This window comes from Phyllostomus discolor, chromosome 7 (assembly GCF_004126475.2).
Source record: "Phyllostomus discolor isolate MPI-MPIP mPhyDis1 chromosome 7, mPhyDis1.pri.v3, whole genome shotgun sequence".
In the NCBI taxonomy this organism is placed as follows: domain Eukaryota; kingdom Metazoa; phylum Chordata; class Mammalia; order Chiroptera; family Phyllostomidae; genus Phyllostomus; species Phyllostomus discolor.
In genome coordinates, this window is record NC_040909.2 from 113,886,274 (window position 1) to 113,957,198 (window position 70,925).

The window sequence follows — 70,925 nt, forward strand, 5'->3', positions numbered from 1 at the left end:
AGCCATGGGAAAGCTCTTTACGTTCTACATGTAAAGAGACTCGGAGCCAGAAGGAACCCCAGTGTGAGGGCCAAGGCTAAGCACCAAGGCTGGAGCAGCTGGAAGAGCCCAGAGAAAGGAGCCAGGCAGCTCCTCCTGTCACCCGCACCGAGGCCTCCACAGCCTTGGCTAGTCCTCAGGGCACACACCCCGAAGTCGAGGGCATTAAAGGTCAGCCCACGAACCCTGAAGAGCTAGGAGTGTTTGGGGGACCCATCCAACCTCAAGGTGAATGAAATCTCAACATGGACACAGTTCTGAGAGCAGCTTTATAGCTCGGAGGAGGGTCTCTGAAGACCATGACTATGAACAGTTCACATGGCAACCAAGAGACTATGACATACTCAGAGGGGGCTGAGGTCATAAAACAGAAGCTTTAAAGTAAGTGCAACATGTGCGCCTCATTTATTTTTAAAAGGAACTTCTGAGAAGAGCTTAGAACAATTTTTTCCCCCGAGTGCCATTTCCCAAAGGTACTCACAAAACAATAAGGTGTGACTGTAATGGCTGCACTGAGTTGTCTTTTGGACAGTGTCAGACGGGACATAAAGAAGGTGGACAGAGAACTGAGGCAACTGCGATGCATCGACGAGCTCAGCACGCGGTGCCTGTGCGACCTGTACATGCACCCCTACTGCTGCTGCGACCTGCACCCCTACCCGTACTGCCTGTGCTACTCCAAGCGCTCCCGCTCCTGCGGCCTCTGCGACCTCTACCCCTGCTGCCTGTGTGATGTCAAGCTCTACTGCCTTCGCCCATCGCTCAGAAGTTTGGAGAGGAAAGCCATCAGGGCCATAGAAGATGAGAAGAGAGAGCTCGCCAAGTAAGCGAACTTGTGCCGATTACTGTGGTTGGTGTGTGAGCCTCACGCGGCGGAATGAGGGGAGGGAGGTGACAATCTATACTTGAACGGAGATGAAGAAGGTTCGAGATAATGACTCGGGCAGCTTAGCAGAGATTTCGGAAGAGCGAACGGGTCTTTGAGGGGAATTATAGGATTCTCAAAAGGCAGTGTAATGATGTCAATTGGCAGGGCGGTTGTTGGTTTATAGCGGGAGTGCCAACATGATAAATACTATGGCTTTAATGAGGGAAAGAAACGGGGGGTGTCATTAAAAAGCTATTGGAAGCGGCGAACTACACATCTTTTCTGGTTATGAATAAAGTGATTTGAGTGTGTTTGGACTTACAGAAATGACTCCAGGAGAAGTAATAGTAATTGATCAAATCCTTAATGTTTGCCAGAGGCTTTCAGAGCAGGAGAGCCGATTGAACAATAGAAGCATTTTCTGGGTTCTGTAGCAAAACCTTTCTCCCATTTCCCCACTCCAGGCAAAGACTTAAAATTGGTCTGGAGTCGGGTCCGTTACGTCGGCCTCTCCCTCCGACTCTGGTAAAAGTTGCGCAAATGAACTGCAGAACTGAGAGTCTCAGCTTTCAGGACAGAGTTGAACAGGTTTTAATTGAATTGGGTCATTTTAAGTCATCAAAAATCTCTTGTTTGATTATATTTTCTTTTTTGGCTTAAAGGAAGCTTTTTTTTTTTTTTTTTTACTTTCTACATATGCCGTTTAGTCTGTTACTATTGTTGAGAGAAAATAGTTGAGAGCCCAGTTCCCTAGTGAAATGAGTTCTGGTCCATGCATATGTTGGAACGATAATGTAGATGCGAAAATGATTGATGAGGCATTTTGTGTATTGGTGTATTAAGTAAAAAAAACCAGCAAGATGCCAAAAAACTATTTAATATACTGCTATTTTTAAAGATGTGCACAAATGGATGACAGATATTTTTGGTGAACTATATTTGACTTGTGTAATATTGTATAATTTAAGGTAGACAACATGTTAATTTGATACTTTTGTGTACTGTAATATGATTGCCATTGTGGTGATAATTAGCTCCTCTGTCACATCACATAATTATCATTTCTTTTTAGTGGTTTGAATAACTACACTCTAGTCCCTTAGCAAGTTTGATGATTATAATACAATATTATTGTCTATATTAGCACTTTACAGTGCTAATATTAGATCTCTGAAAACTATTTACTATTTGTTACAAGTTGATATCTTTAAACAATATTGTCCTATCCTGATGACAAATGAATAGATTAGACAGACAGACAGACAGGGAGATAAAGAGAGACGGAGCAAGATCCTTGACAACAAGGACGGTGATATGGCCCTTTCACTGGAAAGGGCAATAAGGCAATTATTGTCCAGGTCATAGGTTACCAAAGGTCAGGAACAAACGTCCCTTAATAGTCTGGGGCGGGGCTCTTGCTGATAAACTCATCTACACGCAACTTGAACTAATTGTTATTTTTACTCCTTGGAGCAGCAAGATTGAGCCAAAAGGATCCTTTTGTAACATTTGATCTAAATGAAGGGGGAGCAGCTGTGTGTCCACTGTCCCTTTCCCCTTGATCCTTGATTACTTCCCACCCAAGTCCTTTCAGCCTTTGTCTCCTGGCTGCCCCCGCTCCCCAGACTCTCTAGGGTTATCATCCGGGCACCCCCCACCCCCGGCAGAGGACCCGATTCCTTGGTGTGCAGTGGGCCCAACTTCAAGCTTAACTCTCAGCAGTGTGGTTTGTATATAAGGGGATGCCTTCCCTGACGATATCTGGATTTTTGCAGATATTTTCTGCCCTGCGGCAGTACATGATGCTGGTGATGTCTTTACACTAATTCCCAGCGCTCTAAACGGAAAGGCCCATTTTAGAAGTGACCTCAGACTGGCCCTCCTTGTACCACCTCTCAGCCACCTTTCCTCCAGAACGTTCACACTGCCTGACGGAGGTCTCCTGTGCTCGGTTTCTGACAGCTTGACATTTCACTCCCCGGAAGGGCTTGGTGTCGCCTGCGAACCTACGTATTCAGTTTTCCTGAATATGGATGAAAATGGCAGACCCCTATCTAGCCCTGATCCCAGAGGACTCTCACTGTTCATATTTTTTTCTTCCAGGGAAATGCCTCCTTTTTTTTTCTTATCTCTCGGCTAACTCCCAATCCATGGCTAAATAGATCCAGAAATATCACATGAATTCAATTTTTTAAAACAATTTTTGGTGTGAAACATTGCCCGAGGCGTTTTGAGTTTAGAAATCACATTCACAAGACCTTTCTGCTCCTTTAAAGAATGCTGGCAGCTCAGCTCGGCTGACATGTCCTTTTGGATGTCAGGCTATGTTGTCCAGAAGGTTCTTTGCCAAACCAGAAAGATTCCCTGGTCTGGGCCGCCATGGCCCCGGTGGAATTATTGTCTGTGGGAATCCGTCTGCTCTGTCTCTGGGTGCTCCTTTGATAGCTGATATGAAGGCTTGGCCGGAAATTTAATTCCCAAGAATGTCTCGAGTGTATGTTATTTGATCGATGCATGTGCCTGCATGTGTGTGCATATCTGCGTGCACATGGGGGAGGTATTCTTTTAAACTGGGTATGGAAGGTCCAATCCATTTCCATTGTTTGCTGAGCAGCTGCTTTGAGAGACATGTTGGCAGCATCTTCCTTGATAGACACCCAAGTGAGTACTTTCATTTCTTTAGCTTCTTTGATGTTCTCTTTTCCCCACCAAATGAGCTACTGCACAGTGAGCACCCAGTAGCTGTTTCCCCCGACTCTTCCTTCTCCTTCTGGACTTAGAGAGGCCAAGGTCACTGATTTGGTCTCCTGTGCAAGGAGCTGTGTCAGCAACCCACCCCCATGTGCACCTCATCCCCACCACGTGTCCTGGGCTCCCGCCCTCTGCACGAAAGTGGGACAGACCGGCAATCGCAGCACCCACTCAGTCCTGCCGTTGGGAGATTATTGCCTAGTCAGCGGTGCCCCATTGCCGCTCCAACTCCTGGCGGCAGCCTTTGTGGGTACATGAACCTCACTTTGCAGCCACCCCACAGGTGTGTGGTGGCCCCGACCCCGCACCCCTTACTGACACCTGGAAACTGGCCCCGAGCCTGCACTCGCCTCCACCCCGCCCCTGCGGCCCGCCTGAGTCTCAACCAGAAATTCCCTTGAACGTCCCCGCACGAGGGGCACTCCGTCTTCTGAAAACCTCAAAAATCTGCCCTCTCATTTCTTTCCTGCTTTACCCCTTCGCAGTTGGGGAATGTGGTTTTCACTGAATCACTCTGGCCCTGGAGGATGATGACACTCATCCTTCGTGGTTGACCTCTTTGCCTGTTCAGCAGCACCTGGCCCAGTTCTAAGCTCTCAGGGAAATCTTTTCATTCCCCCTCCCCCGCCCCACCATTCCCTGCCTCAGAAGCCATGGCCTCCAAGAGGGGAAGCCTGGCTGGTGAAAGGCTGGCTTTCCCACCCCCAGGAGAGCTCTTCTGCCCCCCGCCCCCAGGAAGCCAGCTGGGTCCCCTCTCATCAACATCTCTCCACACACACAGGTCTTGGAGCCCGGTCACCCAGGATGACAAGGGCAGGAGCTGCTGCCCCTCTAGGCCTCGTGCATGTCTACTGCTTGGTCTGACCTCGCTCCACGGTGCAGGGCTTGGGCTTAGTCACTTGAAGACTCAGGTTTCAGGAAGTCTGTGTAGGGCAGAGCCCGGTACGGACTGAATGACTTATCCTTTATTGGGTAAAACTATGTCCCTTGAACTTCCACTCCACTTAACCTTGTGCCGTCTTGGCCATCTTAGAGGGGATGAAACAGCCTCAGCAGCCATGTCCTTTGATCACCAGGAGTGGGAGATGCGGGACCTGAAGCCAGGCTCCCCTCATGCGGCCAGTGCTTCCTGGAGTGGTGCCTGGGCCGGCCGTGGGGGCACCGCCCGGAACTCCTCAGAAACGCAAATCCTCGGCTCCTCTGGCCGACCTGCTGAGCCAGAAGCCCCGGAGGTGGCACCCAGCGGCCTCTCTTAACAAGCTCTGTTGGGGACTTAGATGCACCTGCATTGTCCCACTCCGCTCCTGCAGGGTGACATTGTGCTTCAGCACCAACCAAAAGTCTGGCGAGGAGAACCAAGACAGGGAAAGCAGGGAAGAGGGTGAAGAAAGAACAGGAAGAGGAAGACATGCTGGAAAGGAGGAATCCAGTGTAACAGGTCCTCGGAAGGGGTTCAAATTAGGAGAAAAGGCTTCACGGACGACTAGAGAAAGGCCTGCTGCCTTTTGCTCCTGAGAGAAGAGGGGCCTGTTTGACATCTTCATTACCTTACGCATCAGCAGGCTGAACACGACTTACACCATCGTGAAGACAGCTGGTGATGTCATCCCCCACTGCCGTAGGCAGCCTGTGTCACACTCAGGAGCTTGGTCGCACATGCCTGTGAAACTCAGTTTCAGTGGGGAGAAGCGGTGGCAGACACAGACACGGCTGCCCACGCATGTTCTCCAGCTCTCCCCAGGGGCTGCTGCAACAAACTGAAGGGGCCGGTTTCCCCATGTTTACTGTGGTTAAGCTCCACCCTCACGATAAGAACGGGAGGCAATCCCCACAGAGCCTAGGAAAATCCCACGTGGGATGGTGGGCACCTTGCTAGGCGAGAGTCGAGTTGCGAGTTCAGAGTCGAGACCGATGAGTAAAATGTGGCTCTGGCAATTTCTCCTAAACCCACACGCCCCTACTGATAACCTCTGACCTTGAAGCAAAAGGAAGGGGAAATGTGACCTTTTCAAACTTCTTAGGCGACTTCCTGAAGATCCACATTGGAGAAGGGAGGACGTGTGCAGGGGCTACGGGGGCAAAGGGACAGAGTGATGGGAACGGAGGAGAGGGGAAGTAATAAAAGACATGAAATTGTGCCCCAAGACTCAGGCTGCTGTGAGGAGGAGGTGGATTTTGGCGTCGGCTGTGGCTCGTAGGCCTGGACCCCAGACCCACCCCCTGCAGAGGGCCCGTGTTTTACACACGGGATCAGACACGGCAGTAGTCAGGTCTGGTGATCCTGCTTGGGGTCCGTGGTCCCTCTTTGTGCTACCCAGCCCTGCCTTCCCAGCAGGACTTGATGTTTCTCATCTCCGACTGAAAGGTCTGAGCTGAACAGAGGAGCGTGACTCAGCCCATGCGCACACCTAGGGAGGTTCTTCAGCGCTCGGGGGGCACACGTTCTGCTCTGTGCTTCACGCTTGGCGTTGGCCGTTGGGGCTTCCAGCCTGCGGCCCATCCACAGAGGGCATGGCGCATCTTCACGTGCTATTCTCTGCCCGTCCAGGGAGATGAGAGTGCTTTTGCTCCTGTTGTTCTCACAGAGATGCAGACAGATTTTAAAGAAGGTCCCATTCCCTTCCTTCCTTCTTAGTACGGCCTGTGGGTACCCAGCATGAAAGACGACTGAGGCCAGGGGTGGGAACGAAGCCAAGCAACTGTCGCAGTCCTCTGGGTGCCTTGCGGAAATTTCCTGTTGGTCTCAGTGTCTTATAGGACAGCATTCTGTGTGATCATTCTGGAATTAGCCACTGAGGACCTTTGTTTATACCCTTCGGTATAAGGGCTCACATTGTCGTTAAAGCAATCACGCTAGGGCTTATCAAGTCAAAAATAAGTAAAATAGACACACATACACACAAAAGGACAGAAGTCTAGCCCCCAAATGTTCAATGCTATATAGAATTAGGGGTATTTTTTAAAATATACCTTTTTGTTTTGCTAATCTGTATTATCTGTGTGTTCTACAATGAACTTAAGTGACAAAAAAAGAAGTATATGAACAAAATTCGGTATAAAAAGTAAGAATTAAAAATGTATCTCGACTTCCGGCAAGATGGAGGCATAGGTGGATGCACCGTATCTCCACGCACAACCAAGATTGGAACAACAACAATTTAGAGGCAGAATAACACCCAGAACTGACAGAAAATTTATCTGAATGGAAGTCGGACAGCCAAGAAGTTGAAGTAGACCCATTCGTCCAGACCAGTAGGAAAAGCGGAGACGAACAGCCGGGCTCGGGTTTCAGTGCGCGGAGAACAGGGAGGACTGGGCATATAAGGCAACCGGGAGCGCGTAAGGCATCTGGGGCGCACAAGATCTCAGCGGGTGGGCCCTGAGTACGCAAGTGGCAGCTGGCGGACCCAGTGAGGCGGCGATTGTGGACCAGGGCAGAGCATGCAACCCAGGATCCCAGAGAAGGGACTGAGGTCTCAGGAGAACGGACCTACTGCCATTGTTCCCTCCTGCCCCCGCCCCCACATACAACGTCACAATCTAGTGACTGGGATGCCCAGCCCAGGTGAACACCTAAGGCTCTGCCCCTCACTGTAACAGGAGCGACCAGACCATAAAAAAAAAAAAACAAAAGAGAGAGAGAGAGATGTCTCAAACAGAACAGATCAGTCCCCCAGTACTCATCCGTTTGAGCGACCAAGAAATAGCCAATCTATCAGATGCACAGTTCAAAACACTGGTGATCAGGAAGCTCACAGAATTGGTTGATTTGGGGCACAAATTAGATGAAAAAATGCAGGTTACCATAAAAGAGATGAAGGAAAATGCACAGAGAACCAATAGTGATGGGAAGGAAACTGGGACTCAAAACAATAGAGTGGACCAGAAGGAAGACAAAAAACAACCAAACAGGAAAGAATGGAGAAATAAGAATTCAAAAAAATGAGAAGAAGCTTAGGAACCTCCAGAACATCTTTAAACGTTCCAACATCCGAATTATAGGGGTACCAGAAGAGGAAGAGGAAAAGCAACAGACTGAACACATATTTGAACAAATAATAAAGGAGAACTTCCCCATTGTGGCAAAGGAAATAGACTTCCAGGAAGTCCAGGAAGCTCAGAGACTCCCAAAGAAGTGGGACCCAAGAAGAAACACACCAAGGCACATCATAATTACATTAGCCAAGGTGAAAATGAAGGAGAGAATCCTAGGAGCAGCAAGAGATAAGGGGGCAGTCACCTACAAAGGAGTTCCCATCAGACTGTCAGCTGATTTCTCCAAAGAGACCTTACAGGCAAGAAGGAGCTGGAAAGAAGTATTCCCAGTCATGAAAGACAAGGACCTATATCCCAGATTGCTCTATCCAGCAAAGCTTTCATTTAGAATGGAAGGGCAGATAAAGTGCTTCTCAGATAAGGTCAAGTTAAAGGAGTTCATCATCACCAAGCCCTTATTTTATGAAATGTTAAAGGGACTTATCTAAGAAAAGAAGGTTAAAAAAAACATGTATAGTAAAAGGACAGCAAACTCACAATTATTAACAACCACACCTAAAGCAAAACCAAAAGAAACTAAGCAAACAACTAGAACAGGAACAGAACTACAGAAATGGAGGGCACATGGAGGGTTAACAACAAGGGAGTGAGAGGAGGAGAGAGGGGGAAAAGGTAGAGAGAATAAGTAGCATAAATTGTAGGTTGAAAATAGATAGGGGGAGGGTAAGAATAGTGTGGGAAATGTAGAAACTGAAAAACTTATAAGTACAACACATGGACATGACTAAAGGGGGGATGTGGGTAGGAGAGGGTGTACAGGGTAAAGGGGAGTGAAGGGGGAAATGGGACAACTGTAATAGCATAATCAATAAAATATATTTTTAAAAATGTATCTCAAACCAATAATCCAATCATTGGGTCCGACTCCTCAAACTGGAAAATGTTCCAGAAATCACACACTCCAAGGCCTTCCTTTGGAGACTGACTGACACAAGGTTTGCTAGGAGTATCTCTTAGAACACAGATTTTTTTAAATGTTAAGGTCTAAAAAGAAGACCATTTCAGAGCATTAGGTTTTCTTTGGAGGGATCAGGCAATTAGATAATGGACCCGCGCCAGGCTGCAGAGACCATGAGAGCTCAGGCTAACCGACCGTCAAAATCCTCGCCTGGGCATCAACAGGCCTGAGTTTGAATCCAGACTCTTCCATTCAGCACCTTTTCCTTCCCTCATCTGTGAAACAGTGATCATCACACCCACATTAAAGGTTATTGTGGAGAGTAAACAAAACGATGCCTTTACCAATTTAGCGCTTTCCACAAAACCCAGCATCTTAATCATGTGTCAAGTACTAATACGCTCTTCATTCATCAACTGATCTTTTCCTCACAACAAACCCAGAAGGAGGTCCCAAATGCATAGATGAGGAAACTGGGGCACAGAGACCCAGTAACTTGTCCACATGGCGGAGCCAAGATTTGGACTTAAAGAGCTGTGCTCTTAAGCACTTCACTTTAGCACTTCTCGATGTGTCAGAAGTGATCAGTTCTTGTGAGCGGTGCTTATTGTTCTTCTTTTATTATAAAGGATTCGTACACAGGATTGCTGAGCAGCAACAAGCCAGCTCTATAGGGACCACAGAGATCTGTGTCTGCTGCTCCAGGGGCCACAAGGTGTGGTATGTAGCCATCAGCTCAGTGCGGGGAAGAGAGAAGCCTTGATGTGCTGGGCTTACCAGTTCCCATGGTGTAAATATCCTCACCATGATCCATTGCAAGCCATCAACATGAAGTCACTGGATGAGGAGGTGGGGAGGGAGATGCATAATTAACCCTCGCAAGCCAGTAGGATCCAGGGCACAGCACCTCCAAGCTGACTTCCCTGCTGGGGCCTGTGGTCCGGTCCGGAGTCTGGAGCAGCCTGAGACAGGAGCAGAGGAGCCAGGCCCGACGAGCATCCTGCCTGGTCAGTGTGTTGACGGGGTGTTCCAGCTGAGCCTGTGTGTGGCCCAGGGGTGGCACCGGGCCTGTGAATCTGCAGGGCTGGGTCCTGAGGCTGATAGCCATCGTTAAAATGCAAGTTTTAAATGGTATCCCCTTAAAAAACAGACTCTAAGGGCCTACATACAATAGTAATAATAAGAATGATCATGGTAATAATTAAGCAGAGTTTATAATGTGCCAAGCACAATATTAAGCAAAATACATAACTTCATCGAAACCTCCAATACTGTGATGTAGGTACTATTATTATTTTCATTTTACAGATGAGGAAACTGGTGCGCAGAGAAGTTAAGGAACCTGCCCAAGTTTCCTTAACTACGAAGAGTAGGTGCTGGGATTTAAATACAAGAGAGAGATCTGAAGGGCCAAGCATCTGTCCGTTCTTAACAGAGTTTCACCTGTGGGGAGTGTGATTTACACGAGAAGTCTTTCATTTCTTACTTTGTACGCTTCTGTAAAGTTTGATCTTTCACAATGACTAGTGTTTACTTTTGCTATGAAAAGAAGAACTAGAGATCAAAATATTGCTCCTCGAGCCAGGTCTGAACTTCTCCCTCCTACCCTCCCCGTTTTCTGAATTTCAGGCTGAGAAGAACAACAAACAGAATTCTGGCCTCCTCTTGCTGTAGCAGTAATGTTTTAGGATCGGTGAACGTGTGCGGCTTTGAACCCGACCAAGTAAAAGTTCGCGTGAAGGATGGAAAGGTGTGTGTGTCGGCCGAGCGGGAGAATAGGTACGACTGCCTGGGGTCGAAAAAGTACAGCTACATGAACATCTGCAAAGAGTTCAGCTTGCCCCCGTGCGTGGACGAGAAGGACGTGACCTACTCCTACGGGCTCGGCAGCTGCGTCAAGATCGAGTCTCCGTGCTACCCCTGCACTTCCCCCTGCAACCCCTGCAGCCCCTGCAGCCCCTGTAGCCCCTGCAGCCCCTGCAACCCGTGTGACCCTTGCAACCCGTGCTACCCGTGCGGGAGCCGATTCTCCTGTAGGAAGATGATCCTGTAAGGTGTAGGAAGCCATCACTTACTTAGTAGACGTAGTTACTCCAGGCAGGTAGCTCTTCCAGTGTTTCTCTTCCCCCTCCAGGCCCCCGTTACTCCAGGACATAGGAAGCTGAATACATAAGTGCAACCATGGGTGTTGTGTGCATGTCTTTTGATTTGGCCCACTACGGGAGCCCTGCCTGGGGACAGAGTCTCAGAGGAGTTAATGGCTGGGACTGGAAGATAGCAAGGTCTGCCCCCCATCCCCCGTGTCCAACTTTACACCCAACTGCTGCCAAATGCCAGGGCAAGATACACGCTGGGTGAGCACCTCCAGACACTGTTTTTCCTAATGGTTCCCTGAAATGACCCGGCCCAGAAAACCAACTGTCAAAGCAGAAACAGACCAGGGCTCAAGGCAAGTGCTTTTTCAAAGCTGCTGCAGTAGGAAGAGAAAGTGACCTCCCCGCGCAAACTGTGGTCAGCGTTTTTACTGGCAACAGTCAGTACAAAAGTGTGGGGGGGCATGTTCTTTGACGAGCTGGCCCTACAGGGGGTCGTTTCCCAGCTTCCCTAGGATTTGGGGGAGTGGCCGACTGGGGGTCAGAGTGGTGTGCAACCTCCTCAGGCTTTATTTCAACTCCTGAAACTCCTTTGAAAGCACAGTTCAGTTCAGGAAGTTCAGGCATGCAAAGCACACCTTTCACAAAACGATAGTGTCACTCACCTGAAGTCGGATGCGCGTGGCCGTGGCCTTGAGCCCTTCCTGACTGCCAACACAGATTTTAGCACAGAGGAAGAGGAGATGAGAGCAGGCATCAGAGTAAGGACACAGGCGGATTTCAGCCCCAACTCTTACTGGGAACGTGACACACCCTCACGCTTGCGCAGTGTGAACCTTTTCACCAGTCTCAGCTGCCTGCGGGTTAGAGCTTCGGCTCTGCCCTGGCTGCACGTGAGAATCACTTGGGGAGTTTTAAAAGTATGGATACCAAACCATAGAAGAAAAAAGAAAACACTTAGAAAGAAAAAAAAGTGTTTAAAAAAAAAGGAAAAAAAATCCCAATGCCTGGGTCCTATCTCCAGAGATGCTAATGTCATAAATGCGAAGTGTGCCCTGGGCATCAAGACTTTTACAAGCCTCCCCGGGCAACCCAAACATGTGGCAGAAGTTGAGAAACTCTGCATGGGATCTTAAAGCTCTCCCAGCCTTTTTTCTTTAAAAGCTTCCTTCAAGTTCAAGGTTAAAGAATATTGATGGTGATTGCAGAAATATTTTGCTTTCATTCAAGGGAAGTAATGGACCCCTAATACAGGTGATAAAAATATTGAGCATTGCAAAAAATGTATTACCTAGCAACTAGGTGTAAATGAGTATGTTCGTATGTACCACAGTCTAGAGGTACCCTAATAAATGTCTTGCCACATTTTGATTACATATTCATAAATATTCTAGCTCCTAAGTTACAGAGTTTTAAAAATATTTCACCCTCTGGAGGCAATGGAATCCCACTGGGGTCTCGAACAAGTAATCTCTGGGGGGTGCCGTGTGCCATTCCAGGGCATACCTGGTTCATTCTTTTTAAATTTTTTTTTTATCATTGATTGATTTTAGAGAGAGAGAGAGAGCAAGGGAAAGAGGGACAGACAGAAACATCGATCTGTTGTTCCACTTACTTATGCACTCATCGGTTGATTCTTTATGTGCCCTGATGGGAGACCGAACCCACAACCCTGGCGTATCAGGCTGATGCTCAAACCAACTGAGCTCTCTGGCCAGGGCCCCTGCTTCCTTCCTTTCATCTTTAACCACCCACTGACCTACTCACCCTCCTATCTTTAGTCCACCAATTCATTCATCCAACCTGCCATTTTAAATGCCAGACAGTGGTGGAAAGAAAAGATACCCTTTTCAAAAATGCCTCAAATGAAATTCAAGGAGAGGCACTGTGGAGGGACTGGAGGAGAAGGGAGTCCCACGGAAACTGAGCGTACAAGGGCTAGGCGAGGCCAGAGGGGCCTTCCCCAGGGGCCTTGGGCCTTTCTATGGAATGCAACCTTTCCATCACTGCCTTGCTGGGCACCTCTGGGAAGCCAGGGGCTCAGCCTCAGCTCAGAGCCCGGCCCACCTGGGGCTGGCTGTCTGAGTCTGCTCACCACCGTCACAGGGAAAGACTTGAGGTAAAGGCAGGTGTTTATCTACCGAGCGCCTACGGTGGGCGAAGCACGGTGCGGGGAGTTGTCAAAGAGAAGGACCTTTTCGGGAGCTTCTCAAAGTGAAGGCAAGGCTAACCCCTGTGACAGAATGAATGGTCAGGGCACTCGACACTCTGTTGTCAAGAACTAAATTCTGTGGTGTGATGTTCCCTGCCCCTGCCCCCCAACCTCAGAGACCACCTGTGGGAGGTGAAGCGAGCCAGAGGAGGCAGAGCCTGGGTGTGGGCCTTCCTGAGCCCTCGAGGAAAGGCACAAAGCAGGGCTTATGCCATGAGCTGACTGGGTTCCTGCAAAGGAGGAGGGTGTGGGTACAAGGAGGAGAAAGAAGAAACATGTGTTGTCTCCAAAACTGTCCTCCACTGGTTGGATGGAGCCCTGGGCTTGGACAGCTCTGCTGTGGCCTTTAATGCACTTGTAGAGCTGAGTTCCGCTGAGTCCCAAATGCCCTCCTCCATCTCCCAGGGTGGGAGAAGGAGTGGGGAAACTGAGGCAGGATGACTCTGGCGTCGGCAGAGGCAAGAAATTGGAGTACGGGGAACTGAGGGGTGAGGCAGGCTCCAAGTGGCTTTACTGTCCAGCATGTTGTAAAGCCTGGACATTGAAATGAAGTAAATACACCACCTTCTAATAAACACGCTTAGTCAATGCTGTAGAATTAAGGTTGGAGAAGCCGGTAATTATACTTCCTAGTGAACACGGAGTACACTCCGGAGCCGAAGAGCTGTTTAATATCTTAAATAAAATGTTTCCCAGGTGCAGGGTTGAGGGGAAGCCGTGCCCGTGGTTATCAGGGATTGCTTGATTTCTTTCAAAACTCATGCAGTAAATGACTTTATAAAAGGACATTAAAGATCCTCAGTGGACTGTCCTTCCATCATTATAAAATAATTGTTTTTAATGGATTGTGCATGGCTCCAGAACTAGGGGAATAAGTAGTTTTAAATGGTCTCAATTTCTCTTCCCTGCACAGAAATTCCTTCTCTCTCCTCTCTCTCTCTCCGCCCCTCACTCCCCCCCTTTCACCCCCACACAAACCTTAAGAGTGTGATAGACTCGAAAAGCTTTGGACACTCGGATTTAGACTTTTGGCTGAAAACACGCTGAAAGTTGAGGTGAAATGGATACGGAAACCAGAAGACCATGGGTTTATAAGCCAGTAAGGGGGAGGGGGTTTCTGGGTGACCCAGATAGATTCGAGCAAAATGTGTGGGGTTGGGGGCATGTATCAGAGCGGAGTTCTCAACAGACTCCTGGATGAATCACATGATCTGGGATCGCGGGTGTGAGATCAACACTCGGGGAGCAACTGCTTTTGATGCGGACGCTGAAGCACCTCTTTCCTGCCTGGAGACGTGCTGTAAGTATTGATCCCTATCTCTAAAGTTATGAAACAAAATTAAAATGCACCCTATACATCCAAAAGACTTATTGTATTTTGCCGTGGATAAAACACTTTTTTGCCCAAATTTTTTAGGGAAAAATAAGGATGCGCATTATACATGGGCATAGTGATTACATGCCAGGGATATAGTAATGGATGTGATAATGCTGTGTGTAATGCACACAGAAACTCGAGTGCACCTTATACACGGCAAAATACGGTAAGCACTCCTCTCCCTAACCAGTCTCAAGCCCTGGTACCTGTATTAGTCACACGAGCTCAGCAGACCTGGAGGATGTAGCACCACGCCTAGACAGCTCATAAACCTGGCCTTTGGCAGATGATGAAGCTGTGATTCCAGGGCCTGACGGTGCTTCGGAGAATGTGTCCGTCACAGGAAGAGTCCTGGAGCCAGGGTGCCGGGAAGGGCGGTTGAAATCCAGCAGGCACTACTCCTGACGCAGCTCGCCCTCCACTGAGAGTCTCTTCCAGTCCGTCACCTTTCTCTCTGCACAACAGGGCATCCCCACCGGGAGGGCCGTGACCCCGCGTGGTTGAAATAGCTCTGCTCTTAGTGGAATGGGCCCCCCCCCAAGCAAAATATCTGGAATTTTTAGTCCTGGAAAATCTGGAGGGAGAAAATCCTTTTCTTCAACTAAACCTCCAGGGGTAACTGTATTTTCGCACACTAAACTAAGGAAAATGGTCTGAGAAGAGTTGCACTCTGGTGAGTTGGTTTTTTATTTTGATTTGGTTTGGTTTGGGGGGATTTTTTTGGTAAAACAACCTTTTTTTTTACATTCGTGAATTTATAGATGAGAAATCCAGATCCGGTGTCTCAGGGATGCTTGGTCTTCGCTCCGTCGGGGAGGGAGATCCCAGTGGCTGGACTCTCCGGGCAGCCTCTCCACTCAGGCTCCAGAGTCTGGGCTGGTACGCCTTCAGGGCTGGGCTGTCATCCTGTCTGTGATGTTAGATGAAAATCTACAGCAGTGTAGAAGGCATCACACTTTATTATTTACCCAAAGAACTACTTTCATGGAAAACAATATGACAACATAAAAAGAGTCATAATATCCAGCATTAAAAATGTTTCCGCTAATGGAACATTGGAAATTAACACTGCATTAGGAAATTGTAGAAATCTGGTCACCATGCCCGTAAAAACAACTACTGTCAGACACACTTCAACGAACTTTGTTTACTGGGTGTTTTTCTTCCCATATGTTTGTGGTTATGTCCATATGTTTGTGGTAACTGTTTAAACTGCAAACGGATCGAGGTTTAGTGTTGGTCCTGCAATGATGACTGCATACATGTCCCAGGTTTCCTGGGACAGCCCAGAGTTCAAATGGCTGTACCCTGGTTTGGAGATGGGAGCCTGGGTTCCACGGAAGTGGCCTGTGTGTGGTTGGGGTCTCCCGTCAAGGCACTGACACAGGTCATTAGGGTAACACCTGGGACACCAGGAGAACAAAAGTGTATGAAGTCAACAACAAAAAAAGGTGTTTGAGCCAAGCTGGCAGTCCTTGAAGAAGCACGTAAAGGCAGCAGGGACTTGGGAGGCCAGGGTTCGTCTGGGCAAAACACCTTGATAAGGGAGTAGGCAATTATCTGGGAAGAGGACGCTGATTTTCTTGAGTCAGTAGGTAACTCACCTTCCAGGATCATCAGTGTCAAATATTTTTAACCTCCAGAGCCGGGCCAGGGGCTTCTGAGTCGGTTCCAGCTCCTGGGAAGAGGGTGGATTCTAGAAACCTGAGCTTACAGGACTCCTCCGTGGGCGGAGCCTCCTGCCTTCTTCACGTGAGTCGGTGAGCCCACGTGGGGCAGCTCTGCGCCCAGCGGCTAGAGAGCAGCGGGGCGGGGTGCAGAAATGGCCGAGACTTCACCTGTGCCTTTGAGGGGTTTTCAGTCCAGTGTGGGGGGCGGACATACGAACGGATAAGTTACAGTTCCACTTCATCAAGGATTCCCATCCGGATAGAGCCAAGCACTGAAGGGCTTACAGAAGGCAGAGCCACAACAGAGCCAGGGGTGACTCAAGCCATCCTCTGGTCCCTTGTGGATGAAGGAAATAACAGAAATTGCTCCTCTGGGGCTTATATTAGCTCTTCTGAGAAGCCCTCTTTTGCTTCTTTCCCCTTTTTCTCCCCTTTAGTGACCTGTCAGAGTCTAGGCAAAACAGCACACACTCAGCCGTGGTTTTTGAAAGGCTTAATGAAGTTACTATTTACAGAGGTGTGGGTGGCTTCCTGTCACAAGGGAGGTTGATGCCCACAGAAACTTCTAACAGAAGGCAGCTGCCCTCACACTTGACCTGCAGAGGCAGGGGGGAAGTGGGGTTACTGGTGCTCCCATGAAAGCTGACACCCTGGACAAGGGGCTGCTGGACAGGATGGGTGGATGTAGCTGTGGCCAGGAGGACAACCCAGCAGGTGCAGAGCAAGGGGAATAATCAACACGCCCACCTCTCTTCCCTCCCAATCTCCAGTCCCCTGACAGTGTACATAATTGGTCAACCCAGTGGAAGACCAGAAGGCAAGGGCGCACTGGTGATGGGGGTCAACAAGGTTAGCTACCTGGGGCCTACGGCACAGTAGGGGAGAACTGAACACGGAACTTGAGAGTTAATGGAAAAAGTCAACACCCCTCTCCCCCTCTCTCCCTCCTTCCTTCCCTCCCTTCCTCCCTCCCTCCCTCCCTCCCTTCCTTCCTTTCTTTCTACCTGCTTTCTCGCTTGCACACAGGACCTTGATGCCAGGAGGGAGATAAATATGGAGCATACAAATAAAGGGATACAGGAATGGACAGATGAGCTCATGAAACAACCCTGGGGTCTGGCTTTTCTTCTCCAAAGTCATGCCACATAGCTCCTTGCTCTTAGAAGTACAGTGTCCGAAGAGACCCCAGGAAATTCCTTCCTCTCAGCTAATTCTAGAAAGCCCAAGTGCTGGACCACTCAAAATTCAGAGGCAAAATGCTTCTCAGCCCCAAGTCACTATCCCCCACGCCCTCTGTTACTCTTCAGCACTTTTATCCCTTGCTTCTTAACCCAGGCGCTCTGGCTTAACATGGAAGAGAAATGCAGAAGAACATCTTTTAACCTTAAGATGGAGAAAACCAATCTGAGCGAGACAGGGTACCCAGAAGCTGTAACAGGAAATACAGATATATTTTATTACATTCTGAAATATTGCAAGGCAAAAATCATGAAGTCATTGAAGAAATAATAGATGATGAAAAATGGTTGAAGCTTGACATTTATAGCCTTAATAGACTATTTGAAAAGCCAAGGACAGTTTAAAAATGGGCAAGAAGAATGTTTACAGCAGCTTTATTTATAATCTCCAAAAACTGGAAGCAGCCAAAATGTTCCTTCAATAGAACCTTGAATGAATAAACCAACTGTGGTCCATTCGCACAATGACTATTATTCTGTAATTTGAAAACATAATAAGCTATCAAGTCACTAAAAGACATGGGTAAACCTTAAAAGAATACTGCTAAATGAAAGAAGCCAATCTGAAAAGGCCACATAATATATGAATCCAATGACAATGTGGTTCTGGAAAAAGCAAAACCACAGAGACAGTAAAAAGATCAGTAATTGGCAGGGGTTTGGTAGGAGGGGGTTGGAGGGTTAAGTAGATGAAGTGTGAGTTTGTTTGCTTTTTTTAAGGTGGTGAAGGTCTTAGGTACAAGGCATTTGTCAAAGCCCTAGAAATTTACAGCACAAAGAGTGAGTCAAAGTATACATAGTTTTAAAGTCATTTAGAAGGTCAAGGGATCCCAGGAGAGAATGCAGACTGTGATAAATAATCTGTATTACAAGGGAAAATGTGCTGACCTAAATAACTTTGGAAATGAGTGGAGTGCTTCCATTTCCATACGAGTGAGACTCAAGGCCAAAAGCACTGCTCATAACCCTGGCTGGGCGGCTCATTTGGTTGGAGCATCATCCCATATACCAGAAGTTTCGGGTTCGATCCCCAGCCAGGGAACATACCTGGGATGCACATTTGAACCCCAGTTGAGGCATGTGAGGAAGGCAAGTGATCGATGTTTCTCTTTCTCTCTAAAAATTAATAATAAAAAATAGTCCTGGGTGAAGATTTTTTAAAATTTTTTTCTTGCTCTTCGGACAAGTAACTAGCTTCTCTGAGGCTTCCTTTTCTTACTGTAGCAGGGATACAGCCCTGCTGTGCTTTGAGGGCACTATGTGCAATAACCCTGCCAAGGACCAAAGACACAAAGTGTGTCCGCAGTAAATGTTGGCTCTGACTGAAGGTGAGAGACCCCTGAGCTTCCAGGCCCAGCAGGGCTGCCATTGGCTTGGATGTGCCCAGGCAAGACCTGGCAAGTCCCTGGATGTCCTTCTCCCTCCTCCCTGCCCCAACCTGGTCCCATCACCTCATATCCTTCATTCTCTGACCCCTGGACTGGAGGTGAGAATTGCAAAATAAAATCTGCCATGAAAAGGGCAATAACGAGAGGCCAGCCAGCTGTGCATTCTACCCACCAGCCTCTGGTGTGTACTCACAAAAAGCACAAGCTTTCCCTCAGGTCTCCAGGGAAAATGTCTGGATCTCTCTCCCTCAGTCCACATTGGTCACACCCTGTTTTTACTCCATGTGTGCTGAGGGCGTGTGATGTGCCAGCTACAGAGCCAGGGGCCTTGGGGTTTCAGAGATTTCCTATCCTCCAGGAGTTCGTCAGTGGGAAGACCTAAGCAATCAGGTTTCAACAGGACTTCACTGAGGAACAGCGGTGTGGCTTTGGCCAGGACACTTCCAGGGCACCCACTTCTGCATCTACAAAATAGGGAGAGTAACAAGTACCTTGCAGGGCTGTTCTGAAAATTACATGGCACAATCGGCTCTTGGTATTTGCACAACAGGATTTTGTTTGTTTGTTTGTTTGTTTTGCCTGTTGAGAAAAAATGGAAGTCTCATAAGGAATGGAACTGACTTCTTTCTAAATATATGCAAACATCTTAGAGATTAAAAGTAATACACAGGAATATATAATATACACCGACAGGCAGATGATGAATCAGTTTGGGGAATTTTTCAGTTCTAGGGATAAACCCAACTTTCCCCGGGAAAGGTGCAAGGTTACAACAACGTCCAGGTTTTGGTACCGCCACTAGGGGGCACCTATTAGTCGAACCTAAACCCGCAGGACTGCAAAGTGACTGACTGCTTTCCTTGCAAAGGCAGTGAGCGGGAACAGCGGGAACTGTCAAGAACTAAACTGAGGCAGGTTTTGAATTTTCATTTCACTTCTAAACTCAGTTATCAAAACATGTGACAAATATAATAAGAGACCTGCCCAATGCCAAGGGAGTGAGTAAAATCTGCATGTTGTTCTTCCCCTTGTAAACTGCCTCCTCGAGAGCACAGCTAATAACGTTGAGATGCTGTTAGATTGCCAGGGCTTTAGAGAACACATTATTAGGGGAATTTATTAATTTAGATTCCACAATAATAAGTGGACACAGAATATCTTGCTTGGGGAGGTTTCTTATTTGATTTCCCAAAAGATTTCTTTGATTCACATCTACGTGGAAATTCATGTAAAGCATGAAACTAGGGTTTGCATTCATTTCTCTCGTGAATGTTTCCTGTTTTATTTTCGCTTCTGCGGGGCCGGGAAGCGAAGCAATGAGCAAGCACCCTGGGAGCTGTCCTCACTCACCTTGTTTAGAATTTAAAAAGAGGGTTTTCACTGCCCTCTAGTGGCTGCCTGGTCTCCTTGCCGATCGAAGCTGCGCTGAGAAGCTGGGCCGAGGCGCAGAGCAGGCGTCCACCAGAAGGATAACCTGAGAAGGTCCCCAGGCCGGGCAGGGCAGGGACAAGAGGAAAATTACTCCCGCAGGGATGCCAGCTCCTTCTGCTCCCCCCCCCCCCCCCCCCCGCCCAGCCCACTCCCGGCAGGGCATCACGCGCGCTTATGGGCATCTGCAGCAGCACCCCCACCACCACCACCACTCCAGGCCGCTCTGGGAGGCCAGCGAGAGCCCGAGGCTGGCGCAGGCGTGGACAGCCTGTGGGGGAGCCACTCCTGCCTCGTGGTTCTGCACTGTGAGTGGAAGGGAGGGGGCGCTGTGTCCTCAGGGCACCCCCTCACCCCAGGACACACCCCTGGGCCTGTCACAGGAGTTGAAAGGCCTTTGTGATCCCAGGTCCCAAATTTGCTGTGTCACTCAGCTGGGTTGCTGCCATGCCCTCCATGTATTGCCTGTATCTGCAGCCTGTTGTGGGAATAGGAAGGATTAGAAGGACTATTAGCAGAGGGGACGCTTTCCTTTTGTGTGAGCTTCCCCTGGAGGAATCCTGACACAGGCCACCCTGCACTGCCCCTTTCTCAGGGAAATGGCCACAGGTACCGGTGCCTGTGTAGCGTGTTGGAATGCTGAAAAGGGCAATGTTGTTGCCTCCCAACTTCCACACTTTCCCCACTCTTCCAGGTTGTAGTCAATTTAAATGTAAATAGCCACGTGTGGCTATTGGCTACAGTATTGGACAATACTGTAGTTCTAGGAAGATGACATGAGAGGGAGAACTTTGTAATCCCAGGGCTGTGCATGACAAGAGTGATATCAGGATTGGATTCCCAGTGAGCTGCGCAGGTTTTGAAGTGAAGGTCGGGGAGTTCTGGACGAGCTATATCAAGTGGATGCATTCAGATGCACACTTCCATCCATCCATCCATTCATCCTGCAAACCTCTCCCATCCCACCTATCAACAAGGTTCAAACGTGATTTCTGGTGTCACACAGTTGGCTCCCCCACTAGACAGACAGCTGGAGGGCTGACACTCTGCCCTGTTCCTCTTGGTGGCTCCAGCACCCAGCCCAGTACCTGACACCAGTAGAATCTCAAAAGTTGTTAGTGTTACAGGGGCAGAGCTGTGCTGGGCCTTCGGGAAGGTGTGCAGACTGATCAGACGCGGATCCCACCTCCGGCTACTTGAAATGCTAGACGAGGAGACTCGCGTGAAAGCCTGGCACTGCTCCTGACACAGTACACAGTAGGGTCACCGTGTGTGTGTGTGTGTGTGTGTGTGTGTGTGTGTTTCTTTCCTCCCTCTTTTTCATTCCCTCTAGAATTCATCCTCCAAAGAGTTCTGTAAAGAGATGCAGTGCTGGAGGGTTTAAAAGAAGCAAAGATTAAGCCCTGGCTGATGTAGCTCAGTGGATTGAGTGCTGGCCTGCAAACCAAAGGGTCTCTGATTTGATTCCCAGTCAGGGCACATGTGTGGGTTGCGGGCCAGGTCCCCAGCTGGGAGGTGCATGAGAGGCAACCACACACTGATGTTTCTCTCCCTCTCTTTCTCCTTCCCTCCCCCTCTCTCTAAAAATAAATAAAATCTTTTAAAAAATAAAAAAAGCAAAGATGACTTAAAAGAATCAAGGAGAACCAGTGAAGGCTTCCTGGAGGAGGCAGCATTTGATCTAGCTCATCCAGAACTCCAAGCAGCATGAACAAAGACATAGAGGTGTGCGGGGAAAGTGGAAACATGTGTGGAGGAATGCAGAGAAGTTGAGTTGGTTTGTGGAAAGATACATGAAAAGAAGCAGTAAAAAAGAGGGAAGGAAAGTCCCTTGATTACTAGGCCAGGGAAGGCTCTAAAGCATGCTATTAAAGACCCAGATTTCACTATGGATAGAACAGGCATCCCTAGGCCTGGCCTAGACTCTGTTATCTAACCACTGACTCTGTGATGACCCTGGGCAAGATACCTAACTCTTCAAAGCCTCACTTTTTGCATCTGTTAGTGGAGATGATACCACTTACTCTTTAAAAACAAATAGCCCTGGCTGGTATGACTCAGTAGATTGAGTGCTGGCCTGTGAACCAGTGTCGCAGGTTCAGTTCCCTGTCAGGGCACATGCCTGGGTGGCAAGCCAGGTCCCCATAGAGGGTACACAAGAGGCAACCACACATTGCTGTTTATCTCCCTCCCTTTCTCTCTCTGAAAAAAAAAAAAATCTTTAAAAAATAAAAAAAACAAATGAAGCACACTGTAAATTCACACTGTTCTAATTTTTTTCACTGTGTAAAATTTTCCATATCAATGTTGAACCTATACTCACTTATAAGGCATTAGCATAATTTAATTAACCATTCTTACATATGAATATTTAGGTTATTTCAATCTTTAGGTGTTTGTACAATGACATTGCCAAATGAAAGGGCATATGAAATTTAAATTTTGACAGAATTGCCAAGTCACTCTCCATAAGGACTGAATGAATCCCACCCCTATTAGCAATACGTACATGCATGGGGGTCTGTTTCCCTGTCGTTTCACTAATAGTGTTATCGAATCTGTTGGTCTTTGCCAGTCTGAAAACTTTTAAGTTGGTATCTAATTATAGTTTTAATTTACGCATATTATTATTGGTGAGGCTGGGCATCATTTTAACATTTAAAAGCCATTTGTATTTTCCTCTTTTTGGCCATTTCAATTTGGTTGTTCATCTCTTTCTTACTGATCTATAGGAGTCCTTTACTTATTAAGAAAATTAGCTGTTGGGGATATGGTTACAAATGTTTCCCACGATTTGTCATTTCTCTTTTACTGTGCCTGTTTTTTCCCCCATGCAGATATTTTTTATCTTTATGTGGTCAAAATGACCATTCTTTCCCTTCAGGCTCTGAAAGGCCTTGCCTACTGACAATAATAATAATTTCTCTCATTCTGCATGAGAAGAGAAACCTTTGGTCGGTGTGGATTTATTCGGGGGTGAGGAGAGAGGCAGGGAGTGCTGCTTTGCTGTTTCTCCGGACGGCACTCGCCCCAGCACCGTTCCTCGGGATCCGCTGACACAGCCGGAGCCACTCAAGAACCACGCAGGCAGCCCTCCTTCCAGGGAGAAGAGGAGCAGGTTGAGGCAGATGTGCCACGCGTTATAACTGCCGTTTCATCTACACAACGATGTTGCCCAAACTAGGGAGCCGAGGGGCCAAGAGACCGAGCGGATCGCTCGCAGTCGCGAGCCAGGAGGTGATGGAGCTGGGATTTGAACGCTGACCTGTCTGGCCGCTGTGCTCACGCCCCCCCCCCCCCCGGAAGATGATTCAGGGGAGGCAGGGCACGTGTGCAGGGCTCACCGAGTACTGAAGGATGGCTTTTCAGTCTCAGCCTCCTCCTTCCCTGCCTCTCCAAAGGCCTCCTCCACCGTCCTGCCAAAGCACCCTGTGGCCGGCACACCGAGGTATCTGTCCCGGCAAAGCTGCACGCTAGTCAGGAGCACAGCAAGGCCGAAGCTTTGGTTGTGTTCACTGAAAGTTTGTGATCGATTTGGAACGGTAGCTAGCGTGAACCTAAGTTATCACAGCTGCTCCGTAGGGATGGATCCCTGAGGGGACCACAGTCCAGAGCGGCTCACGTCGGAGATCATTTCCTTCGGTCTGCTAGTCCTGGAGGCAGTGGGTCCTTCTCACCCACCCCTGCCTGTTGAGCCCCATCCCACTTTCTCCCTCCCTCCTTCCTTAAATTAACAATTCCTTGAGAGCTGAGAAACTCACTGGCAAGCACGCATCTGAGCATCTCACACAGGCCAGAGGTGGTTTAAAATCTTTGTTTCTACTTTGGAGTGGGCTGGAGGAGCAGTAGCGGGGTGAGTGGAATTCACGGGAAACACAGCAAAGCTCCAAGGTAAGCCCTTCCCCTGCGCAGTCTTGGCGAGGGCACGCTGCTGAGTCTCTGTGACTGAGTCCCTGCCCGTCCCTCCCAGCAGACGTGGGCCCAGGCGGGTGTCTGTCTCCGCCTGGTTATGGTACCCAGCTTCCGTTACTGTTCCTTCTCTCTTATCAGTGGGGAAGAGGGCACTGGCTTTAGGCACATGCCCAAAGACAGGAGCCCGCCTCACAGGTTTCCTTGCCCAGCACATGTAGATTATGCTATGAGGGGTGAGATTTAGCAAGAGAAGATTGATTAGCTTTTCTTGTGGATGGTGGCGGCCCCAGCAGTAATAAGGGCACTGGAGAAAGGTAATGGGAAAGGTATCAGCAAAGAGAAGACTCCAGAAGCCCCTGGGAGGTGGTCTCAGTAGGAAATTCTCACACACACACACACACACCTCTGTGGGAAAAGTAAAGAGCTACAGTCACAATCAGCTAAAACTGTTTCCTGTTTGTTAAGTGCTTCCTGTCCCTCCAGATGCTGTTGACGTGAACTGCTAGGTGCTAACTGCTCACTGGCCTGTCTTTGGAGCAACCATGAGAAAGCCTTTTTTCCTCAAATTCCTTAAATTTTTGAATAATGGAGGAAAAAATAAAATGAAACAAACATTACTAACAGTCACTTAAAATAGAGCCGGGAGGCTATTAAGGAAGTGGGGCCTGTGTGCCTCTGTTCTCTGAGATGCTATTAAGTTGCTAACCTGTTGCTAAACTCAGCTCAAGGCTGATCCATAAACATCCTGAAACAGCAGCTCTGTGGACATTTATGGACTCGCCCTCCTTGTAGTTTCTACCTCCCAGGTTTGCATATTGGAACTAACCAAGCCCTGCTAACCCGCCAGCAACCCGCCACTCGTGTGATAGAATTACACTAGGTGGGTTTTGCCTTTCTTTGTTCTTTCTAGTGTGCAATTTGAGTTGCTACCAGAAGCTGTGTTTTCCTGGATTCGAAGCATTTAAGATCCCAACACAAACTTTTCATTTGTTTTACTGCCTCAGATCTTTATTGCTCAACATTTTAAAACTGGTTTACTGCTTCAGCACCGCCAGCACGCTGCAAGGAGGTTCATTGTACCTCCTCTGCCCGGCTGCCTTAGTTTTTCTCTATGACTTAGCTTGGGTGTCACCTCTTCCCAGAGAGCTTCTCAGAATCCCCTCACTCTCCAGGCCCAGGACTGGTTGAAACTCCCATCACCGCACTGCCCGCTCTCCACACAGACCTTGCACATACCCTCGCCCTCCGTTCACCCCGGCCCTCTCATGGGATGGTGAACGCATTCAAAGCAGGCACGCTTCCTCACCTGACTCTTCACATCAGTGCATCCCACTGCCTGGCAGAGAGCAAGTGTGTTGTGAAGTCAACATTCTTAGCCAGTGGAATATTTTTCGACAGATGGTGTTAGAAAAATAAATATTAGATTATATAAAGTTGAATCTTAGGACTCAGCACTGTGTGCACCTAACCCTTCAGGAGGGGAAACGGAGGCCCTGGAGGTGAAATGGCCTGTCCAGGGCAGAGCCGAGGGCCAGCGGCCAGGCTAAGGTGGAAACGGCCTCACTGGGGGCGCGAAGCTTGTCAGTGACCCCAGAAAGCAAGCCCAGGGCTGAGGTGTGCTTGTGTGAAACAGCCCGAAACCTGCTTGCTCATTGGCCAGTGTGGCCTTTGGCGGCTGTATTTTCCATCTTTATCATCTCTACTGCATAGTTTTAAAAATGTACCTTTTATTAATTTTGATTATATAAGTATGGTGCTTATTACAGAGATTCCGGAATATGCTGAGAAGCGAAAGAAAGGGGAAATGCAAAACTAGCTGAATACCAGCCAGAGACAGCCAGCACCATGGCAGATTGCCACGGACAAATGTACGTGACTGAGATTGAGCGTGTGTTGAGTTTTATGTTTTACCTCTTTTGATTCCTGTTGGATTGTGAGCATTTCTCTAAGTCCTTAAACACGGGGTGTTTTCTCTGCGGCCTTTGTGCGGCAGAGCCTTTAATCAGCACACTTCGTACTGAGTTAATGTATAAGCAAAAAGAAGCTACTAATGAAAATAAAAGGGAAAAAGGCTACATCATCTATTTTTTGTGATAGTTGCACCTTAGACTATAGGGAGAGATAGACCTGGCGTCCCAAACATCTCGGAGGCTGGGCTTGCAGTTTTTCAGTTTGAATAATGTGTGTGTTGGGTCGTCTCTCTGATGAAACAGTATATTTGCCTAAAATCCTTACCTGTATTTCTAATTATTGCTTTAGAGGTCACATTGTGTCCTCAAATTCAAGAAAAATACTTTTAAAAGGTGAATCATTTCAAGATTTAGGATCAACTCAGGACATAATGTTGTTTTTCAAGTTGCCTTAAAAGCATTTATTAAGCCCTGGCTGGCGTAGCTCAGTGGATTGAGCGTGGGCTGCGAACCAAAGTGTCGCAGGTTTGATTCCCAGCCAGGGTACATGCCTGGGTTGCGGGCCACAACCCCCAGCCACCGCACATTGATGTTTCTCTCTCTCTCTATCTATTTAAAAATAAATAAAATCTTTTTTTTAAAAAAGCATTTATTATGCTTTAATCAGAAAGACAAAAGGTGATTTTTTAATAAACAAGAAAAGATACAGTGCGGGGAAGCGCGGGGCAGTGCGGCCTGCACCCGGAGACCTGGCTCTCAGGCCGTGAGGGCAGGACCGGTTTCTCTGTCTCCCTAGAGCTGGAAATTAGACGTTCATTGCCATTATGTAATGCTAAAGAAGAGGTGTTGCTTTTTGAACTATTTTTTCCATTTGTATAAAAGTTAAATAGTTTGAGTTCAAAGAGGAAGTAATTAGAAAGAACATTCCCGTTTTCAAGAACACGGCGAGGCCAGTTACTGGGTTTCGGTTCGCAGCCACAGAAAACGCTGCGGCGCAATAAAAGCTGCTTCCCCGAAGATCCGCACTCAGGAAAGGCTTCCATGTTGAGTTTCAAAACATGAGTTACAGGAATCTACAGCATTATAAAACATACTTTAAACAAAATAAAAGGCAGATTTCACAGCTCAGAATCAGGGCAAGGGATAAAACGGTCCCTGAAATGTGTCTGTTTTTAGGCTCTAAATGTATTTGTGTTATGGGAATCGTACAGACACTACAGTATGGTGATTATAGTTTTACTTCATGAATGCATAAATGTGTTTTTATTTTAATATGATCCAACTACCAAATCTTTGCATAATGTGAAGTGACCACTAAAAATAATTTTAAAAACGGAAACACCTCAAACAGTTTTTGGCATAGGATTTATTTTGCAATTCACCCTCTGATTGTTCATATATGTATATATACATATGTGTGTACGTATTTAATCGCTACAGAAAACTGCTCACAAACAGGGTTAATGACGGGCAAACCGGATCTCTATGGAGGTGGTTCGGAGGCCAGGAAGCACTTTTGAGCTCACACGGGGGCGAAACCACCGCTGAGGCTCCCTTTGGAACAAAGGCTCACCTTCCGTAGCGAGATCCCCCTGAGGATGAGGTGTGGACGGTATCGAGGTCAGCCCTCCCCGCCGATCTCTCACAGATTTCCAGGAAATGAAACAATCGCCAATCCAAACTGGATTTCTAAACTAAAATTCAAGAAAGACGCAGTGCTTCTGCAAAGAATAATCTGGGTCCCTGGAGGCATCTCCGTGGACGTGAGGCTTGAGGAGGTGAGAACCATAAGCATGGCGGGACTGGGGCCCCCCCTCAGCGGGCAGCTCAGACCCTCCCTCCCTTCTCTCTGCCTTGCCTGGGGAAGGAGGGGCTGCTCAGAATGCTCCTGGGGCCTGGGCCCAAGGCTGGGCCCAGGCCCCAGGCCCAGAAGTGGGATAGGAGGGGCGAGAGCAGTCAGGGATTAGAACCACCCTCTCAGCCACATGCCCCCACCCAATAGCAATAAACCCTCCCTACCACCTAATATCTGAGGTTAAATCTCTTTACTCTTAAGGCCCGAAGCAGCTGCACTGCATGTGACCTCTTAGATCTCTTTGGGCTAAAATCCCAAGAATCTGATTTTTTAAAGAAAAAAACAGACTAAAAAAGAAATAAGGGCAGGTCACGTACAAAAAGTAATAAAAGATGCTTTTGGCTTTGGGCTACTTAAAACCTAACTAAAATATTTCTATTTAGAAGCTAGAATAGGAAAAGCCAACAATCTTTGAAAACAATCATTTTTAGAACAAAATTCAGCCCAATTGAGTTGATAACGGTCTCCAGAGCTTATTACACATAAAGTTTCAGATAGTCTAGCTTGACGATTGTCTTTCTCTTCCAACCCTCCTTCAGTAGCCAAACCCTAACCACTCTTCGTGCAATGGTGACATCATCATGGCCTCCAATCCTGAAGTTCCCCTTTCTGATCGTAATCTCCTGTCCTCCTCCCAAATGTATCCTTCCACCTTACCCAACCATGAGTCCCTCCATTCCTGCCTTTCCAGCCCTCTGCAGCACATGGGTCACTTGCCCACTTGTGATCCATTTTCCCTTTGTGCCACACCTGCCATTCTCCCCACGTGCAGTCACTGGTCTAAGGCGGTAGCGATGGGGGACTTGTGACTCGGGTCCAGTCAACACATCTGTTCAAAAAGTACTTATATGGTGCTTACTCTGCACTAGGCAGTGCGCTAGGCAGTGCGCTAAGTATAAATGTTAAGTTACTTAATTAAGCCTACTAATAACCCTATCAGATAAGTATATTATTATCCCCATTTTATAAAGGAGAAAATACTAAAATGCACAGAGGTTAAATGGCTTGCCCAAGGCATACATCTAATAAACTTTGCTTCCCTCTGACTGGCATGATTGATTCAGGGATGTACATGTGACCACATAAGACCCAACACGATGCAAAAAAGACACTTTCGTTCTTTATTGTTACTGTCATTATTATTAATAATTTTAGAGAGAGAGAAACACTGACTTATTGTTCCATATACTTAATGTATTCATTGCCTCTTAGATGTGCCCTGACCGGAGATCAAACCCACAACCTCAATTCTAGGGGACGATGCTCTAACCAACCGAGCCACCTGCCCAGGGCTTGAGAGTTTTGTCCTTTTCCTCTGCACTTGGAGTGGAGTGGATGTGAGGGGCGGTGCAGCCCTCTGGTGAGCACAGGGATAAAGCTCCTTTGAAAACAGAGCCATTACCCGGGATCCAGCAGAAGTAATATCTATATGGTTAGTAGGCTAATAATATGGGTGTAATGATTTATAGTTTTAATTTTAACATTTCACCTAAAATGTCATATGGTGTGCTTGAATATGATACTATGTTACAGAATTATGCTCATGATTTTGTAATAAAAGTTTCTGTAATTAAAAAAGGGGTGTTTTTTTTTTGTGCTAGACCCTGTAGGGAAAGAGAGAACTAAGGGAGAGAAAGAGAGAAACTGAGTCCAAGGGACAAAAATGGGAGCTCTTGATCAAACAGTGCCTGAAACTAGCTCTACTCCTGACCTTTCCAGCTTGGTGAGCTAGTGAATTACCTTTCTTCTTTAAAGAAACATGGGGGTTGGGTTATCTTTCACCTGTAGTCAGAAGATTCCTAACTGGTTTAGCTCAGTTCACCAACCTCATAATCCAGCCCGTGCATATTTTTTTACTATTACAAGTCAACTGATAAGAAAAATGAGTGTGCTTGGATGAATATAACACTTGAATGTTTAAAAGCTTTGTCTTGGTGTAGCATATTACACCAGAGAAATCATGAATCATAGAGATAAGTACCAGTATACAAACATATAAATTTCATGAGTGCAAACATGCATGGCCCTGATTCTTTTTTTAGCCTTTCTTTTTTATTATTATTGCACTCTCTATTTATTCTTTTATTTTATTTTATATATTTTTATTTTGTTTTGATTTTTTTAAAGATTTTATTTTTTTATTTTCAGAGAGAGGGGAAAGGAGGGAGAAAAAGAGGGAGAGAAACATTGATCAGCTGCCTCTCTCATGCACGCCCCCAACTGGGGACTTGGCCTGCAATCCAGGCATGTGCCCTGACTGGGAATTGAACTAGCAACTCTTTCTTCATTTTGCTGGAAGGTGTTCAATCCACTGAGCCACACTAACCAGGGGTGATTTTTTTTTTTAATCAAAAGGCCAATGCAAACTATAAAGGTCCAAATCTGACACATTTACAAAAAAATCTGCACAAAGATGGCAGAAATAGTATTCTTACTTCCATTCTGGTGTAAACTCCTTTGTTAATCTGTTGAAATACTCACCAAATCAGATTGTAACAGGATCGAGAACTAGGGGTGTCCAGGAAATAGAGGATATAGGATACCCCACTACTAGGCGGGGTGGAGGTGAAGGATGGGAGACCTGGAGCAGGGCCGTTGAGAGTTATTTTGCATATCAACAGCTGGCCAGCTAGCTTCACACCTGATATGCAAAAATGTTATTTTGCATATCAATAGCAGGCTAACTAAGAAGATGGGCCAGACTTTGACCCAAGATATAACTGGGAGGCAGCTCTCCTTACAGCGCCTGCTTGAGAGCTTGGAGGTGGCTGTTCCACACCTCCGGGCCACGCCTGCTCAGACTTACTAGGGCAGCTGAGAAAGGCTGAAAACTGGGGGAGTGCTAGTAGGGGTAGCCGACTGTGGGAGGAGTCGGAAATGGTGTTACAGAGGAAGTTCCAGGCTCGCATTTAAACTAAAAGCGGGCCTCCAGGAGGGAGACACAATGCAGGACTGGGGATGGGGACAATGCGGGACAACGAAAGAGGATAATGTGAGACCATGCAAGAAGAAAAGGGGTGAAAGGACTCTTGCTGGTGGGCCATGAGAAGGTGCCATGTGGTTTTCGTTTAAGAAATGGAGATCGCAGCCACATAGCTGGTGGTGCTAGGAACTGCAGGAGGCCTGCCCTCTGAGCACAGATTGCTTAGAGGAGCCCGGAGTCTAGCTGATCTACAGACTTCTATTTCTTTTCTTAAAGATACAGTACCCCTGACTGGCCTGGCTGGGCAAAGCCGGGAAGGAAGGACTGTGTGTGTTTGTCAGTGTTTAAAAGGACTTTGGGGTTTTAATGGTGGCTTTCTGCCATTACTCTAACCCTGTATAACTTTTGAGTATTCCCTTTCCTTTTACCAAACCCTGGCATTGAGAGCCACAGTTCCTAAAGGTAGGCCGTTGAGAGTTGGCAGGCCAAGAATCATAGTACAGAAAGACCCCGGGGGAGGGGGCTGGTTTCAGTAACGGTATCTTGCTCCCCACCCCCACACTGGGTCCATTCGCTAACAGGATCTCCTGATGACCCTTGTTTTTGTACACTTTTCTGCTGCATTTAGCCCTATTTGTCTTCTTGCTTCTTTACTCCCTTTGGATTCTTTCATAGTTCACTTCTTTGGTTTTTCTCTTCTTTTTTGCCTCCACTTTTCCCGCTTGTATCCCCAGGTTTAGCATCCCCCAAGGTTTTATTCTCAACAAAATTATCAGTGTTAGTAGGGTGTAGGATACAGGTTTAGCTGCTGTAACAAAAAGATACTCTTGCGCACCCCCACCCCAAATTAGACAGTAACAGTGGCTCCAATGAGAGAGTTTATGTCCTCTACAGGGGACCATCCACACTCATGATCATGCAGGCCCCAAATTTTATATCAACTTCAGCTCCTATCCCTGCATTCTCCTGCACCTACCAAGCAAACACCAAGTTAAGGCCCTGCCCATTTCCTCCATTCCCTCCGTCCCTCCCACTGCTGGAGCTGAACAAGCCTCCACAGGTCTCTGCATCCGGGCTCTCCCCTTCCAATCCCGCCTTACCCACAGCCATACCCTGCAAACATTTTAAAATTATAGCTAAGATCATATTACTCAATGTTCAAAACCCTTCTTTGACTCTATTTGCTTATGGCTGGAAGTTGAAACTAATTGACAGACAGGGACAGTTACCCTTCCCGTATTTTTTCCAGGACTCCCCGAGTCTTAAACTCAGGGTGCGGAACCAACTCCCCACCCGCAGTGTGCCCTGATCCCTCCTATTTCTGGCTAAGGTATTTTGTCTGTGCTTCTTCCTGCTCACTCGTCATCTGCCTGGCAAATTCTACCCATCCTCCAAGGTCCAGCTGTCATGCCACCTCCTCCTGTGTCCCAGCCGTAAGCCCCAGCACCCATTCCGTGCCCCACCCCCACCCAGTGACCCATACTTCTCTGCTTGTGTAGCCCTTTGTTATAAACTCTGTTTTGGTCCTTGACCCACTCTGCCTTGATGTGCTCAGATGCCCTCTCCTGGCAGCGTGGACCTGAGACTTGTGCCCACGTGCACTCCCTGCAGGGTCTGGGGTGTCTGTTTCGTGGTGTTACAGCAATTCTAACTCTGTGACATCTTTCTTGTTAAAGTGAGGAACTTCCAGAGGGGAAAGGGGACCCTGTGGAGGGGGCTGGGGGCAGGTTAAAGTTCTGTGGTGTTTGCACGTTAGCCGGCACATACTGGTGGCTGTCCCTGTGTCAGCGTGACCTGGGAATCAGCTGCTGAGCCCTTCTCACCCAGCTCCTGCCAGCCGCAGGCTGTTTTCCAGGACTGTTCAGACTGTCCGGTAAATGCTGTATGTAACCCGATTCCTGGTTAAAAATAACCCGAAGGTCTGACCCACTAAGAGCCTCCTGGGGACTCCCAGGTGGGGTAAACTTTTTCTGGCAGCACTCGGTGCATGCTTTAAAAAGACCACGCCCTCACCTCCACCTAAGCTGCCTAGGGCCTATCCTCTCATAGGGGGCCCCTGTTGGCCCAGATTTGGGAATGGCCTCTGGCTTTGTTGCTGCAGGTAGGGTAGGTCCCTGGGCTTACCAGGTCCCAGTGGGGTCATAGCCAGATGCACTTCTGCTAACAGAGGCCGGTTCCCTTGAGCTTGCTTGCCCGAATGGCTCCCTCACCCCCAGCCCCAGCCAGCCAGCCAGAGGCCTTCACGCAGACACACAGGGCAAGGCGAGCTGAAGGCAGCTGCTTTTTCCTCCTGTCAACCAGGAGGGATGCTATTATCTGGTTCCCCAAACTTCTTTCCACCCAAAGTCAAGGCCAGGTGGAAAGTTCCACCTAAAGTTTTTCTTTGGGATGCCACCTTGCAGGGTAGCAGCAATGTGGAGACTGGGCTTCTTGTCCTGCCTAGTGTAAAAACCTGACCTTCAGGTAAAGCAAAGCTTCAGGTCTCTGCCATTTGGGACATGCATCCAGACAGAAGATGACGCCTGCAGCTCTGATTAGGATAAGAGCAGCCAAGAGTCCCTTGCCAGGGGACTCTGGGGTAGAGGAAGAAGGTAGAAGGATGAAGAAGGAAAAAAGGAAAAACCTGTGCAAAAGTTGGTCACTAAAATCCCAAACTCCTTTGGAGGCCTTGATTCCAGAATTGTCCTCTCTAGTGGAATCCTAAATAATTCTGTGCTTTCTTTACCACAATCCCACACTCCCGTACCGAGCCCTACACATACCACTACCACCACCATCACCACCAGTACCACCGCCATCACCACCACCACCGCCATCACCACCACCACCACTACCACCACCATCACCACCACCGCCACCACGGAGTATTATACAACTACAGAGGGATGCATTAACACTATGCCAGTTGAATCAGAGGGAGTTCCTTAAGCAAAAAAGGAAGATGCAGCAGAATGCATATAGTTTTCTAATCTAACTTTTGCTACAGAAACTAATTTTAAAAATATCCCCTTATATTTAGGCCTCAGGCATGAACCTGAGAACACCTGAATGTGGTTCGAAGATGAAGCCCATGAAACTGCTCGCATCTCCTCACCAGCTCCACTGAGCCTGAACAGTAGATGAGAGCAGCACTGAGGGCACATCTGAGAGAGAGTGGGTCCCCCGAGCGGCCTCTGCCCCACCTGCAGGGGGCCCCATCCAGGTGAGGAGGCCGCCCTGCGCAGAGGCCTCCCAGGCTTTGCCTTCGCCCCACCTGCCAGCAGCATCCGGTTATGTCATGCCCCTCGGTCAGCAGCTCTGCTGCTCTGCAAACCTTGTCCGCCGCACCCACCATCCAGGGCCTGCGGGCTGGAACTTGTTCCCCCACCCTGAGTGAGCACCCCTTCTTGATGCCAGAGTCTCAGGGTGTGTGGTTCCCATTGTCTGTGTCTGCGTTTGCAGGGCTCAGACTTCCCCATTTATACAAACGCCCAGGGGTTGTCCGCAGGGAGGTTTGGCTACGGCTAACAGGTAGATGGAGAAAGGGACAGACTCGCACTTGGCTGCAATCACAGGGGGTAGAGACCCTGGGGTAAAGGGAACGCCAGAGAGGGAAGGAAGAGGCAACAATAAAAGGAAAACAAAAACAAAGAAGTGCTGGGAACCACCCTGACTGGTATCAGAAGCTGAAACCCCCGCCTAGGCTAAGGCTAAGGGAATGCCCTTGGAACCGTAAGCCAGCAAGGAGACAAGGGCTTGTCTCCCTGGCAGGAATGCTACTTCTGCTGCTTTATTCATAACTGAACCCCAAAAAGCTTGGTCGGTTAGCCAAAGACGGGTAAGATTACCCACGGGGGGAACGACCTAAGCCAGGCACGATCACTTTGGGAGGCCCCCAAAAGAAGGACTTGGGGGGCTGCAGCAAAAGAGGGTGACGGACCCTCGCTCCTCAGCTTTGACATAGCCTGAGTTCTCATCATCTGGGAGAAAATCTCCTTATTACCTTAGTTCCCTTGTTCCACCTAAGCCTGAAATAATGACAGGGTGGTGCAGCTCTGTGCTGAAAAGGGCGGATTCCCTGGGTGATCAGGCCTAAGAAAGGATATGTAAATTACTGTGAAACCTTCTTTGTTTAGAATGCTCTCAGTTGAATGAGAGGGGTCCAAGGAGGAAGTTGTTTCCTCAAAGTCTTACAGCTCTTTGACCCCCACTCAATAGACCGGCAGAGTTCCTTGTTTTCTATAGTTCCTTACTTTCCCCTGATAAGTACTGTACTTTACCTGAATTATTATGCAAAATGAGCCCAATAAAAGCAGGTATGGACGGTAAATTGGCGCGCTTCCCACTAGGGGGGTGGCCATTTCGTCCCTACTTCCCCACAGAAACTAGTTTGTCTCTGTGCATGTTTTTTCTCGTGTATTGACGAGCCATCCACAGCGTTCCGTGGTCACTGCTGGCCGGTGACCCACACGTCAAAGAAGAACCACATATTTTACATATTTTAAGGCATTTATAAAGAAATTAAATTTAAAAATTAGAATATATATGCTACTTGTATAATTCTAAAAGAAATGAAACAAAAACCGCCAGGTGCTGGACTACAAGAAAGACTCAGTCATGCCCTTCCCGGCATGACCCAGGGAAGGGTTCTGTACGGAGGACGGTGAGCTCACACACTGTAGTTTGGCCCCACGTGTTCCGTTAAAGAAGCTTCCTAGAGCAAACTAGCTGCTTCCCTACAGCCTTCTACCATGAATAATTAAAATTAAGCATTTTCAGTCAAAATAAATCAGCACTGAATGATACAGTACCCTTATTTTTCCTGTTCGTTACTTTCTCCCTAGTACACCAAAAGCAGTAATTTAAATTAAATTGAATTTCCCTGTCTTATTGCTGAATTTGCCGGTTCCACTAAGCGGATTGTTAGGTGAAAGCAGCGAATGAACTACAGGGAAGCTGTGCATCAGAGACCTGACTGATGTGTGCGGGTCTGAGGCAGAAGGGCTAGCTTGCGCTCCAAAACTTCCCGATTAACTGACCCGGCCGTGGAAGTGGGGACGCTGCTCTTGGACGGGTGCTCAACGACCCCTGGATGACGTCATCGAGAACGCCGGACCTGACTTTTTTCTCTGGTGTTTTCACACCTGACCTTCCATCATAGACCTATTGCCTCATTGTAGTGGGTCAATGGTGGCCTCCCAAAAGGTATGTCCCCGCAGAACCTGTGCGTGTGACCGTATTCATCGATATAATTAAGGGCTCCTGCATGAGCCCATCCTGAATGAGGATGAGCCCGAACTCCAAGGATAAGTATCCTCAGAAGAGAAGGGAAGGCGCGGAGAAACGCAGGGAAGCTGATGTGAAGACAGAGGCGGTGATTACAGAGAGAGCCCTGAACGGGTTCTGCCCCAGAGCCTCCAGAAGGAACCGGCCCCGCTGACCCCTCGGGTTCAGACCTCTGGCCACCTGAGTAGTGAGAATATGAGTTTCTGTTGTTTTAAGTCGCCTAGTTGGTGGTAGGTTCTTACAGGAGCCCTAGAAATCTCCTATTTCCATGGTCTGCATACGGCAGTTACGTCACATCCCGACACCATTATATTCAAAGCAAAAGCAAAGAGAGTGGGGACAAGAAAGAATTTTACTTTTTATTAGCATTTATTCCCCTTACTTCTTTTTTTTTTTATTTTTAGAGAGGGAAGGGAGGGAGATAGAGAGAGAGAGAGAGAAACATCAATGTGCGGTTGCTGGGGGTTATGGCCTGCAACCCAGGCATGTACCCTGGCAGAGATTCGAACCTGGGACACTCTGGTTCCCAGCCCACGCTCAATCCACTGAGCTACGCCAGCCAGGGCCATTCTCCTTACTTCTTAATAGCCAGGTCACGTGGTTACGCCTGACCACAAGAGAATTTGTGAAAATGAATTTTTGGCAAAAAGAATTATCAGGAATTTGAAAATGTTGGAAAGAGTAATAGAAAAGGGGAAGGTATTTTTAGTTGTAAACAGCAGCTGCTGCCATTGAGCCTGTCGGGACCAGTGACCCTGAAGGTCTTACTGCGTGCGGTCTGTTGAGACACCCTGGAGATGGGTTACAATGTGTCCCTACAGGCTCAAACTTGGCCGCCCTGCTAACAAGGAACAGGGAGTGAGGGGACAAAAGGAGTGGCAGGCGGGTGGGCAACGGACAATGACCGCCACGATATGGGAGTCACTCACCGAGATTCAACAGCAGAGGGGTCACCAAGGCCGCAGCATTGGGATGGACTGGGGCTGCAGCAGGGGTCCTCGGGGTTGGTTCGCGCGGAGCCTGTTGCAGCCACCCCTCCCTGGCTGCGTGGGCCCATTCATTTATTCCATGAACACAGCTCAAGTTGACTTAAGTAAGAAAAAAAAAGTTCAGTTATTAGTACACACAGCCAAAGTCCAGGGGGAAATTTTCAGTGTCCCCGGGACTTTGAGTGCTGTCTGCAGGACTCGGTTTCTCTCCACCTCCGTCCTTTGGCTCTGCTTTCTCTGCGTTGATTTCGATTCAGCAGACTCCTCCCAGGTGCAGGTACAATGGCCGCCAGCCATTCCAGGTTCACATTCCAGTCTCTCAGGGACCCCGTGGGAAAGAGCTTCCCATCACAAGTGTTCCCATCTGCACACGGAGTCCAACCGGGCCTCCTGGGGCGAGTGCTGGTTCCTGTGCCATCTGTGCAACAGCGTGGCCGATTATACAGCTTGGAGTTCATGGTGGCCCACGCAGCAGAGAGGAGGGGGTGCTGGGAGTGGGGTACTACACGGCTAATTTGTGAAGGATGTTAGAAGGTGTCTTTGGAAAGATTTTCAAGATGATACTTTGGTTTCCACTGCGATAAAGAGATTAGCCTATTGTCAAATATGCATCAACCTTATCCAGTGAAGAGGAAGAAGAAAAAGAAGCCTGTGGGCATGTCACCAAGCAACAGCTTTAACTAGTGCTATTGTTCCTGGTTTCAGAGGACAAGACAATTACTGACATCATTTGATCGCATAAATGGAAATGGTCTTCTCTGGATAGTCTATGTTATGTGAGCATCTCACCCGGGTCCTAAACTCTGGCTTTCGCATGCAGCCCATTTTTCACTAGAGACTGACAAACATCCCTGTATTCTGTTAAGGCAGTTCCAGGCCCTGGCAAAGAAGAGGTCTAGTTCACAACGTCATGGCTTAGATTCCTTGTGGGGTTAGCTCCCCAGCCAACTTCTGTCTTGCTCTGAAGATGCCCTTCTAAAAAGGGTTAAGGAACGTGGACAGCTCCGACCCGGACCCAGCAGTGGCAGTAAGAACTCTATGAGCATTACATCTGCATTCTTTAGAGGGCAAGGTTCGCAACTTAAAGTTCTCGACCTCTGGCTGCCTCCCCAGACAGGAAATTCAGTGCCAAGTACATGCTTGTCGTTACTGCATGTTTGGAAGGTGAAAGATCAAGTGCATCTCAGACTTATTTCCTCCTTCGAAGATTTCCCTGAAGGTCAGGAACACGTAAACTGTCTGGAAATGCCCCTGGGCTTCCGGGTGTCAGAAACAACATGTGAGTGGGCTGGGCACCAGGCGTGTGAGAGCCGTGATGCTGTCCAGTACTTCTCTGTGTTCTACGTTCTGACACTCGGATACTGTTAGGTCTTCCTAGCTTCTTATTGCATGATGATTATTGAAAAGATATATCAATCTGGCATGAAAATACCTTAGAAAACATCAAGAATCGAAGTTATACATAAATGAATATATTCTTCTGTTTGAATGTCAATAGCAAGATTATAATAACTGACACACTTTGTTCCTGACACTCCAGACATTATATGTAACATCTCATTTGAGCCTAACCATATCTAACCTGATGAAGTATCTACCTATTCTTCCCAGATGCAGAGAATGAGGCTGAAGAGGTCAGATGACTTGCCCAAGGTCACACAGTAAGTGCCAACCCTGAAACTTAAACCCAGCATTTTAACTACTATATAATTCTACCCCTCACCATGTACAGAACCCTACACGGCACATTGGTTTTTATTAAAAACACATTCCTTTAGAATAAGATTCAGATGCCGTCTGTAATGCTTGTTTCCAATAATTACAGAAAGCTCCTAATTTCCACATGGTGCAGGTTGCAGGAACTGGGAAGATTCAAAACAGGGAGGGACCAAGCCAAACAGACCTCACGGGCCCCGCCTGGCCAGCCCGTGGTGCATGGGCAGTGAGAGCATCCCAGGCAGAGCAGCAGGGCATGGAGAGGTGAGAGGAGCATTAATCATCTCTGGACCCAGCCAGCGGGGCACTGTCGGACCCCCTTCCTGTCTGCCCACCGTCAGAGTTCTGCTAAAAGTACCCAGGCCTGGCCAGCTCCGAAAGTCAACACTGCAGCTAAGGTGTATTATTAAAGTTCACAAAACTTTTGGGCAGCGAAAGCCCTCCTGACCAGCAAGGAGTCAAAAAATGGTACCTCTTTTGTTTTAAAATCTATTTAAGTAAGCGCCTTCCCCGCCTGCCATGCCGGGTTCAGAGCTTGGGCCTTCCTGCGCCAGGGCTGTGGGTGGAAGAACCTCGGGGAACTGGCCCAGCTCACCGCTCTGTCCTGCAGGAGGGGCAGGCTGAGCCACTGGGCGACGTGGCCAGGGCCCCAGGGCTCCAAGAAGGCGCCGTATCCGCTGGGTTCACTAACTGATGTGGGTATGAAAAAAATCAGTGTTTCTTCAAGCAGCCACATTTTCTGTAGAAAGTAAACTGGTGGACTCTGTCATTGACAGGTGGCGATGACGATGGTGATGAAGACGGTAAGGGTGGCGATGGTGATGGTGGTAGTAGGTGTTTATTTGTTACATCTCTGCGTCAGGCACTGTGTTAAACTCGACACACATTATTTCATTTAATTTCACTAGTGAACCTACAAGGTGGTCCTCGTAGCCCCACCTTACCAGGCAGGAAACTGTTTTTCCGAAATTAAGGAACTTGCCCGAGGCTTATCGGTGGGAAGGGGCGGCGCCTGAGCGGAGGCCTGGTTTGCTTCCCTTCGTTTCCCATCCACTGCCTCAGCGGTGGCGCCAGGGCTGCTTTCCCAAGGACACGACGCACCATCTGATCCTTTCTAGAATATGGAAGCGTCACCTTCATTTTTTCACCCTTTTTTTTTTAACTTTCATTTCCAGAACCTTTTCAGAGACTGCCATTGTTTTTAAGTGCTAGAAAAACTCTTAAAAAAGAATTAGAATTGAGATCCTTGGAAACCCTTACCCTAGACACAGCAAAAATCTTATCCAAATGCATTTTGGACATAAGATTAAAAACCATAAGCTGTTGCCCTAGCTGATGTGGCTCGATGGTTGAGTGCTGGCCTGCAAATCAAAGGGTCACTGGTTCGATTCTCAGTTAGGGCACATGCCTGGGTTGTGGGCCACGTCCCCAATGGGGACCACAGGAGATGCAACCATACATTGATGTTTCTCTACCTCTCTTTCTCTCTCCCTCCCCTTCCCTCTAAAAAATAAATAAATAAAAATCTAAAAACAAAAAATCCCTCATCTGTTTTCCTCCAACCTAAAAAACTTTAAACCTGGTTATTCTCCTTTTAAGTAATTATTCTAAATTAGATATAACAGTTTAAACTTTGCAGAAGTAGGGAAGGAGGAAATAGAGTCCTGATTTCACTGTCTGCATTTAATAGGGTTGCCAATCCAGATTCCCCATTAAAATGGGTCCAAGGGTAGGTAGGGTTACTTACAATAGCTTTCTGAGTCTGAAAGGGGATATTGTTTAAGATTCTAGAATGACTGAAGTACAAAGTTACCTCGACTTACAGTGTGCCAAAAAACCAGGATGGAAAAAAATCCAGGAGTAAAGGGTCCAGAAAATAACTTAAAAGTCATCAGCCAGACCAACTACACATAGTCACACAAGGCAGGGGAATCCAGCCCCAGTGAGCCAGCCTGCCAGAAAACCAGCACACCCGAGGAAGAGGGGGGCTGGTGGGCACAGGAGCCCCCTCGCCGAGAGCCAGCAACCAGACCCAGGGAAGCACTCCTTCAACTCCCAGCAACTTGCCTCGTTCTCCAGGGCGTGCCCTCTCCTCCCTCCAAAGCAGACGTCCCTGGAAGTCACGACAACTCAGGTGACATTCTCAAATTTTCACCTGCTTGTTCTCCAAAGCGTTTGGGCCACAGCAGTATTTCTCCAAGCCTGGGAGAAGACCCCCCACACCCCCCGCCCAGCATAATTCCCTGAGCTATTCAGTCCCCGTCCCAGCCCTGCTGAATCTGCATCTCATGGCTGTGGCTCAAAAGCAGATTTTTGAACAAACTCTTCAGACCTAAACTCAAGGGTAAGAACCAGTAAGTGGCAAACAACTGGAGAACAGAAATGTTGGGTTGTCCACGGCGGTCTTCCTGGAGACTGGCCCGGGGTCTATGACTCCGGAAAAGTGATCAGCAGCTACTTAGTGGATAAATAAATGAATACCAGAGGCTACTTTGCCATTGTTGGGGTAGGGGTAGCGCATAAAGGAAGGGGCTCCTGGAGGGCTCAAGCTTTCTGTGCTCGCACTAGGGCCTGGCATCTCTTGTTGGCCCCTTGCGCCTCCCTTGGCCCTGCACTGCGGCTCAGCCACATCTGGGCAGCCCCGGCCCTGGCCCCGAGCCCAGCAAGGCCACCCTGCAGTCAGACGCTTGCCTCTCCAACAAACTGCCATGCCAACCAAGCCAGGCTCTCAGGATTGGTATTTGGCGGAGCCTGAACCGACCTCAGATGTGCAGACAGCCACACGCACCACCCTGTGCCAGGAGGGCGGTGCTGGGCTCAGCCCAGAGAGAGGCCTCAGAAACCCAGTCAACCCGCCCCGAGCCAGCCCGCCAGCCTTCCCAGGGGTAAGGTTCTGCCTTTCTGGGCTGGCTCTAGTTTGTTAAAGCAGCACAGCAGCTCCTGTCTCGGCCTCCCCATCCCCCCGGACACTGAGTTCTGACCTTGGCGAGCTGATGAAGGTACCTGAGGCAGTCACACTGCCTCATGTGCAGCAGGGAACTTTCAACACGATTTCATTTCTGTTATCTGTATTATCTCCCTTCATAGAGGGGTGTTATTCCTCCATCTGACAGAACAAGTTTTCTGAGTCACTGCTCAAGGTCACAGCCCTGCTGAGTGGCAGGGCCAGCACCACGACCAAGGTCTGGGCCCTTGCTTGGTTCAGGTCTGGGAGAGGCAGCTGGCCACAGGCCACAGACATGTGCCACTCACCCGGGAGCTCATTTACAAAGCAGATCTCCAACCGTCCCACAGTGTTAAGCGGGTTTAGTTCACCTAGGAATCTGCATTTTAATATTGACCTTCAACTGAATGAACAAAGCAATAGGCATTTTGACAGAGCAATAGACATGCTCCTTCTGGAGACCTCACCAGTTTATGTGGTTTGACAAAAATGAATCATTTCACTGGTGAGAATTTGGCATCCCCCTGGAGGGAAAACTGTGCACGAAACCCTCAAACCCTTGGCCCCAGCTGCACTGGGGGCCCCTTCAGAGCAACTAACCCATTAAAAGGAGAAAAATTCAGCCTGAAACCCTTAGTGGGTGCTTTGGCAGTGCTCGACAAATAAGTGCTGGTTTCTTTCCTCCTTCCTTCTCTTCCATGCCCAAAACCTTTGACTGTATATTCTTAGGCTAATTTTGAGTTTTGGACCATTTTTGCTTGTCGCTGTTTTTTAAAAAACACCTTTTGTTGTCACATGTTTTTCACCGTTGTTCAAACACCTGAAAGCTCGACCTTTTCTTTCACACAGCAAGGGCTCCCTAGCTGCAAAACTTCTTGCGGTTCACATCGGAGCACTCAGTTTATTCCCCTGCATCCCACCGGATACAGCCACCGCTTCCACAGCCCAACCCAGGCCCAAACGGGCCCTGCTGCCCTCCCCACCAAAACCACCTGGGGCATCGGCAGGCACACCTCGTTTTACTGTGCTTCACAGACGCTGCGGGTTTTTGTTGTTGTTTTCACAAGTTGAAGACAAGACCCTCCACCAGCAAAAACGTTATGATTTGCTTCCTTGCAATACTTGCTTTATTGCGGTGGTCTGGACAGGGACCTGCTACTGTCTCTGAGGTCTGCCTGGCTTTAATTCTAGCAGGTTCCCTGTGTTAAGTGCTCCCAGGTGAGGGGAAGGTACGACAGGGTGCCTCCCAGCTCGCACCACCCAGCCGGCCTATTCCTACCTCATATCCTGTTCTAAGTGACACCAGCATGTTGATAGTTATAGAGAAATGAAGAAAAGTCTGAGTCAGCTCTGACCACATCTCCTGAGTTCTCCCAGACTTAGACGTTGGTGTGTCTGTTTTGAAATGGTCTGCAGTCAGTTTTTCCTTCGGGTAAGGCGCCCGCTCGACCCTGACGAGCTTGTTACGAACCTGTTTCATTTGACGTTTTCTGGTTTGCTCACTTCTAGTCTCTTGAAAGTCTTTGCATAATTTGTTTTCTGATGATAAAAACGTGTGTTCACTTAGTAAATTCAGAAATCCCAGATGAGTGTAAACAGAAACAGTCACCACTGGTCCCAGCACCAGAGTCCTTCCTCTGTGAATGTCCCACTGTCAACAATTTCATTTTTATGCCCATAGCATTTTTAAAAATTGCTCTGGCTGGCGTAGCTCAGCGGATTGAGGGTGGGCTGTGAACCAAAGCATCGCAGGTTCAATTCCCAGTCAGGATACATGCCTGGGTTGTAGGCCACGGCCTGCAGCAACTGCACATTGTTTCTCTCTCTCTCTCTTTTTCCCTGTCTTCCCTCTCTAAAAATAAATAAATAAAAATCTTTAAAACTTTTTTTAATAAAATAAAAATAAGTTGGGATCATACTATTTCATAAGTCAATTTTTTTCACTTAATATATCATGATAATTTCCTTAGGTTATTATAGTTTCTTTTAAAGCATGATTCTTTAAAAAGACCTCCATGAAATCGCACCGTTTGGATGTGCTGTAGTGCATGTACTTACTAAACCTCTTCGTGGACACTGTAGATAGAGCAGGGGTGTCCAAACTTTTGGCATCTCTGGGCCACACTGGAAGAAGGGTTGTCTTGGGCCACACATTAAATACACAAATACCAACGAAAACAAACAAATCTCATAATGCTTTAAGTAAATTTACAACTTTGTGTTGGGCCGCATTCATAGCCATCCTGGGCCGCGTGCGGCCCGCAGACAGTGGGTTGGACACCGCTGCTAGAGGATATTCAGCATGCTTCTGGGTCACTCAGCACACATTGTATCAGAACCCTTTCCTTATGTTTACAGACCCTCCCACCCAATGGGACAGAAACTCCATCCCATCAGGGAATCTGGAAATAATACGTAGTTTCTCAGGCTCCCTTGCAGCTAGAGTGTAGGCACATGTCCAGGGCTTTGCCAGTGAGATGAACTGGCCCCAGCTTGGAATGAGAAGCTAGAGTATGAAGAAGCAGGGACCTCAAGGCTGCTAGTCAGATGAAGCTGGGGCAGGGTTGGCAGCTCTGTCAGGCTCCAGCAGGTTCCAGACCCCGTCATTCAGCTGCTTTAGTGCTGACCGCATCAGCTGCCATGTGTGTGTGCTCAGGGGCATCAGCAAGGGGTCCGCACGAGACACACTGTGGCTTGGTTCTGACTGCTGTTTGTGGCTGCTTCCACGCCTGACTCCAGGGTTTTCCTGAAGATTCTCTGAGCTCTTCACTATCCTTCAATAAATCCTGTTTTTTGTTTTTGTTTTTTTGCTTAAATTAACCAGACTTAGTTTCTGTCACTTATAACAAAGAACCTTGACTGACAAAAGTTATTTAGTTTGTTTTAACATTTGCCATTTTAAGTAATGTTGTGGCCAACATCCTTGGACATAACTCAAAACATTTTGCAGGCTCTTGGCAGATATTGCTAAATTATGCTCCAGAAAACTAGGAATTTTTAGTGTCCCTTTTTGCAGTTTACTATATTTTTTAGAGGTGATATTTTTTTATATATATGTTACAGGAGTGGGCAAAAGTAGGTTTGCAGTTGTCTGTAATAAATAATACAATAATTAATAAATAATAATGAATAAACTATTTTTCATACTCACAACTATAAACCTACTTTTGCCCACTCCTGTATTTTCCCAGTGTTCATTTATTCATTCAACAAACGCAAACACATACTATATGTCAGGCACTATGCAAGGTCCTTAAAAATAAGTATGTATTCAACTAACTACAGTACGCTGCATAATGACATTTCAGTCAACAACAAACCACATATACACTGGCAGTCCTGTAAGATTGTAATGAAGCTGAAAAACTCCTTTTGCCTAGTGACATAGCCATTGTAAGGTCACGGCACAATGTATTACTGTGTCGTGACTCTCTCGGATACTCATGCCATCAGCTAGAAATGCCAGGGAGCACTCACCTGGGCCCCAGATGAGCTTCCTACAGACATCTTCCCTTTCTAAATCGGTGTGATGACTGGACTGACCCTTGTGGTTCTTTTTATAAGATGCCCTTCAGTGATAGCCATTAGGAAACTATGAAGAAAAAGAATTTATTACTTACAGGCCCTGGAATGTACCAGGAATGCCAGGGACCACACAGCGAGGTTACAGGAAGGGTTGAGGGGGGAGAGCGAAAGTACACATGCGAATCTGAGCGCAGGGCTCTGCGGTAGCCAGCTGGGCAGACATGGGTTGTGGGGAGAGAGAAAGTGCACACGCAAATCCGACCACGGGGCTCTGCGGTAGCCGGTTGGGCAGACATGAGCAGAGCAGAGCAAGGAGACAGGCCAGGGCAGAAAGCCCCAGTTGCTTAGCAATGGGCAAAACTGGGAAAACAAGGACTTCCCCCCAGGGTAACCTTTCTTCCCCTAGCATACTGCTGACCCTGTGGTTTAGACCCCCTAACCTTTCATATTTCTGGTCATGTGGTTTGGGCCCTCCCCTGACCTCTCCTCCCCTGGTATGTCACTAGTCATGTGGCAGACCTCCTTGGAAGAGGAACTAAAGGCCGGAAGAGTGGCCTCAAGCAAGTCCCCGTAGGCCCTTGCACGGCTACTCCCTTGAGCATCAACCCTAAGGGCGACATCTCCGGCTGGCTATGTTTCAGCCCCGGGGCTCAGAAATTGCACAAAACCAGACAAGTGACACCCCGGCTGACATCAGGACCAGTTGCACTAACGACCCTGGCACCGACCAATCAGTAGAGACCACGACCCAGAAAGGACACACCTGGAAAGCTGATGAATATTCTATTGGGATCCTTTCCTGATGCTCCCAGATAAATAAATACCCTCAAGACAGAGGCGGATGACTTCCGGCTCTCTGTGCAGCTCGACAACGCCTTTCCCCACCTCCTGCCCCCTCAGGCTCGGGTTCCTTGCCGCTCTCTCTCTCCCCTAAGCCCCAAGGGCCCTCCTTTTGTCTCTGTAACTTGTTTCCTGGGCCCCTTTCTTTCACAGCTCACTTCTACCTCTGTGACTTTCTAAATCAACTTTCTCTCACAGTGTGAGTCTTGGCTCTGAATCCTTTCTTAGCCACAGCCCAAGCACTGAGGTTGCTGAGCCGAGGTCTGGTCTGATCCTGCCTGGTTCTGCCCCAGCTCTGACAGTTCTGCTCAGGGCTCTGCTTTAATCAGAGTTGAGCCTAAAGGCCTAAACTCCAGAGTGGGGATTTAAAGCTAAGGAAGAGAGAAAAAACAAACAAGCAAGTATCCCAGGTAATCAGTTTGTCTACAAACAAAGGAGCCTGGGGAATGGCAGACAGAGCAGACCTGGCTCTTTATCTCGTGGTGACTGGCAGTGGTTCCTGGAGATAACCCTCTTTGAACAGCCAACGCTGCAGTTCTCAAAGGACAACAGCCCGAGTCCTGCAACTTAACCCGGTTCTGACACTAACTGCCTGGGGCCAGCGCAGACCTCACAGGAGAAGGGCTCAGTCCCACGAGACTGCCCCCAGCTTCAGACGCCAGTCCCAAGTCCCACCCTGTCGCCTGTCTTGCTGACCAACTGGCTATAAATTAAGGGTCCCCACAACCTCCGCCTCAAGTTTGAGAATTTACTAGAACAGCTCACAGAACTCAGGGAAACACATTTACTGGCTTAATAGAAAGGAGATAACGAAAGGCACAGAGGGGCAGCCAGGTGACAGGAGGAGACCTGGGAGGGTCCTAAGTACAGGACCTTCTGCCCATGGGACTGGGGGGGACCACTGTCCTGACCCTCGGATGTGTCCACCCATTTGAGCCTCTCTGAATCCCGTAGTTTCGGGGTACTTGTGGAGGCCTCACTGAGTGAGGGGATAAGTATTAACTCAGTCTTCACCCTGGAGGGTGGGAGGTGGGGCTGGAACTTTGAAGCTTCTAATCGTGCTTGATCTTTCCGGTGATCAGCCCCCTCCGGGAGCCCACCAAGGTCACCTCATTAGACCTAACGAGGACTCCTATCACTCAGGAAATCCCAAGGGATTTAGGAGCTCTGTGTCAGGAACCGGGATCAAAGATCAAATATCAGAACAAAAGATGCTCCCAGCACCCCTATCACTCAGGACATTATCAAAATTTTAGAAGCTCTGTGTCAGGAACTGGGGGCAGAGACAAAAGATATATTTCTCTTTCTGTCACAGTGATATGGCAGAAGTGCTTTTGCAGTTATAATTAAGCGAAGGATCTTGAGACAAGATCATCCTGGATCAGAGGGAGCCCTAAATATAATGACAATGGTCTTCTAAGAGACAGCAAATGAAAAGACAGAGAGACACACAGGGGAGAAGGCCACGTGAACACAGGGACGGAGGCTGGAGTGACGCCTCTTTACCCAGCAGACACCAGGGATGGCCAGCAGCCACTAGAACCTAGGGAGGGTCACGGAAAACAGTTTCCCTGGGAGCCTCCAGAAGGAATCAACTCTGCCAGGCCCTTGTTTTGGGATTTCTGGTCTTCAAAACTGTGACAGAACAGATTTCATTATTTTAAGCCCTGTAGACTGTGGCAGCCCCAGACTCTAAGGTGGGCCCTCAACCCCTCCTGTCCACAGTCTTCCCTGATCCCTGCCCCCCTGGCTGGCTGGCATGGAGACGACCCCTGGGGTGATCTTGCTAAAGCTGCGGGGCCACAACGCGGAATGAGCCTGGATCTATGAATCGCTGCTCAGAGGCGCAGGAGCCCCATTAGCTGTGGTGAACCTCTTTTCTGGATTTTTCTGTATAGTACCCGAAGTTCTCTTAACTATTCCCCACCCCACCATAAAGCAATAAATCGACATTCTGGTGTGCAACGTGGTCTTGTGGAATGTACAATTGCAGGCTGTCCCTGAGACTCCATCTACAAATATACTGAAAAAACCTGTTGTGAGAAGCGGGAAGCTGAGAATCAGTCCCTCTTCCTCCAAAAACCAAAACAAACACAGCTTGGAGCCAGGGGGCCAGTCAGCACTCAGCCACCACCTTGCAGGGATCCCCATTAAGCGGTCTCGCCCACCCCCTCCCCCATCTGGCCCGGTGAACCAGCAGAGCCCGTGGCAGAGAGTGGGAGGAGGCAGCAAGGCCGGAAAGGATGTGAGCTGCTTTCCCACTTCTGGTGGCAACCCTGGAGTCCTTCGCTCTCCTTCAAGAGGAGGCACAGTGCCTGCAGCCCAGGAGTATGGGCCTGGAGCTAAGGTACCCGGGGTGCCAGCCCAGCACACCCTCCACCACAGCTCCCATCACCAAGCACAGTGTAAGAGGCCCTTTCCAGGGGAGCTTGGCCGTGGAAGCCTGATCTGTGCAGGTGCGACACGGCCTCTGTCCACACCAGCTCTGAGCTCCTTGGCCGCACGGATGTGACCTACTGGACGCTCCAACCCTGGTGTCTGAAGTTCATGGGAGCAGTGGTAGAGGAGGATGCCGGAATAGGTAGCTAAGGCCATATTGCAAAGTCCCTGGAGCGCCGCGGGAAGTTTGGACCCCACCCTAGGGTGAGGAGGTAATGGTGTAGTGGTTTGAAGATCTGTGTTTTAGAACGTTAACTCAGTGGTTCCCACAGGAGAAGACCACCGTGAATGCTGGTGTATGTGAGGGAGAGCACGGTTCACTAGTAACTCTCATCACGGAATGTATTTCAGTGTCTCTCTCTCTCCCCTCCCCCTCAGCTTCCCCGACTCCAGAAACAAGGACATAATGGATGGCCAGCTTCCAATGGGCTCCCCAGACAGCAGGTTCCATGCAGCATTCTGCGGCACAAGAATCAGCCAATGAAGACAGAGGTCACTGAGGTAAGGACTGAGAGTGCCACATCCGATGTCAGAAAAAAGGCTGCTTCAGCCGGAGAGCTCATGTCACATCATCTTCAATTTGCGCTCCGCGAGCGGAGGCCCACGCCTTTGGCCAAGGACGCTGGCCGGCGGCGCAGTCAGCAGGCGGCTCTGCCTGTCAGCTGATGTGGGAGAGACTCCAGGCCAGTGCGGCTTCCCTGGAAGACAGTTCCCTTTTTAAGTATGTTTTTCTTCCTTCTCTTCCTTTTCTTGCCTGGCCTGAGAATGTTCTTGGAAGCCTGTGGTCCACAGAAGCCCTGAAGAGTCATTTGTACCAGCAATAAATCCCTCAGCTCAGGTAGGAAGTTGGAGGGAGAGTACTGGGAAACGTAGTTTTTTGTGTCCACCCCTACTGGTCCAGCTCACAGCTCTGCCCAGGGAAGGAGACAAAATTGCATCAGATACTCTCTCTGCCCAGAGGTGAGTGAGCCAATGTGACACCAGGTCAAGGGTCAAGATAACAAGAGGTCAGGATGGGATTTAGCCAGGGCCTGAGGAGTTTAGGACAATGCACATTCAGGAAAGAGAGAAACTAGTGTGAGGGTGGAGACTTCTGAGAAAGCTCTGTGGAAAGGATGGGGTTCAAAGTAAACACCCCAATAAGGTGTGATATCTGATATGCCTGTGGTCCTACCAGAGGAAGGCTCAGAATGGGCCAAATGGGGACAAAGACCCAGTGGACAGAAACCCAGAGCTGCGCAAATTCCAACCGCCTCCCCTGGCCCGAGGCTCAGCTCTGGACCTCCGTCCCCCTCTCTGAGCCTCCTCTTGCCTTTACTCTGACCTGCTCCTGCCTCCTGGGCAGCCCCTGTCCCTACAACTGGGTTCCCCTCTGTCCTCTGAGACCTCCTGAGAGGAACACTCTCTTGCCACTTGGACTCCACAGGAGCTTCCTCGCTCTGCTCTGTGTAAGAAACCTCGGGGGTTACTCAGTTCAGAAGAACGACAGATGACCTCTCTGTGTAACACTTGTGCTGAGTGCTGGCCCATGAACTTGGCAGCTGCCCCTGGAGGGGCTCAGCTGCTCCAAGGAAACTACCTGCCTCCCAGCCTTCGCCCCGGGGACCTGGCCCATCAGCCGCAGGCCTCAGAGCTCCAGCATTCAGAGGCCCACCTTGCCCAGTGTTCCTATGGTCTATACCGTCTCAGGACTACATAATCACTTAATGGGCCTAGAAGTTCCAAACTGGCAACCAGCCGATATAAGGGTTTATTTTTACGTGAATTAGATGCCAACATTTAAAAATCAGGACATTTGATATAAAAATCTAGATTCCCATTTAGAGTGATGGTGGTTGTATAACATTGTGAATGTAGTTAATGCCACTGAATTATATACCTAAATAGACAAAATGGTACAATTTTATGTTCTGCTTATTTTACTACAATACAATTTTTTTTTTCAAATCTAGATTTCCAGCTTCTTTGAAGAATCAAACTCTATGGCAAAGTTGCATCCTGTGTGGCAACATTAGCACCTTGGCCACCTCTCCTCATTTCCCGCATGTGAAGCTCAGTTCCTTCACGGGACCCACCCAACCCTCCCCGTAGCTATTTGGGTTTGAGGTCCTGGACTCACCCTTCCAAAAGAATCTGAAGATTGGAGGAAAGTGTGGTTGTCCGGGCGGCCAACTGCCATCCACCTGCCCACCCTGTATTTCACCTCACCCCAGGGAAGACAGCCTGGACACCAGGAATCCAGGGGTCTAGCGCTCTTCTTTGGGGATCCCCTGCTGCTCCATGGGCTCAGGTCTTTCCTGATTTGTCAGCACCCAGTGATGTCTCAGTGGTCAACTGCGTGGAAGGCCTGCTCTGTGAGTCCGTCTTAGGGAACAGCAAAGAGGGAGGGAAGGGGAGACCTAGAGTCTCAGTGAGCAATTGGAGCAGAAGCAGTGGGGGTAGAGGGTGGGGCTGGGTCAAGAGAGGAAAGCAGACTGGGTCTCTGGTGCCCAGAGGCTGGCACAGGGAACCCTAAAGAGGAACCCTGTGATTTAGTAATTGAACCATATTATGGGTCCAATTGTGCACCCCCTGCAATTCATATGTCCTAACCCCAGTATCTATGAATGTGACCTTATTTGGAAATAGGGTTGTTGCAAATGTAATTAGTCAAATTGAGGTCATTAGGGTGGGGCCCTAATCCAATACTGTTGGTGCCTTTATCAAAAGGAAAAATGTGGACACAGAGACAAACACGCAGGGAGAATGCCATGTGAAGATGAAGGCAGAGGCGGGATGATGCTTCTACAACATAAAGAACACCAGATGTCCAGCAAACCACCAGACGCAATGGGTGAGGCATGCAATAGATTCTCCCTCACGGGGCTGGAAGAAACCAACCCTGCCAACACCTCGATCTCAGACAGCTGGCCTCTGGACCTGTGAGACAATAAATATCTGTTGTTTAATCCACACATTCTGCGGAACTTTGTTACAGCAGCTCTGGCAAACCCATACAGACTTATTCCAAATGGTTCCAGGATGGGTCCTTCCCCTTTCCCTCCTGGAAATGCCTCCCATTAATGGCGAACAAGGTTTGTATGTGCACAGTGGAGAGAAAAGAGGAATTACTTCTAGACCAGAGGAGTAATGTGAGCAGAAACAAGCACCACAGGATGCTCTTGCAATGGCGAGGGAAGGCAGGAGTTAGGTAATGATGCTGACATTTCTTGAGTGCCTCCTGTGTTAAATACAAATGAGTTTGACGTTAGGATTAATATCATGTCCATGCAACATGTAAGAAAAACGTGGCTCAGAGAAGTTAAATATGCGCAAGATTAGGTATGTGGGGAAGCCAGGGTTTGAAGGCAGGAACACAATAGCTGGCTTTCAACTTTCCACGCAGAAGTTAAGTCTTGCCCTGATCTTCCTGTTGGCCGGGAATCTCTTGGGCATTTAGCCTGGAGTTGGGCTGAGTCTCCTAGGACCAGCCTGACTTGAAGCAGTCCCTCTATGTTAACCCCATTCCAAACACGGCCACTGGGTAGATTCAGTGCTAACCCAGCCAAACCAGAACAGAGGCGTGAGGGCCTGGGCCAAGTTCCTGCTCCAAGTCTCTCCCACAGCGACTGGTGGCTACTGCCGAGGCCACCCAGGGGGACTGCACGCAGGCCAAAAGATGCAGGAGGCTTGAGCACAGCCGCACTTAACTCCCATTGAAAAGGATCAAGTGCGCGGCTGCTGGAGAAAGCCTGAAAACAAAGCCGAACAGTCCTTCAAACGTTCAGACACAGAAAAAAAGGTTAAACGCCTCTTCACCCAAGCAACAGGCCTGGGGAGAAGAAGCCAGCCTGTAGCTCCAGCTTTAGCTCAAAGCCTAGGACTCAGCTGACTTGCCCGATCCCAGGATTTTTATGATGAAACAGCACATGTGTCGCTCTAAAAACTGTGCGTATGAGGCAGAGATCCCAAATAGGTCAGTCTCATACCCAGACAGGCTGCTTGTGGCCGGGGCATTTGAAACGCAGACATCATCATTCTCATAACCACTCACATGTTGTGCTCGCTATGTGCCAGGCGCTCCTGGTGCTTTATCCATGCTGATTCATGTCATCCTCACACCGAATGCTAACTTGCCCCAAATCACACGGAGGCCATGTTCCCAGACCTCCAGTGGGTGCCTGAAATGGCAGACCGTACCAAGCCCTACATAGATTATGATAAGTTTTAATTTATAAATCAGGCACAGTAGGAGATGAACAATAATATCTAATAATAAAAAGCATACTTATAATGATATACTATAATAAAAGTTATGTGACTGTGATCTCTCTGTCAAAATCTCGTATCGTACTGCACTCGCCCTTCTCTTTGGCACGATGTAAGGTAGTAAAATGCCCACCTGATGAGGTAAAGTGAGGGGAATGACACGCATTATTTCGCAGCATTAGGCTACTGCTGACCTTCTGGAGACACAGGAGAAGGATGGGCATCTGATCCTGAATCACTGAGCCACGATGATGTCGATGGTTGGACGTCAGGAGCAGACAACGTGGATGGTTGGGGAAATTTCATATTTTCGGACCACAGTTGACCACAGGTAACTGAAACCACGGAAGTGAAACCGAGGATAAGGGGTGACTACTCCGTGTGTGTGCATATCTTCAAGGGTTCTCTTCCTCCGGAGAATCTGAACAGACCAGCTCTTTTCATGTGATGGGGGCTGTTTCCCTGACACCTTCTCCAGAGCACAGCTGCCTGTGTAGAGGATTCAAAGCTGTTCTCTCCAAGGACCAAGTCTAAGTCACGTTTCAACTCAAGCTGGACAGAATCCCAGAACAAAATCAGTGAGACATCTCTAGAAAAAAGGCTTCCCTCAAGGTGTCCCTTGAGGTCACCTTCCAGAAGGGCTCTCGAGCTCCAAGGCTTCACTCACTGCCTCGTGCCTTGTGAAAGTCCCCATGTATGCCCCTGCCTCCTTCTGATGTCCTCCATGGAGAAAGGGCAAGGGGAGGGCTGAGGCGCCGTTTCCCAGCCATGCCAGGCCGGGGAATTAGAACCACGTGAGGGCCTTCGTGAGCCTCGTGTCGGTGCATCTTGCTCAGGTGCCTTCTCTGCCCTGGTGAAGATACAACCAAGAGATACAACCTAGATGCCATGAGGCTTTTTCAGAATTTGTACTGTGTAGTAAATGGCCTGCTACCACTAGCAGGAGTTTGGGGATGAGAAAAAGGCAGTCTTGAGTTTTTCATCGCCTTCGTCTGTGTCCTCAGGTCACGCAACAACTTCCTGACTGTTCGCCCTCCTTAATGTCGCACAAGCCTCCTCTGGTTCAGTTTTCGGTCTGACAGAATTTAGTGACCCCCAGCTGGGTGTCAGGCACTGTGCTAGATGCTGGGGAGGTAGCAGTGTGAGCAAGACCCACGGGGTCCGTGTCCTCATGGAGCTTTACAGTCCATAGAAAAGGACATTAAGCAATTTTAGTAGAGGGCAATGCTTATTACCACAGAGGAAATGCCAAGGTAAAAAAGCAGGGAAATTCTTCCAGCTGAAAAAATATATGTGCAGGCTCAGAGCCTGGCACAACACAGAGAATGAGGTGGGAAGTGGTGTGGGAGGTCGGTAGGAGCCTGACAGGGCAGCGGCGTCTGGATCTGCTCGGGACTCTTCAGCTGCCACTTGCCACTTGTGGCTACTGAGCACCGGAAACGCGGTTAGTCCCCATCGAGATGTGCTGTGACTGTGTCATCCATACTGGATTTCCAGGATTAGTACCAAGAAATGTAATATATCTCATCAACAATTTTAGAGTGGTCAAATGTTGAAATGGTAATATTTTGGACATACTGGGTTAAATAAAAATGTCACTTTTTACTTTTCTGCTGTAAAGTTTTACTAGATAATTTTGAATTGGATATGTGGCTCCCATATTTCTATTACACAGCACTGCTCTAGGCCATGTTAAGAAATCCTGAGTTCATCTACCCCAAGAGCAGTGGACAGGTTTTGAAGTATTTTAAACAAGGGAGTGGCACAGCCTGATCTGTGTTTTCAGAAGACTCTGTGGCAAGGAGACTGGATGGCAGGGTGACCAGACTGGGGCAGGGGGACAGTGACGGGTGGGTGTGGCTGCTCACCTGTGAGGTGGTGGATTAGACAGGGTGGCAGCAAGGTGGGTAGAGAAAACTTTCAAAAAATCCAATGACTAATGCCAAGCGTTCTCATCCCAGTGAGAAATAATAGGTTGAATCATATGGAATTTCCATCTTTTTCGGTCAAAAATGATTGAAAATTGAAAGAGCTAACAAGGGCCAAATCGGAACAACTGACTTACAAAATGTAGTACTGGAACCCAAAGGCTGACATAAATATCCCGAAGTCGATACTGGCACAAGTAACTAAATGCATAAAGAAATAGGAGAGAAGCAACAACTCCTTCTTACAGAAGAATTCCAATTACTAAGTAAGTTAGAAAATAGGAAATCACCATTAGTCTACCAGTTACAGGGGGACTCCGATGCAACATGTTTCCAGCAGTAAAGGCATCTGGGAAATGCTGGACTCGCTGTTTAACCTTCTGTGACTGTTTAACTCTCTGTAGCCTCAGGCGTGGCTGACTACCCAGCAAACCCGAATGCCACCCAAAGATAAACATCTTGCCCCCCAGAAAGGAGGTTAATGAATGTATAGAGCATGGATAACTACCTGATGGTATCTGTTAACTTAGAAATGCATTGTTCTTTCTGGAGGTCTATGTGACCACCCACCATATGCTTTTACTATTAATCCCCTATAGAAAGGAGACCTTGTCCTGGGAGGGGTGTGGATTCTCCCAGCCAGCCACCGCTGGGAGCAGCTGCTTTGCCTGTGTCTGTGTTTCTCCTATTAAAGCTCTTATAATTTTGAATTAGGCTACATGTCAGTTCTTGAGAATCGGTCCCAAATGTAGACTTTTGGGGCTTTCCTCCAACAATAGTAGTAACTACCTCAGGCAAGATCCCGTTACAGATACTGAGGGGCAAAAGTTTAAGAAACAAGGTTATTGGCATAATCTTAAAGTATGTCCCTCCAAATAATAAAGGAAAAAATAGTTTACTGTGGAAAATTCCAATAGGTATTACTTAGCCAAGTGATGAGTAACCACCTCCAGTGACAGACATTATGTATTCCTTGATATGATGCACTGAGGACATTATTACTCTTTATTTTCCCAATTAACACATAGTCTTAATCTCATCATGAAAACACAAGAGACAAACCCAAAATGAGGGGCATTCTATAGAATAATTGACAGGTATTCCTCAAGAGAGACAAGAGCCACCACAGACTGGCAGAAACTGGAGATATGACAACGAAACGCAATTTGAGACCCTGGATTGGGTCCAGTGATAGAATAACCACATTAGCAGAAAAACTAGTGAAAACCAAGTCAGTCCTCTACTTTACTTCACGGTATTGTACCAAGGTTAATTGCTTAGTTTTGAAGGGTTCTGTGGCTATGCAAGATGTCCTAAGGAGAAGCTGGATGAAGGGTAAATGGGAACTATTTTTGCAACTTTTTCTGAGTCTCAAATTTTCTGAATAATGATCTGTTGAAAGACAGCTGAATGGCAGCAATTTCATATAACCCAACCTAGTATGTTGGACAAGAAACCACCGAAACTGAACTGCTAACGCTCCACTAATGCGTTACGTAACATGCTGCAAGTGTACTCATTTGGGGGCAACTTTGCCTCAAGATCAGAGCCTGCATGAAGATTCAGCTCAAACACTATTCTGTTCAAATTGATTCGATCGGCAAGACTTGTAAGGAAAAGTCTCAGATGACAACTAGGACTGGGAAGAACACAGCAATGGATGGCACATCGCCACTGGCTGTGTCATTACAAGGCACCTGAGCACTGGGTCAGCTACCCTTCTCCCTTCCCTTCAGACCTGCCATCATGAGGAAGTCTGGTGGAGTTAGTTAGGATGGTCCAGTTTCCTAACACAGAAGCTGCAGAATGGCAAGGTCTCTCCCCAGAAGCTGTGTTGTAATTAGGTGGTGGTAAGTTTCCAGGAAAAGAGGTGTGTCCTGCAACTGGTGTCAAGTGAGTACATTGCCCCTTACCACAGATGATTCAACAGTGACCAGACTAGGTCAATGGCCGAGCTGGGCACCGTGGAAGATGTTCTCTCATGACCACAAGGGGATTTCAGAGAAAACTAGAACTGTAATCTCCAAAATTATACTCAATTGAAGTAACATTTACAGCTCCTAGTTCATTGTAGTGATGAGTGGCTAGTAAGAGTTCCTTTACATAGGTGGGTTAACTTTCATGCAGCTTAAGTACCAGTATGTTTATTGTGTTTGAGGTATCATTTAATGGTCTGAGCTAGTGTAACTTCTGGAGGTGAACAATTTAGTCTTTATTTAGTAAGTCAGGCTTCTTTTCATTTGCCATAGCAGTCTCACTGGTTCGATTATTCACTGTAGTGCCTTTGACTTAATGATACTTAATTAAGGCTTTGCTGAGAGCAAGAGCTATATTTCAACTCCAAATGATCAAAATGTACAAGAATGTTTAAAAATTAAAGTGTACTGGGCAAGCTCTTACATTGTCTAAACAAACAGATACCTGGATTCACTTTGTATATGCCCTCTAAATAGATTCGTATGTTAAAGATACACTTCTACAGTTCTAAACTGAAATGTGGCCCTTGGAGAGGTTGGGACACAAAGTCCTTTGATAGTACCATAAGTGGTTAATGTCAAGGTTAGAGAATGGTTCTCAACAAATGCAACCAACCAGTTATATATACCAAAGGAAATTCTTTATTGTAAACAAGATATAAAGTACAACAAAAGAAATATTGTGCAAATTGTAAATCACAAGGATTTTTTATTAAAAGAAAACTTTTCCAAGGGTCCAAGAGTTTGGATATCAGAAATCTAGACCCAATATAGAGAAAAATGTTAAATGGGTAGATATAGGGACATATTTCACTATATATTTTAAGCAATTTACTCTTGTTTTACCACTGTGTATATTATCCACTACACAACAGAATAAAACAGAAATACTGTTAACAAAAGTGAATGTTCTAGTCATTTTTCTACACATCTAGTTCCACACCCCCCCATAAACCTCCTATAAATTAAAAGGTAAATTAACAGGACATTGTCTGTCCACCGTGAACAACAGCCACTGACTTTCTAATTCAATAAAGCATGTGTCACATCCTCACAACATGAGGATACTTTACTGATGACATACGCCATCTTTTTCAAGGAGTTATCTAAAATTCTTCATATCCCTTCTTTACAATATATATTTTCATTTTTGAAACTTTTTTTCCTAAACAAAGTGCAGTGTATTTTAAGTCTCTAGAGAAAACACATTGGTATACAATGTTCAAATCTACACAAGGAACTGCAGGCAAACTAAACTTCAAAGCATAATAAAATGCCTAGATATAGTCACTTGTTAAATTTTCAAAACAAAAATGCAGAAAAATTGTAGCTACACTTCAAAGCAATTAAATTATTGAGGATTCCAAATCTTTGGGCCCTCGGTAGCAATATACAGCTCATCAATTCCAAATGTCAGCAATTATGTAAAAATGCTAGGCCTATTTAACAACTGTGTCCACAAAGTTGACTGGAAAGACTAGGAACAGTAAACAAGATAACTCTAGGAAAAGATGACAGTATTTGTAATAATAAAAATCCATTTTCTATCTCCATCTCTGTACCATAATGTTGATTTCCAGTCTGTATACTCTTGAAGCCAGTGCCCTAAAAGAATCACATTGAAAAGTTGGTCTCAAGTATAAATGGCAAAGTAAAGTAACAAGTTATGCACACAAATTCAACATCTGTGCTGCCTGTGCTGACCTCATCTGAAACCTTCAAAGAAATATGTAGAGTAAAAGCTTCCTCGTCTTTCTCGTGTGATAACAAATGAATCCTGCCACTCCGTGATGTGCCTGTGACCACAGCACTTCTTGTCATCTAACCCCGTCTGGGCCTTCTCCCCAAGCTGCAGGGCTTCTGCTCTCAGCCCGCACTCCAGGGCCACAGGCTTGCAGTGGAAACATTCTCGTATCACCACTGGCTCCTGACTGCGACCAAAGTTAGTTCTGATGCTTCACCTTCTGATTCGTCACTGCGTGGGAGCAGCAGCTGGAGGTAGGGCAATGTCGTTCAACTTGCTCACTTCCATCTGCCAGTTTGGTAGCTTCTTGGCTGACAGATGACGCCGGGCATGCTTGGTCAGGTGGTCACTCCTCATGAACCGCCGGTCACACATGGGACAGGCAAATTTCTTCTCACCTGTGTGGGTTCGTCGGTGTCTGGACAGTTCATCAGAACGAGCAAACCTCCTTTCACAACCTTTCCAGCTACAGCTAAAAGGTTTTTCTCCTGAAACAAAAAATTCAGATTATCATTACTGTGCATTTACTAAATCCCTGTAAATTACATACTTAATTATATCTAAAGCTAGTACATTTTTAATGAGCTATTAAATTAATAAGCTGTCAAGTAAGTACTATACGTGTACCCACTATTTTCAACTTTCTCCATCACACTGATAAAAGCCTTCCCTTTATAAAAGGAGCCCAAAACAAAAACATTTTCAAACTTCAACTATAGTACAAAGGCTTTACAAATAATTTATTTTAAAAACTTTATTAAAGTAGCTACTCAGGACATTTAAAGAGACTTGCAAGTTCTTCCTTAATATGCCTGGTTTACATTTCTGATCACTACACCAAGAAAAATTCATCTAAACTTTTACAACATAAGAAAGAAACGGTTGGTACCTGTATGTGTTCTCATGTGGGCCTTCAGATGAGAACTTTTGAAGTATGTCTTGCCACATCCTGGATGGCTACAGATGTGACTTCTTATCCTCGATGAGTCGATCTGAGGAGTGACTTTTGCCGTCGAAGGGGAAAACCCTGGAGCAGGGGCAATGGGAGAGAGTCTGGTGCCATTTGGGCTCACTACTGCAGGCTTTGGGTTCTGGACAACCGGCTGGGGTACGACGAACATGACAGCGCCTTTGGGCACCTGAGTGCCCATGAACACAACAGGTGGGCAGACAGCTGGTGGCTGACTGGGTGGAGTGCTGGGAACAACTGTTGTCACAACAGGGTTGTTTGCAGGGAGGGGAACCATCTGACAGATGACCGGCATAGGTGGCACTCCCCCTGTTGATACTGCTGCAGGTGGAGAAACCAATACTGACTTCTGTTGGGGGGACAAAGGGGCTGGCTGTGATCTACAAATGACTGTCTCTGAGGAAGGCACAGGAAAGTCATAAAGCACGGCACTTGCTTTCTCATCAACATCTGCTACTGCGCTTCTCTCACATTTTGATCTGTTTGGTGACACAGTTGCACAAGGTATGTTTTTTCTTGCAGCCTCAACACTTAAGTGGGTTCTTCTTTGAAAAGAATTGTCCTGACAGCTGAGGATGCTGGCTGCTTTCACTGGGCAGGATCGGTGGTTACACAGCTGGGCATCAGCTGTATGACGAATCACACTTGTTGCCTGAGCCTTGGGGAGCTTGGGGACAGGTACTGTGTTCTTATCTTCCTCTTTTAAAGGTGCAGCAACGTGAGACTTGGAAGTATCTGAGAATGATTTGAGGTGTCCGGTAGATGGCGCTGGTGCCATCAGATTTGACACTTGAGAAGGTTCAAAGTCAGAAGGACTGTAAGGTGGAGTCAAACACTACAAAGAAATAGGCAGGCAACAGTTTGAGAAATTTAAGAGTCCATTATGAAAATTACAAGAAAGTATATAATTTACAGTCATCTTAAAAAACAATAATACTTACAAATGCTGGGATCGTATGAAAATCCGGTGTACCCGGAAGCAGATTCTCTTCCTCTGACATATCAGATACTGGCGTAACAGGTCTGTTTTCAATGTATCTCTTAAAATCAGACTTCCAACTGCAGCTCATTGACATAAGTGCTTCTACAGCTTCAAAATCACTTTTTTCTGCAGTTTTGTTCCAGGAATACATACTGTCTTTGGATCTTTCAGAGATCATTTCCATTCTTTCCTCCTACGGGGGAAAGGAAAATGCTTTTAAGCATATACTAATTACAATTTTTCCTTTTTTTTTTGCTATTTGCAAAACTTCCCAAATTAAAATGTGAAATAATTTTTTCATCCCACTCTGCTGGTAATGGTAATTAAAAACCTTCCTCGTTCTTCCTCTCACATTTTTGTTTGAACACTGACATCTCTGCTAGGTAGAGAGGAGCATGTGATTATCATTAAGAGGACCAAGGCCAAATGCCATCAATGCATTTTGTGAGCCAAAAAAAGAGAAGCTCTAGGCTTGAAAGAAAAGTTGTATGTTCTTTCCAGAGTAGACACTTGCAACTAGGGTCAGAGAAATTAACTATGGGTATGCTCTACAGAAGTTTTCTTTTTTCAAGACTTTCTTTAAAAAGGAAATGCAGTAGACAGAGGTCTGGCCTGTTCTTTTGGACCTGACCTTTGAAAACTTTGTGCTTTGTGATAAAAATCAACAGAACAAAAAAATCTTCCGAGGCTCTTTCAAATGTATTAGGTTACTTGAAATCTAACTTTTTTGAAAACTTAAGTTACCTAGGGTAAAGAAAGATAAAAGTGAAACATATGGAAAAATCCCAAAACTTTTAGTTAAGTTTCAATTTCTTCATGTGTGTGTTCCCTTTCAGTGGGTCTATTTTAACACAATGGTTTGCTACTCACAACTATGACCAGCCAATACAATAATACTAAAAAATGGATGAGAAAACTTAGCAATTCTGCTCAGAATTTGCAAAAATCTTGGCTGCAAGGAGTTTATAATAATCAAATCAAACGAATCTTCTATTTTTTTAAAGAACTGCTTGATGACAAGAGTAACAGCACATGCTTTGTATTCACATGTACAGCTCCTATCAAGTGTTCAATGTTTCATATTGAAGTCCCATAAGCTACACTTTATAAATATTGGTACTTCTCACCCTCTCTCTTTTTCCATTAATGAGGTCCCAGTCTTTCTCTCAAACTAGAGATTACTTAAAAATATTGAAAAACATCCTTTACGTTACAAGGTATTATTCTCAATGTTCATTTTTAAAAAGGCATAAACCCTTTGGGTTGAAATACTTAAGAAACCTGCCATTGCTCTAGATATATCGCTAACAGTGCAGTTGCATAACCGAGCACGCCTTTATGTAAGCTGCAATGGACAGCGCATGTATGTGTAAAAGCCTCAAGCTGCCAATGCAAAGAAAGGAAAAAGAGAAAAGGCAGGCAGCAGGGAAGAGGAGTGTGAGCTGGAAGAGAAGCGGGGAGGGCAGGAAAGGGAGTGGGGCGGGAGGGAGGAAAGGGAAGCGCGGGCGGAGGCGCGGGCGGGGGAGGCAGACGAGGAGGGGGAGGCAGACAAGGGGCGGAGGCAGACGGCGGGGGAGATCCTCGCTGGCGGGGACAGACGGATGGGGCCGCCCTAACCTCAATGAGGCTCCTGGGTGAGTCACTGGGAACATTCCTCGCAGCTCGCACGTCCCAGCATCCCTGCCCCCGCCATAGGCCAGCCAGCCTGGCGGCCCCGGCCCGGATTGGCTGGGCGGCCAGGGCGGGGGCGGCGGGAGGAGGGGGCGAGGCATGTGAACAAAGCGTGATCAGCGGCTGCTCCCGGCAGCGCAGGAAACGTGAACTGGGAATTGCCGCGCCGTCACCTTTCACCTACTTCCTGAGATCTCGGCCCCCGCCCTCGCGCCAGCCCCGGGGAGGGGCCCCGGGCGCCGCCGCCAACCGCCCGGCAGTGCGCGCCGGAGCCCGCAGGGAGGGGCGGGGCCGCAGGCGCCCTACTCTGGGAGTGCCCGCCCCTCCCAGCTCGCCGCGGTTCCCTTAGGAACCGACAGCGGGGCCGGGCCTCGCTCCCGCCCCTGGTGGAGGCCAGAGCTGGGTCACTCGGGGACGAGAAGCTCCCCGGGTGCACCCGCTCTCAGCCCACCCCCGGCCTCCGCCTCAGCAACTGGAGGAGGAGCCGGGTCCCCGCGGAAACCCGGCCCCCGCCCCTTCCCAGCCGAGCCCTCGGTGCTTCCCTCCCACGCCGCCCGGGGACCTCAGACCACCCGGTCTTTCCCAGCAGACGCGGCGCACCCTCCCCCAAATCCGGCAGCTCTGGCCCCCGCCCCCTGCGCGTCTCCACGGGATCCCAGACGTGCAGCCCCCACAGGCTCCGGCTTCAGACGCGCGGCCCCAAGGCCTGCGGCTCCCGCCTAGACATGCGGCCCCCGCGTCTCGCGGCCCCAGCCCCCCTCTCATTCTCCCCGCCCCTCTGCAAGGTCCCGCTTTCCACCCTCCCATCCCCGTGGCGGCTCCCCACCCCCTCCAAGAGGTTCACAGAAGGCGGCCACCTGCCCCCGCCGGGGATGGGGAGTCCCCTGCCGACGTCTGGGGGGTCAACTCCATCCCCCTCCTCGGCGGTTTGCACTCCGCGTGCCATTCCCCCACATCCCCGCTGGGCGATCCCTCCTCCAGCCTACGGCTATCTGCTGAACAGCACCCCACATCCTGCCAGCCTCTGTTCAGACCCCCGAAAGAGGGTCTCCTCTCCTGTGGACACCCCGCTCCTCAAATGCTCGCGAGCAGCCCCCTCCCATCCTAGATCGCAGTCCTCATCCAGGAAGAGACATCTTTCCCCGGCGCCAGGTGCAGGGTGGCCCCCTTGTTCCCTCCTTCACACATTATCTTAACCTCGCTGCCAGGCAGCAGCCCCCTCCTCACTCTTCGCGCCCCTCCAGTCATCTTCTTCCTCACTTGCCTCAAGTCTGTCTCTGGAGCTACCCCTTCCCCTCACTACACCTTGAACAAGACCCTTTTCTCCCTTGGCTCTACATCCCAGGCCGCCTCTCTTGACCCCTCGCGACACACACGCCCTCACCAATGCCTAGTCTGCAGAAAGACCCCAGCCTTCTCAGCGATTGCTTTGCAGCCCTGGTCCTCAGAAGCGGCAGATGTCAGGGGCTCCGGGTTCGAGGACCCGCTGGCCCCTCAGACGTGGCAAGGCAGGGAAGGACAGGGGCATTCCCAGGTGACTTACCGCAGCCTGCTGGAGAGAAGCGCCGAAGTTGAGCATGGTTGGCTGCCTGGCCGCGGGCGGCAAGATGACTGGCTGTTACTCTGCTCCACTGCTTGGCCACAGACAGGCACCCAGAGACACTCGACGACACTCCCGCCGCCGACACCGCGCTCCGCGCCGTCTGCCCCCTCCCCATTCAGGTAGCCGCTCCGCCTGCCGCGCGCCGCGGGCGGGGTTGGGGCGGAGCCTGAGGCTGGCCAATCAGCGGCAAAGGTGTGTGAGATGCCGGCCAATAGGCTCGCGGGGCCACGCGTGATCAGCGGCTGCCCGGCAGCGTGAAGCTTGTGTCAGTGGAGCGTGTACACAATCCCAGGCAGCGTGTTCCCTCTGCCCGAGGGACTCCCGCTGCCACCTGACTCAGTGACACCCCCCATCCCTCGCCCACCCCACGCCTGTCGTTACCCGCCCCGGCCTAGGGGGCGGTGCTGCGGGAGGGGACCTAGTCCGGAGGCGCGGCGGCGGCGCTCCCAGGCACTGCGGAAGGCTAGTCCCACGTGGGAGGTAGGGAGGGATACCCACTTTGCCGCGTCCCCTTGGCGCCGGGCCCCAAGTCAGCCAGCCGCGCGGTAGGCGGGACGCCGGGCAGCCGGGCGGGGGAGGCGGTGGCTTCGAACTAGGGTCCAAGCCAAAAGATTTGCATTTGGAAACGCCATCCCTTTGCTCGTCTGGCAAGAAAGCAGATCCCGCTAACCGACCAAGCTGCATTTCTCGAGCATTCGCTAGGTTTTTGCCTCCCTGGACGCGGGGATCACAGAGACTGGGGAGGGGGAGGGAAGGCAGCCCAGTCTCAGAGCCGACACCTGTTACTGTGCCCCCAGCCCACGCCTGGGCCTCCGGCGCTGGCTTGCCCTCCCCATCTGCGTGGTAGGGAGCTGTGCCGGCCCTGGCCCGCCCCGCCCGTCCTTCCTGCCCCGCCCATCCTTCCTTCTGGCCAGCCAAGAGAACGGCGTGGGGACTGCAGGAAACCGGAGAACTGGACCAATGGGGTGATGGGAACCGTAGACCCGATTTTTTATCCTTTCTGGCGCCCATGGTTGGTTGTGGGATCGAGTTTTGAGCTCGATGTTGCTCAAGTTTAAGTTACAGTCTACAAGCTGTTTCAAAGGTAGACCCTACGACCACCCCAGGCCAAGGCCTCTGGCAAGGCCCGCCCTGCCTGGAAACTGTGGGGATGGGGTGGGGTGGAATCTCCCAGGGTCGCCGGGGCAAGCCGGGGGCTCTCTCCGCTACGACTGGAGTGGAGTTGCTGCAGGGATATCCGCTAAGTCAAGTGCTCCTCCAAAGCACCACTCGCCTTCCACTCCTTCACAACCCCCCACCTCCGGTTGGTCGGAGGCGGGCGGGGACTCCTAACTGGGAGCCCGCGGCTCTGCTTTGACTCCCTCTTTACCTTTTTGTAGCCATTTGGTCCCCGTTCACAGCAGCTGTTGGAAAGTTGGGTAGTGATAACGGGGCTTAAAGCACAAGGGATATTTTATCTGCTTTGGACAGGCTGAACGCGTGGACTGGCTGATCATGATCACTGCTCCTCCCGAGAGCTGCCTCACCTCTTGTGTAACTGAAAGGCTAATATAAACGTACTTTTTTTTTAACCAGTAAGCACAGAATGAACATGGAAAGGAAACTAATTATTTTAGAAACTGTCAAATCTGTGAACATTTTCCGATGATTTCTTCTGATATATCTAAGGCCCAGGCTATCCAACAACAGTAGTCATAATAATACGATTAACAGGGCCAGAGATGCCCAAGGTGGAAAGGAGGAGAACTGAATCGTCTCCAGTCACTGCCTTTCCTGAATCTGCTGGAGGGGCGCCAGCTCAGCAGCCCAGGCTGTTCTTCCTGTCTCTCCTCCACCCAGTTCCACCCCTTCCCCCCCTGTCTGCAGGGTGTCCTTCCCTGCAGGCTTCCTTCCGTCTGGGCTGTCCCATCCTGTTGATCTGAGCCTGAGGGGCTGGAGCAGCTGGCCCTGGGCACCTGCTGCAGCAGAGGAAGCTCCTGTCTGTGCCCAGCCGGCAGGCCAGCTTTCCTTCCTGTCAGGGAGCCGTCCCCCTGTGGTTGGCCCTCCAGGTCTGAGCCTCATCCCTTCCTCAGGAATGTGGAGCTGCTGGCATGATGCCCCAGCACGCTAAGAAGCAGGGAGCATTCATGGTTTGTGGGAGTGATTCAAAACAGGAAAGAAAAGAGAAAAGGGGTAGGAGGAACAGTATGGTGGTGGCACAATTCCTAGAGATTCAGCGAAAGATGTTCCCTGGCCACCTCAGACTCAACAGAACCAAAATTAAAACCATTGTTTCTGCTCCTTTCTGTATGTACTCATTGTCTCCCATGCAACCTTTACCTTCTCGCTCGAAGCCCCAGATCCAGTTGGTCCCCAGATCCCAACAGTTTTGCTTTAGTAATGCCTCTTTCCTCACTTTCCATTTCTGTCCCTCAAATGTTGGTCTAGGTTAGTCCATCATCAACTTCCCCTTGGGGTAAATAACCTGTAATCTCCCAACCCAACCTCCATCCCTACCCCAGTTGGTTTCTAGTGCCCAAACTTTCCACATTGGACCAGAATGGCTTTTTGAAAGTCATGATCCATCCAATCATGGCACTCCCTACTTAAAAATGATCTTTTGCTTCTCTTGCCTAGGAAATAAAGGCCATTTCATTCAGAGCTAGACAGTGTGCCCCCAACTACTCCCCCTACCCTCCCAACTTCACCTCCCGCCCAGACGCACCCCTGCCCGCAGCCATAACAAATGACTTGCTGTTCTTCAAACATATGGTACACTTACTGTTTCTAAGGCCCGTCCTCATTCAGTAAACATTGTGTTGCTCATTTACCCATTCCATTCAACAAACATTTGTTGAGCACCTACTACATGTCATAGTCACTGGGCACTGGGACCACAGCAATGAACAAGATAGGCCAGGTCCCTGCGCTCACAAAACTTGTATTGGAAGGCAAAGTTAGGTAGATGAGATATACACACACTCACTTATGAAAGTAAGGAAATTAACTGTAATGCATAGAATTGCAATAAGGTGATGTGCCTGTGGGTAGCTGGTCTGATTTGGGAAAGACGAGAAGCTTGCTTTGAAGAGCAGACTTTTAAACTGAAAATCTAATGAGAGGACTAGCAGATCCTGGGAGAGTGCACCTGAGTAGAGGAAACAGCCGTGGCAGAGTCCTAGAGCAGGAGGGAGCTTGCCTTGTGTGATACACCCTGGCCTGAGGTGTAGTGGGTGAAGGGGGCGGGGGTAGTGGGAGGGGACAGAGTTGGAAAAGTGAGGCAAGAGGAGCCAGAGGACTGAAGAATTTATAGGCCACCGTATGAAATTAACACTCTTTTTAAAGTGAGGTAGGAGGCCACAGAGTCCGGGAAGAAATGCACTTTTTTGTGTGCGCTGGAAGAGCTGCTTTGCCACCTCTTTGAAGCTTTTCTTGGTAACTCCAAAATGAATTCATTATTGTCCTCTGCTTCCATAGCATTTTTCCCACCCCTCCATGATAAGAAGAGAGCACGTATCATATCTTCCTGCAAGAAGTATTTTACAATACTAAAATCTGCTGGTTTTCCACCCAGATCTGAGTTCCTTCAAGATGGTGGCCATGTCATAAAAATCTTTCTGGTCCAGCATCTGTTCCATATTAGGCACTCAAGACTTTAAAATGGAGAAAATAAAATTGTTAGTTGTCTCTGAAGACTCACTGGGGTTATGGATAAAATGTGGACTGATTCCCAAGCAGAAATGTGGACCCTTCCATACCTTTCCCTTAGTTTGTATCATTGCCATGCCAGGCATGGAAACCTGTCATCCTGGGCATGAGTAAGAGAAAGTCCTTGGGCAGTAGTAAGCAGTACCTCAGATAGATGCGACCTTTCCTGCTGATGGTTCTGATTTCTCCTTCACTTGGAGTAATGACGTGGGAGGAGGGGATGATGGTTAAGATACCACAGTTTAGTAGTGGATGTTACAACACATTGTACCCATGAGTCATCTCTTTGCCCCTACCAGTCAATGGGTATCATCGCCATTCATTCCTTGCCCTGCCATGTGCCAGGCATCAGCTGAGCACTTGAGGAACAACCATAAAAAAGACACAGCTCCTGTGTTGAAGGAGGTTCCAATGTAGTAGGCCAAGTAAATAGGTGAGCCGGACGTTACTATTGAATGGTAAGTGCTAAGAAAGGGGTGTGCACAGAATATCCTGCGAGGGCGAAGGGAAGGTTGGAGGAGGAGAGAGGTGGAGGTGGAGAGAAGAGAGAATTTGGGGGATTCGGGATGCTCTGAACTGACTGGATTACAGATTGGAGAAGTAGGATGAGGAGCTCATAGTATGAAGGAAAGCAGCCCAGAACATTGTGTACCAGGAGAAGGAATGTAGATGTGGAACTTTTATCCGGAGGACAGTGAGGAACTACTGACGAATTTCAACCAGGAACGATGGTGCAGAAAGCTCGTTCTGGCCCAGCATAGAGAATGGACCAGAGTGAGCGGGGGTCTAATACCAGTAAGAAAGCCTTTGCAGTAATGTAGGCAGCAAAGATGATGCTAGTCTGAACTAGGGAGATAGTGGCAAGCCCAGTAACCAGAAGGATTCAGTAATTGATTGGATGTGGGCATGAAGAAGAGGGAGATGTGGAGGACTGCTGGGTTTCTGGCTTGACTCACTGGGTGAAACAAGACAAAAACGAGACCCTGTTGCTCAAGGAAGGAACCATAGGGAGGCAGTAGGTCTTGGTGGAGAGGAAGAAAATGCCAAATTTGATTTAGGACATGTAAAGATGAGATTACCTGTGGGGCATTCAAATAGAGATGGCCAGGAGGCAGGTGAAATTTCAGGTCTGGGGCCCAGGAGAGAAAGATCTGGGCTGGAGATTAAAATATGGGAGCTGTTAGCATGTGGGTGGCAGTTGAAGCCAGAGGAGTGGGTAAAATCCCCTAGGAAGAGTGGAGAACAAGAGATAAGAAAAGTGGAAGCTGTTAACCTGTAACTTTTGAGGGTGGGGATGTGGGGAGCTGCGACAGGCACAGGAAGAAGGACACTGGGAAGGAACAGCCACTTGGTGAAATATTGGCGAAGGGTGACATAGTGAGGACTTCCTTCACACGCGCTGCACTTCTTGGGCCGATGGGACATAAAGTGAAGATGAGAAGCCAGCAGGGGCTGGCTGATTCGGAAAGCGAAAGTGTCTGGCAACTTAGAAAAAAAATTAGCCCCTCTAACTGGTGAATGTTATGAGTTATTTTTATTGTACTAATTACCATGGTTTTTAAGCTCATTAAATTTTTATTTTTAATTTTGAACTCTTTAAGTAGTTTTTTCTCTAAAAATGGCCACACTACCACCTCCCATTCCAGCTAATCTTTTCCTGCTTCGAGAGGTGAAGTCTGTCTCCCAACTCTTGATTCTGGGCCGGCCCTGGGATTCACTTTGACCAATAGAATCCTGGGTGGATGCTATGAGACTTCGGTGTCTAGGTCTTAAGAAAGCCTTTGAAGTTTCTGTTTTTACCCGCTTGGAATCCAGCCATGAGGCAGAGGAGCTTAGGCTGAATTACTGAATGAGAGAGAAAATCTGAAGGGGAAGTGGCTATGGGAGGAGACCAAGGCACCCCAACTAACAGCCAGGACCAAGACTCCAAATGTGGAGCTATCTGGGACCCTCCGGCCCCAGTCAAGCAGGACCAGCTGACACAGCCTGAAGTAGAGATGAGCTCTACTTAAATTTTTTTAAAAATTTTATTTATGTATTAATTTTTTAGAGAGAGGGAAAGGGAGGGAGAAAGAGAGGGAGAGATATATCAATCTGTGGTTGCCTCTCATGCACCCCCCACCAGACCCAGCTTTCAACCCAGGTATGTGCCCTGACTGGGAATTGAACCGGCGACCCTTTGGTTCGCAGGCCAGCACTCAATCCACTGAGCCACACCAGCCAGGGCTCTACTTAAATCTCTGACCCACGGAATCATGAACAATAAATGGAAGTGCAACCGAGGTGGCATTTCCTGCCTCCCTTCCACCTGAGAGCCCCTACCCCCATTTCTGTGTTCAAGAGTGTCCTTGGGGTTTGGAATGGCTTGCTATGCTGCAAGAAATAACTGAAACATTAACTGTGTATCTTCATTTCAGCTCTAGAGCGACAGCCACAATTTTCAAAATATTCATTGTATAAGAATACTTAAAAAAATATTTTATGTATTTATTTTTAGAGAGAGGGGAAGGGAGGGAGAAAGAGAGGGAGAGAAACAGATGTGCCTCTCACACGCCCCCAGCCGGCAGGGGCATGGCCAGAAACCCAGGCACTGCCCTGACTGGGAATCAAACCCAGGACCTTCTGCTTTGGGGGATGATGCCCAACCCACTGAGCCACAGCTTTTTCTCTCCCTTCCTGGGAGAAAGCCCCAGGAAGGAGGACTAGAAAAATTGATAAAGTAGAAGAAGTAGAAAAAGTGGAGTAAGAAATAAGGTTTTTAAACTTGGAGAAGACAGAAGTATGTCGATCTGAAAGAAAACCAACCCCTCTATCTTCTCCACCCCCTGCCCCATGAGCGCTCTACTGAGCGTCCGAGATGGAAATAAATGGAAGGAAGGGAGTTCACCTTGACCCAGGGTCTGCTATGCACCAGTCGGTGCCTGGTTCACTGACAATGGAGGACCTAATTTGGCCCACTACATAAAGTTTGTGGTATGTTGTAACACTTTACATTGAGATTTTTTTAATGAATTAATTTTTTCCACTTTCTATTCTGCTTTTTTTTTAAATCTCCCTAGGCAGTGAAGTAGTTAAGTGGTTAAGTGGCTCTGCAAGGTTCCAACGGCAGTAAAATAGAGTTATTTTAACATTTTGATTCTTACAAAATGAAAATAGCCTTATTGCCTTTTTAAAACAAAATACATGCTCATAATAAAAACTACAAAAAAGGCGCAAAAAGATGAAAATCTCCTATCATCACACTACTCAGAATTAACCATTAGTAACATTTTTTAAATCCTCACTTGAGAACATGCTTATTGATTTTAGAGGGAGGGGAGGGGAGGTAGGAGGAGGAGACAGAGAAAGATCGATGTCACAGAGAAACACCAATTGGTTGCCTCTCACATGTGCTGTCCCCAGAACCAGAAACCCAGGTATGTGCCCTGCCCAGGATCGAATCTTTTTTTTTTTTTGGCTTTTAAAAATTTATATATTTATTTCGATAAATATTATATATTAAATTCTTCTTATACTTTAATTTCCGGGTTTTTTTGTTTTTTTTTTTAGGATCGAATCTTAACCTGTAACTTTTGATGCACGGGATGATGCTTGAGCAACTGAGCCACTCCTCCAAGGCATAACATTTGATGTATTTTTTTCAGACTTTTTTTCCTCTGTCGTGCCTTCTCACTTTCTCTTCTCTCTGTATAATAGAATGTTCTATTTTATAACCTGCATTTAAAAAAAATTAATCTATCATGGACATGTCTCTGCACATCAATGATTATAAAGATAGA

At 48.2% G+C, this 70,925-nt stretch overlaps 2 protein-coding genes across 3 annotated transcripts; one reads left to right on the plus strand and one right to left on the minus strand.

Moving 5' to 3' along the window:
• The first annotated feature begins 542 nt into the window (after positions 1 to 542).
• ODF1 (outer dense fiber of sperm tails 1) lies at positions 543 to 10,767 on the plus strand. Its single transcript, XM_028534104.2, has 2 exons — positions 543 to 862; positions 10,242 to 10,767. The coding sequence occupies exons 1-2, from the start codon at positions 543 to 545 to the stop codon at positions 10,663 to 10,665; spliced, it is 744 nt and encodes a 247-aa protein (XP_028389905.1). The 3' UTR covers positions 10,666 to 10,767.
• A 46,346-nt stretch (positions 10,768 to 57,113) lies between these two features.
• Positions 57,114 to 63,629, minus strand: KLF10 (Kruppel like factor 10). 2 transcript variants are annotated; one of them, XM_028533830.2, is made up of 4 exons: positions 63,400 to 63,629; positions 60,145 to 60,378; positions 59,123 to 60,038; positions 57,114 to 58,721 (listed from the first exon to the last, which is right to left on the minus strand). In XM_028533830.2, the coding sequence occupies exons 1-4, from the start codon at positions 63,433 to 63,435 to the stop codon at positions 58,462 to 58,464; spliced, it is 1,446 nt and encodes a 481-aa protein (XP_028389631.1). In that variant the 5' UTR covers positions 63,436 to 63,629; the 3' UTR covers positions 57,114 to 58,461. The 2 variants fall into 2 exon arrangements, with proteins under 2 accessions (XP_028389631.1, XP_035887223.1); XM_036031330.1 differs by lacking the exon at positions 63,400 to 63,629 and adding an exon at positions 61,803 to 61,941 and having other exon boundaries at positions 57,179 to 58,721.
• Between the last annotated feature and the right edge of the window lie 7,296 nt (positions 63,630 to 70,925).

What these genes read in the sequence shown, in the direction of transcription:
- ODF1 (XM_028534104.2), top strand. Translation starts at nt 543, where the DNA reads ATGGCTGCACTGAGTTGTCTTTTGGACAGTGTCAGACGGGACATAAAG. An exon ending in GAGAAGAGAGAGCTCGCCAA is followed by an intron (nt 863 to 10,241) that starts GTAAGCGAACTT and finishes TCTGAATTTCAG; the next exon opens with GCTGAGAAGAACAACAAACA.
- KLF10 (XM_028533830.2), bottom strand. Translation starts at nt 63,435, where the DNA reads ATGCTCAACTTCGGCGCTTCTCTCCAGCAGGCTGCG. An exon ending in TTCATACGATCCCAGCATTT is followed by an intron (nt 60,039 to 60,144) that starts GTAAGTATTATT and finishes ATTTCTTTGTAG; the next exon opens with TGTTTGACTCCACCTTACAG. An exon ending in CCACATGAGAACACATACAG is followed by an intron (nt 58,722 to 59,122) that starts GTACCAACCGTT and finishes TTTTTGTTTCAG; the next exon opens with GAGAAAAACCTTTTAGCTGT.